Source organism: Poecilia latipinna, unplaced genomic scaffold (genome assembly GCF_001443285.1).
Source record: "Poecilia latipinna isolate Pla-1442-1.1 unplaced genomic scaffold, P_latipinna-1.0 Scaffold1285, whole genome shotgun sequence".
Lineage (NCBI taxonomy): Eukaryota > Metazoa > Chordata > Actinopteri > Cyprinodontiformes > Poeciliidae > Poecilia > Poecilia latipinna.
In genome coordinates, this window is record NW_015113901.1 from 1 (window position 1) to 67,685 (window position 67,685).

At 38.1% G+C, this 67,685-nt stretch overlaps 3 protein-coding genes across 12 annotated transcripts in view; 2 read left to right on the forward strand and 1 right to left on the reverse strand.

Moving 5' to 3' along the window:
* The first annotated feature begins 7,084 nt into the window (after nucleotides 1-7,084).
* Nucleotides 7,085-33,417, forward strand: LOC106961281 (otoferlin). Of its 10 annotated transcripts, none has more exons than XM_015054895.1 (44): nucleotides 7,085-7,251; nucleotides 8,253-8,326; nucleotides 8,418-8,544; nucleotides 9,067-9,121; nucleotides 10,073-10,204; nucleotides 12,031-12,093; nucleotides 12,247-12,331; nucleotides 12,499-12,658; nucleotides 13,102-13,288; nucleotides 13,763-13,949; nucleotides 14,772-14,995; nucleotides 15,117-15,225; nucleotides 15,309-15,495; nucleotides 15,590-15,710; nucleotides 16,445-16,545; nucleotides 17,001-17,091; nucleotides 17,334-17,450; nucleotides 17,554-17,706; nucleotides 18,483-18,666; nucleotides 18,854-18,978; nucleotides 19,052-19,186; nucleotides 19,613-19,774; nucleotides 19,973-20,044; nucleotides 20,546-20,665; nucleotides 20,743-20,904; nucleotides 21,585-21,747; nucleotides 22,035-22,201; nucleotides 22,391-22,420; nucleotides 22,550-22,687; nucleotides 22,784-22,859; nucleotides 23,350-23,492; nucleotides 23,566-23,700; nucleotides 24,195-24,332; nucleotides 24,423-24,550; nucleotides 24,686-24,856; nucleotides 25,311-25,471; nucleotides 25,658-25,800; nucleotides 25,880-25,968; nucleotides 26,234-26,332; nucleotides 29,482-29,723; nucleotides 29,986-30,164; nucleotides 30,455-30,555; nucleotides 30,979-31,166; nucleotides 32,753-32,841. In XM_015054895.1, exons 2-43 carry the CDS (start codon nucleotides 8,278-8,280, stop codon nucleotides 31,157-31,159), a joined length of 5,592 nt encoding a protein of 1,863 aa, XP_014910381.1. In that variant the 5' UTR covers nucleotides 7,085-7,251; nucleotides 8,253-8,277; the 3' UTR covers nucleotides 31,160-31,166; nucleotides 32,753-32,841. The 10 variants fall into 10 exon arrangements, with proteins under 10 accessions (XP_014910381.1, XP_014910380.1, XP_014910388.1 ...); XM_015054894.1 differs by lacking the exon at nucleotides 26,234-26,332 and adding an exon at nucleotides 26,542-26,640; XM_015054902.1 differs by lacking the exon at nucleotides 26,234-26,332 and adding an exon at nucleotides 26,542-26,640 and having other exon boundaries at nucleotides 22,131-22,201.
* A 9,353-nt stretch (nucleotides 33,418-42,770) lies between these two features.
* On the reverse strand, nucleotides 42,771-46,668 carry ostm1 (osteoclastogenesis associated transmembrane protein 1). The gene is made up of 6 exons (XM_015054908.1): nucleotides 46,193-46,668; nucleotides 45,848-45,962; nucleotides 44,602-44,699; nucleotides 44,389-44,499; nucleotides 43,865-44,030; nucleotides 42,771-43,075 (listed from the first exon to the last, which is right to left on the reverse strand). The coding sequence occupies exons 1-6, from the start codon at nucleotides 46,571-46,573 to the stop codon at nucleotides 43,020-43,022; spliced, it is 927 nt and encodes a 308-aa protein (XP_014910394.1). The 5' UTR covers nucleotides 46,574-46,668; the 3' UTR covers nucleotides 42,771-43,019.
* Nucleotides 46,669-64,176: 17,508 nt separating this feature from the next.
* nr2e1 (nuclear receptor subfamily 2, group E, member 1) overlaps nucleotides 64,177-67,685 on the forward strand; it is a 15,962-nt gene continuing 12,453 nt past the window's right edge. Inside the window, exons 1-2 of the mRNA XM_015054906.1 lie at nucleotides 64,177-64,842; nucleotides 67,147-67,292. Of these exons, the coding sequence (XP_014910392.1) occupies nucleotides 64,782-64,842; nucleotides 67,147-67,292 (207 nt within the window). The 5' untranslated portion in view covers nucleotides 64,177-64,781. The remainder of the gene's footprint in view (nucleotides 64,843-67,146; nucleotides 67,293-67,685) is intronic.

Consider the following 67,685-nt stretch of genomic DNA (forward strand, 5'->3'; position numbering starts at 1 on the left):
AAGAAAATATATTTTTTGTGCCATTCAGAAATTTAAGAGGTAAAGTTTTTCCATTTTCCAGTTCAGAGTAGAGGAAATGTTACAGACTCATCTTTATTGCCCTATAAATCATGCAGCACTCATCATAAATCAGATTCTTCATTGTGTTTTTTAATAAGCACAAATTGTTTTAAATAGCGATATAGCATACATAATTCCATGCAGATTCAAAACTAGACCCTCGTGTTATTTATTTATCTGTTTGGGATCATTGTGCTCTATAGAGAACAGTTTTAAATTTAGACTGGACAGATTTTAAGCCAGTTACTTTTAAAGAAATAGCCCCCGTAAGCAAAAACCAAAACCTTTTTTGGACTTTGAGTGTGAAACTTTGCAACAACATTTACATTTTATATTTGGTTCATTTTAGAGCATCCCTTTAGAAGGAGTTAATCACTAATTAATGTAGGAACAAAAATAAAACTTCACCCACATAAAACTATATCAGTTCTATCAGCTGCAGCCCAAAGGTCATCCACATTTCTTGGAGAAGTGTTTGCTCATTATTATTATTTATTTTTATCAAGTCTGATTCACACTCCTGTGTTGCATTGGAGACAAATGGCTTCATAAGCAGAACTTAATTTTCTCCATCGCTATTAATAATGCTGACCACTGCACTCCTTCCACCAGCCCTCTTCCATCTCCACCTCCAGCATTGTGCCTGTCCCTGCAGGATGATTTATGGTAACACCCATAAATCATCTTGTGCTGTAGGCAACACCACAATGAGCCAGCTTAGCAGGAGTTTGCTTATTACCAGCTAATAAATCCCCTGATGTGTCATTTTACTACTGGGAAAGCAGGAGTGGTGAATAGTGCCTGGAGAGAAGCACATATGTTAGACATAAAGGGGATGGATTCAAAGGTTAAGCTGTTATTTGACCTCCAGACATGAAATTCTTTAAATATTAAGGCTTTAACTTGTGGTGCACATTGGCGTAACTCAGTCAAAATAACACTTCACGAAGCTATAATGCATAAATAATCATCTTCTATCTGTGCGAAATGAAATCAGCTTTCAGTTTGTGCGATGCTGTTTTGCGACAATAATATTCCGCAACACGTATTGATTCTGTTTTTTTTTTCACTCTGACTGTCTCAAACTGCTCTCTTATGCGTAAGTCCTCAGTGACAGCCCTGGTTTTACATGATGCATCACGTGGCGGTGCTTTGGTCCAGGTGTTCTGCACTCTTTTATCTCAGCTGCCTTTTGTGCAGCGGGTCTGCTTCACCGCTCCACCGGCTCCCAGAGGAACAATCTCCACGGTAAATACGGCACATCAGCCGAAGCAGAAATATGGCTCACGTACTAAACATGGAAATGTATCTTAATTATAGATTTGGTGCCCTTTAATTATTTGTCTTGGTCGTTGAGCTTGCAGCTTAGTGAGGAAGCTACATTTGTGTTGAATAATTAGACACTTCCTGAAGTTTGGCGAAGCATTTGGGTGCGAGTTACGTCGTAGTCGATGTTAGATTTGCCAGAAGTGATATTTACTTTATATAATTGAGAACTGCTGGGCCTTAACTATTATTACATAACTCCTTAAATTGCTGTTTTTAACTGTGGAGATTAAAATAGAAATAATAACATAAGATACTTTAGTATGTAGATATGCATACTCATGAGATTTCCCAGCATATGGAGCAGCTCCAGATATGCATATATTTGGAAGGATAACTGGGTTTGTACTACCTCCATATCAACGGATATAAAAAGGATATTCTCTAAATATCCTTTTACAGAATTTGTTTATGCTTTGAAAACAGGCTTTGAAACTGGGAATACTACAGATCATCAAGCTAACTTTAATACCAGGCAAAGAAAGCCTGAACAAAACCAAAATTCAGTGACTATTTGTTAGAGGACAAAAGATTTTCACAAATCAAGCTGTGAAAAGTAGTTGCCTCTTACACCTGATAACTGAAATCCTAATAACTTTCCACCTTTGGTAGAAATCACTCACCATGAGACACACTTGGCATATTTGGCTGTGAGTCTTTACCTCAATGTGAGGAAAGTTTGATGTGCTCTTCCTTGCAGAGTTGCTTTATTTCAGCCGCATTTTAGGATTTTTTAACATGAACAACCTGTTTTAGGTCACGCTACCGCATGTCAATCAGATTGAAGCTCAGGATTAAACTAGTCCATTAATTTAGACCACACTAATTGAGTTATTTTAATATATTCTTTTGAGCCATGGGATTTTGTTCTAGAAAGTAGAATTTATGTTTCCATAAATTTCAGAATGCCATTCATGTCCTGGAGCGCCATTGCAGCCCTAGTTTGTCATGTCCGCTATGTTTGACTCTTTGTTTGATGCTCTTATTCTGAAATGCATAAAGTTCAGAACCTTAGAAATGGTTTTGTAATCCTTTCTAGACTGATGGATATTAATGACTTGTTTTTTTATGGTTGTTAAGCTTCTTTAGATTGGGGCATGATGTGTAGCTTTTTAAAATTTTAACCTACTTTATGTAGCCTGAGAGGTTCTTTCTAGTGATTTATTGCTGCTGAGAATCAGGAGACTACTTTATGTTTATGTGGGGCTGCACTGCCTGTATCCCTCCCCAGAATCCCAGATAATTTTCTGCATCTTAATTGATTGGGTGTTTGCAGGAGGAGAAGCTCAACCTGTGAGCTTCTCATGCATGAGGCACCACCACCACACACACATAGTTATATACAATAAGTGCACACTGTAAATTATGATGTTTCAAATGTACTGCAATCCATAACAAGCAGGATCCTGCAGGTCAGTGATTTAGAACATTGTTCTTAGTAACAGATAAGACTCCATGCAGTTCTTCCTTGAAAATGGATAAAATGTAGAGTTAATTACATTTTATTTAAATAATATAAATAAAGGAGTTTGAAATCCCTCAAGTGTCAAAGAAAAAGGTTTAATGCTGTCTTACTTTTATTTACCAAAGCCTTATTTTGCAGTTCAGTGGCTACAATAACAAGTTTAAGAAATACAAGAGAGCTTTCAGTGCACTATAAAAAATGTAAAAGTGTTGCTTTTTATAGAAAGTTTCTGATGTGTAACATACATTCTCTTGGCTCATCTCTCACCACATCACTTCTTCTTTTTCCCCATTTCCTTTACATTATCTAAAATGCTTAGTAATTGCTATGCAGAAGGCTACAGTAATCCCTTCATTAACATAAAATATGGCATTGTATTTAAAAAAAAACAAAAAACAGTGCTTCGCTGTTCCTGTAGTTGTTTGCAGTATCTAGGTCAGGAAGACTCAGGGGACTTTTTGTTTGTGAACACATTAAAGTTGCAGAAACATTGAACTGAGCCCTACTAATTGGAGTAAATTTATAGCTGGATCACAGGAGAGGATCATCTGATTCAGAATCAATCAATAATCCTATAAGCTAATGAAGCACAACACTTCTGCACTTTAGAAAAATATATGTCAATATCATAAGGATAATAAATGGTATTGATGTTTGTCTCTTTTATCTGTATGAGCCAAGACCCTGTTATAAGAAAGAAAAGTTGACAAACAGTTAAGACTGGGATAAAAAAGTAAAGCCAGCAAAGCATTCAGCAGGATTTAATCTTTGTTAGTGGGACTTATCATCTTAATACTAAGTTATCATGGATAACTGATATCTTTCTGCTTTGTTTCAATGAAAACTTTGAAGCAGTGGAATATTTCCTTCCAGTGTGACAAAGAGAACAGGTGTGGTGGGGGATTTAACTGAGCTCCATTCAGCTGGATCCCTGGAGCTGAACGTATGGTACATGTCAATGAATTATTAATAAATGCAGTTTTTTTATACTCTTTTTCTTTCTTAATTTATTTTTCATTTACTGTCAGGTATAAGGCAGACGAAGTCCTCCAAGTTGGGTTCTTTCTCTGTGCCTTTGTGGATTTTCAAGGACACAACTTATGTGTTCGGTTTTTACGTCTTTGCTTTTGAGTTCCTTAAATCCTAAACTGATGTCTGAGATAAAATTCTTCCTTCTTGTACAAGGTGGAATGAATTTTATGAACCTCTAGACATATAAAACAAATATGAGGCTACAGAGCTGCAGTCACATTGTTTCTCATATTGCCACGGATGTTGGCATATCGAAAAAGGCTTTTCACGTCCAACCATGAAGAAATTAACATTGTCTTATGAAATTTTAAATCCAGTTATGTCTTTAACGCGTGTGTTGTTCTATAACTGATCTTTAACAGTCCCAGTTGGATCTTAGAAACAGTGTTGCTAAGGTGGCTCATAATGAATGTCAGAAGGAAAAACAACATTGGGATGTTTTGTTATGTCTTTTAGGGTGTTGAGGGAATCATTTTTAATGTGCCTGCACAAGAAACTGCAATATTTAAAAGTTTTGTTGTGTTTTTCTCCAAGAGTAACTGAGCGTGTTGCAGTATGAATTCAAAACAAACAGAGAAAAGTGGGAGGTTGACGAGTGTCTATAATAACAGAATTTGCTGTGTTCATGAACAGGAAAGACAGAGTTGAAACATATTTGACATGTTTTTTTTTTTTGTTTTTTTTTTTTTTTTACCTTTTTATCCACATTTAACTCTGAATTCCTTAGATTATCATTTGTATAGTGCAGATATAATTTTTTGTATGTTTTTTTTTCAGTAAAAGGAAAAACAAACTTCTTTTTTTATTATTTCACACCAACATTCTCCTACTGAACTTCCTTGTATTTGATGTTTCCTCCTGCATTTACCCTTCCTTCACTTTGTAGTACAAGAAAATGAGAGCTGCATCGGTTTCTCTTTGTTTACTTAAAATCTCTCTTCTTTGCTTTAGACTTCTGGTCTCTTTGTTTGCTCTGGTACATTTAGAGTCTTCTTCTGAAAAGGTCAGCATTGAATATTTGATGTTAGTTCTCCTCACATTGGGAAATCCTTTGTGGCAATACAAATAATGATTCAGAAGCACAGAAATAGTTAGTCTTACATTCTCTGCTATCAGTCAATGTGTGTCTTTAACCCTTTGTCCTTTTTTGCTTATATACTATCAATCTCTTCAAAATCCTCCTTGCTTTGGGCTTGGTATAAATGAAAACTGTGGCAATGTCATTAAATAAGTGCTGAGACTGGTTTTACATTGACATGTTGCAAAAGCCAATAAATTGTTGACAGATTTTTTTTTTAGAAAAGTCATTTTTTCCTAAAGTTTTTGTCAGTTAGACTGGGGATGAATTATGACTCAAGTACAGTTGCTGGAGGTAACATAATAATGATGCTTCTGGCTTTTATATTTGACTTTAAAACAAGGGAGAACAGAGATTCATTCAAAACTCTGCATCAAAAGTTTCCATCGGCGCTTAGTCCCACTTTTCCCTGATACGCTTGAATAAAATCCTACTCAACCTGCTAATGGCCTTCAGAAGTAAACAGACTAAACAGAGTTCACATGTGCATAATAAAGTGCCAATTTAAATAGAACTGCTATGTAGTTAATTCAGGCAATTGTTAGAGGAAATTACTGAACAAAAGTTGTGGGCAAGTTTAAGACTATCATTCAGACAACTAGACAAATAGTTTTTAGTACTTCTGGTGGAGCTTGAGAATATCTTTACAAAACAAGCATTAGTTGCACACTAGAAATCAACATCTAACTATTTAACGTTTTTGTTCCAGACAATCGACAAAATTCAGCGACTGCTAAGCAGTGCAATTGTGCTGCAGGTATGGTTTTCTTCAGCAGGGACAGGAAATCTGGTTAGAGCTGCTGGCAGGTGGAAGTTGGATGGAGCCAAATACAAACAGGCAATTCAGGAAGAAAGCCATTTTAAAGACTAGCAGCCCAAAGGACCTGCAGCTGTAATTGCAATGAGAGGCGGTGCTACAAAGTACTGAGGGGCTGGAAATAAATGCATGTCACACTTTGCAGATTGTTATTTGCAAAAAAAAAAAAAAAAACAGCACTTTTTTATACTAGTATATGAGAACATTTTTGTCTTCAGGGGAAAGAGGGATCCTCTCTATTCTGGAGCTGTTTCTTGACTCAAGTGACCCTTGATCCTTCTTTGTTTTATTTACCCTTGCAATGATCAGAGGCATCGATTTTCAACTGTGAATTTTCCCAAACTCTACTTGAAAAAATAGATACTGAAAGAATTTTTTTTTTCTTTTTATGAACAATTGAATGCATTTTCTTTAATTCGTGTCATTTTAATTGAGCTGTTAGTCTTCTGAAAAAAGCTCAGTACTGTTGCATACATCAACATAGTTTTGGTTTCAGACATTATCCTGGTTTCTGCTGATTTTTATTTAGCAGTTTTTCAGAAGTGCAGTCATCCACTGACTGGTAGGAAATTTGATAACTGTTGTGGAAAAGTGAATTTACCCCAACAGTAGAGAAAAGGTGAGAAGCATCTTGGCATGTGAGAGCAAAAAAACTGTAAAACAGACATCCACATTGAAGTAAGAAGCTCTGCCAGACAGAGTCGACGCATGTTTCACACCCAAGGACAGGAAATTAGCAAAAACGTTTATAAAACAGACTGTGAAAAATTGGCTCCTTGGCAAGGTATTGTGGGACTACTCTGTTTATCTATTCCTCACAGGTGCAAAGAAGTTTCTCTGGCAAATAACCTTCAGAGTGACGACAAAAGTCCATAAGCAAAATAAGAAATAAAGACTTAACATCACACTAGTTTAATTCGGTCATGAGACCCGTGAACATGTAATAAAGTCTTCCATCGTCAACATTTTTTTAAACAAAACTTTAAATCACGTGTATTCCCCTCGGTGTGAGTAAAGTCACAATTAAACAAAGCATTACTTTGATAGGTTAGGTAAATATAAATGCACTATGGAGCACTTTGTAGAACTTAAAGCTAAAATGAAGCATATAAAGATAAACAATTTCCAATTAATGCTTTCGAAAGGTTAAAAAAAAAACCGCTCTAATTTTAAGCATGTTGTGGTGATTTTTTCTGGACTAAACAAAGTTGATTTTTAAAGGTAAATACAATACCCCCTTATCTCCTTGCACCTCCCACCATTCCCTGCTCCCCTCTGCACCTCTCCTCCCAGCCCTGCAGCATTCACAGATATCTGCAACTCTTACAGCATCTACCAGCTTCGCCTTTGATTATTACACCAGTCTTTCTTGTATGCATTCCTGTAAGGAAACTTAGTTCAAAGTAAACCTCTGGGTGGATTTGCTGTGACCTGTTTGTGGAGTTGAATGGGATCAGTGTTGTCTTTGATGTGGTATGTATGAAAAACAATGTTTGCCTCCTTTCTACTTGCAGGTTTATCTGAACAAATACAAGGAAATTGATTTAATTACTTAAATTCAAAATATTAATTCACTAAGCAAATTTTTCATTTTTAAATGAAATATTAAACTATAATGTTGGAAGTGGTTTCTGTTTTTACTGAATAATTGGCATTTTGTACAATCATACTTTTAAATCAATCTTCCTCGCTGACATTTGTTTAAATTACACCAAAATTTGTCCTTTTTTTTCATTTTGTTTCAATAGGAAATGATTTCACGTGAGAAACCTGTGAGATGTAAATGTAAACTTTGATTTTCTATAAAATAATAAATATAAAAATAATCTGGATATTTTAAATAATGAATTTTACTTCTGTTCTCCAGTCTAAAGATATGTAAGCACTTTCCCTTGAAGCTAATCTAACGGAATTGTACTCACTTAGTTTTTATTGTAAAGTACTTTAAAACACCATGCAATAACAATTTAAGAATTTCATTGGAATCATATCTAATGTAACTTGGCTGAACTCTGACACACTTGACTCGGAAAGCTCGAGTGAAACAAATGGAAACCCTGTTCATTAATTTCCTGACATGTATCCATATCCGAAGCAAACTGGACGGTTTCCCACGTTTTTAATTATTAAGGCTCCTCATTTGTCACCCTCTCAATGACATCACATGGTCTTTGTTGCTGTGGTGATATATGATCCAGATAATATCGTGAGGACACCAGATACTCTTGTTTTGTGATTGGGGATTTTGGAGTATTTGTTTTATCTGCTGAATTATTGCAACCTGACCATAATGTCCAACCAACCTTCAAAGACGTGCATAAAGGAACTCATTTATTTTTTCCTTCATTTATCAAGTTTATCCACTGAATTGTCCACTAACTGATTGAGTGTGATGTGAAACAGGTCTACCTGAGGACAGATCACGTCCTCAGGTAGACGTTTTCATGACTCTTTTCTTTGATTCTCTGCAACAGAGCAGGGAGAGGAGTTTTCTCAGCCATGAAACTTGGCAAGGCAAAAAGCTCAAAAGACGACCATAAAAGAGGAGGTAAAACACACACCGTTATTCATAGCGTGAATTAGAATCTCTCTTAAAAATGCTTTTGATGTTTGATCGTTGCACTACATGACACAAACAGATGAACCAGCCATCCTGGAAATGGAAGATCTGGATAAGAAAGCCATGCGTCTTGCTGGAATGCTGGAGCCGGACACCATATCTTTGGCCTCAGTGACTGCTGTCACAACTAATGTTTCCAATAAAAGGTCTGAAGCAGTCCCACACACACACACACACACACACATAAGCTCACTTAAATGTACAGCAGGGAAGTTATTAAACATGGCTTCTTTTGTAGTGTGCTGTTGCAATTATGTCTGAGATTGGGTGTGTAGAAGAACTGCTTAATTGAAAAGGGAAAAACTTGAAACAAGGGGAACCCTTTGCAATGTGTTACTTTAAACGCAGCCTTCTTTCCTGTGCATTGCTGCAGCCGTCTTCTCTGAAGTCAAAGCAGTGAAAAACAGCCAATTATAGTACGCATTAGTTGTTTTTCCATATCTGCTTTTTATTGCTTGAAGTAAAGCCTTTTGTTTTCATCAAAATGTTTTCAATTGAAGTCGTTTATGAACAGAGAAACTTTGTGACAACTGAAAACTCAGTTATTATTTTTGCCATTTCTGCAGATTTAAGATTAATGAACTGATTCTGCACAATTACACATCGAAGGAAGGAAAATGTTAGTCAGTTAAAATGTTTAAAAATGTCTTTGTTTCTTTTTCTTTCAGGTCAAAGCCAGATATCAAGATGGAACCGAGCTCCGGGAGGCCCGTTGATTATCAGGTGTGTTTGTATGCAGCTTCTTGGGTCTTTTTCTGGTTAATTTTCTCAAATTGCATCTGGATTTCTGTTCTTTTCTATGCTTAAGCAAATCTTTATAAAATGAGCATGCAGTGTGATTTCAGGTACATTCTAAAAAAAAAAGATGCTAATGAAAATCATTCATTTTGATATTCTGAGTGTTTTTTTTTTGTTGTTTTTTTTTTAACTCAGCGATATAACTTATTTATTAAAGCATTTATAAAGGCATAAAATCCAAACCACCTACCTAACAGTCCAAGATCAATCATAGCATGAACTCCACTTGCTGAGGAAAAGTTAATCAGTGTTATTATTTTCACTTGTCAGTGGTTATGATGTCATGCCTTGATCTCTGTGTGTGTGAATGTGTGTATGTGTGTGATTCCACCTTCTTTCTTTAAAAAGAAAAATAAAACAGCAGCACCTTTTCTCAGAGTGAATTCCTTTGAGAATTTCTCGCTCTTTGCACATCAAAAGCCAAATAAGGTCACACTAAACAAAACAAAAAACATACCAAAATGACAAAGACAGCCATGAATACAAAGCAGAAGAATGTAGTGAATGTTTGCTCTTTGGTTTTAATTTATTTCTTTCCTTAAGTCAATAGACCAAAGGATCAAGTGCAACAAGCACTACTTAAAAGACAGGAATTTATAAGGTTTACTCCAAAACAACAGTGAATTGTTTCAGCACAAACTATCACTTATATCTACATAACTCCAGAAGTTTACAATTATATAAAACACTTAACTTAACTGCAAACCAAAGAAACATTTACCACCCGATTAAACTAGTTCCGATCACTGAATTCTGCAAAAATATCTGACTTACTTAAAAAAGCAAAATTTCCAATTACAAGTACTGAAGATCATTTGGATTATTAAAGAAAATAGTACTGTTTAGGTAACCAGATCTGATAATCTCTCCCATCAGATCAGCATCACAGTGATTGAGGCTCGGCAGCTAATAGGCCTGAACATGGATCCTGTGGTGTGTGTGGAAGTTGGCGATGACAAGAAATATACATCCATGAAGGAGTCCACCAATTGTCCGTACTATAATGAGGTGAGACCTCGATTGTTTTTCCATTTATTGTGCTTCATGAAAAAGTGTGATCTGACACATCCACATAAACCATCTTGCTTTACATTACGATAAGGCTGAGGAACACAAGGGATTAGTTTAGCTTTGAGCTTGAGATTGGACTCAAAAAATATTGATTATGCTGAAGTGTAGAGTGCTCAACCCCCCGTGATGATGGAGAATCTCTGCTGGATCTGGGAAGGATTAGTCAGGGTAGAGGAGAATGTACCAGAGCCCAGACTCTTTGTTGTGCCCTGCAGGGAGTGAAAGTGACAGTTTGTCTGTTATCGATTCCCAAAGTCTGACTGAAAATCCCCACTGAGAGAAAAACTTGAAGCCAAAGAAGTTGAAATGGAAGCACCTCATGTTTCCAGTGCTCACTATGAGATTGCTGTGGCTTATGCTTTTTGCAGAGATATGTTTTTTTGTTGTTGTTTGTTTTTTGTGGCAAAAATATCATGTAGAATTGATTGATATTATTGCCTAATTTTCAGCAGTGAAGCTATATGTTTTAGGCAATAATGGCTCAAATTAATTGCTTCATTTTGTGTTAGAAAGCAATGCTTTTAAAATAAATAACTGTCTTTAGAGTCCTTACCATTAAGATTGACTTAAGTATATCAAGTAGATTAACTTATGTTTTCACAGCTTATATTGTGAAAATCAAGGGATTTCTTTTACCTTTCTCTTTTTTTTTCATTTTCCATCTAAGTTAAGCAATTTTACTTTGATAATTGACAGGTTTTCTTACTAAAAATTATTTAGGGGTCTGTTAAATTTGAGATTTAAATTATCCAAGATTTGATTTTTATACTAAGACTTTACTGTCATTTATTTCTATCAAGGAAATCTTACCTTAGAATCAACATGCGCAAAAGCAAGAGTCTGTTGATGCTTCTATGCATTTTTAATATTAGAAAAGCATGTGTGCTGACTGCTTCAGTTATTTAAAGCAACATACCCCCTTATCTTTATTATCTTCTTACACTAGAAGCTCATGTAAACTAACATATAGTAAAATCCAAAATTTCTCATGTGCAGTCATCCACTGACTGCACATAAAAAATAGAAAGGCCTTGAAAAATTCAATATGACAAGAAAAGATGTCAAACTCATCAGAAGAGTTAAAGCTATTTTCTTGAATCCTTCCATATTTATGGAAAATGAAAAACATGTAATGTTCAGCCTTATAACATAAAAATCAACTAAACTTAATTGATTTTTTAAAATCATTTGTGTCATTCTGTGGTACAAGTTTCCAGACTGAGGGCCTAGTCAAAGTCCAGACCTCATCCCTCCATCCCTCTATGACTCCTGCTTTCCTTCTCTCCATCAGTCCCTCCAGACTCTCTGTCTGCACTGACCCTGCCTTTAATAAGCTTCTCGTTCCGTTTATTTTTGCTGTTTATTTTTACATAGCAGCTAATAAACATTAGCTGCTATGTAACCTTGCTGCCACATATTTTCCAAGGCCATACCTTTACCTGCATACTGAACCCTGCACTTCAAACAAGCTCATTTCCTGTGAAGATGACATGATAATCCCCTTTGTTCTTGACTGAAAAGTTTTGATACTTGTTGTGAATTCTGCAGCTCTCTGTGAACAATCACAGTCTGCACTCAGAACTATCAATCATCTGTTTTCTGTATTCGCTCCTGTACCTACTCAGGATTGCAGAGGGGCTCTCGAGCCCATCCCAATCTGAGCCAAGCAGAGAAAAAGTGTGATGTTGTACTGTTGATGTTAGAGGCAGGAGTAAATACATTGCAAATTTAATGGAAAACCCCTGTTTCTCTACTCCCTGCAGTATTTTGTCTTTGATTTCCACGTCCCACCAGACGTCATGTTTGACAAGATCATCAAGCTCTCGGTTAGTAATCCATAATATTTAAAGAAACTCTTTCTCATCCAACCTTTGTGCGAATTAAAAAAAAAAAAGAAAGAAATTTAAAAATCCAATTTTTCTTGTGAAAATCAGTTCCATAATTGTGTTTTTAGTTCACTTTCCTCTGTGCCTACTTAGGTTATTCATTCTAAAAACCTTCTAAGAAGCGGGACGTTGGTGGGAACCTTTAAGATGGACGTTGGGACGGTTTACTCTCAGCCTGGTAAGCTAACATTTTCATCTCCAGTAAGAAGCAGCTGATGACTCTGGCTGTCAGTATGCAAAAGAGTTTATAAAAACACTTGTTTGACAAGAAGAATGCACTGCTTTGAATTTTATGTTTTGTCATTTTTGCTGGTTTAAAAATGCATCTATTGACATCTGCCACAGAACACCAGTTCTACCACAAATGGGCCATCCTGTCTGACCCTGATGACATCACAGCGGGGTGCAAAGGATATGTAAAGTGTGACATTGCAGTTGTCGGGAAAGGTGATAACATCAAGACGCCGCATAAAGCCAATGAGACGGATGAGGACGACATAGAAGGGTGATATGTTGTTTCTTTCTCTTGAAACTAGATTTCATCACAAGATCAAAACTCCTGCTTGCTGCAGTCAGCTGCATATGCAAAATCATTCATTTATATTAATGTATTATATACATCTGTGTATCATTTCCCCTCAAAATGAACTAGTATCTCCAAATATTTTCATAACAAATTGATATTCTGCACATAAAATGCAACTGCAAACAGAGAAGCAAGATGAGATGCAGCATCCATACTTATGCTAATATTTCATAAGACTGAATATAGTTGAAAGATTTCCCTCCAAGCACAAACTAAATCTGTCTTATCAATAATCACCCAGTCTCTGCGAATGCCTCAAGTTTATAAGATTTCAATTTCTGAGTGAAAACTTAACAATAGATGCAATCGTGCTCCGCGGTCAGCTCTCTGAATATGTTTTTCTGCCTCTGCTTGTGCTGCAGAAATCTGCTCCTCCCAGAAGGCATCCCAGCAGAGAGGCAATGGGCAAGATTTTATGTGAAGATCCACAGAGCTGAGGGACTTCCTAAAATGAACACCAGCATCATGGCAAATGTGAAAAAGGCCTTTATCGGAGAGAACAGAGACCTTGTCGACCCCTATGTTCAAGTGCAATTTTCTGGGCAAAAGGTTATCTTTATTTCTTCTCCTTCTCTCTTTTTTTAAGTGCTTTATTATTTTTTTTTTTAATGACTCCATGGGGAACATTTGCAGTGAAGAACTCTGTAGGTCTGGCAAAGCATACAGATGTGGTTTAGATTTACAGCTTCCCAAAAGCTGAAGTATGGTTGACCACTAAATGATTTAATCATATTTTAGGATTATCTTATATTGCTTTCACCTTATTGTGAAGCAATAAAAATAATTAATATTTTTGAATCCATTTTTTTTCTGTCTCAGAAAACCAGTCTAAAATGTTTTCACAGTTTTGCTATCTGAAAAGCTCAAATGTGATTTTCTTAGAATCAGCTGCTGACTTGGTTCCCTCCAGAAACATAAAATAGATTACACCATAGAGTACTGTATTGTGATATTGTGATCAGCTGTGTGTGTATTTCCCCCGGTCTGTGAGTTGAGTGTTAAGATGCTCCTCTATGTCTCCAGGGAAAGACTTCGGTCCAGAAGAGCAGCTATGAACCAATCTGGAACGAGCAAGTCATCTTCACAGAGCTGTTCCCTCCTCTTTGCAAGAGGATCAAGGTGCAGATTAGAGACTCGGATAAGGTCAATGACGTTGCCATAGGAACCCACTTCATCGATCTACGGAAGATCTCAAACGATGGTGATAAAGGTATCAGTCAAGACACAAGAGGCAGCATGGAAGTCGATTGTCTTATTAGAAATGATTGCTGATGGAGTATGTTCATTATTTTTCCACAGTTTTATAGCATGTGGTGGTTTGTAGGTCAAGCCCTGTTCCGCAAAGATCGCTAAAGGCATCCAAACTGATAAGAATTTGCACATGCACAGCTCGGCAAAAGGGAAAGTGGAAGGAAAATAGTAGATTTTTTTTTCAAAATTTATTTTACTAGTAAAATCTGAAAAGTGTTGTGTGCAATTGTATTTGCCCCCCTTTACCCAGAGACCCCTAAGTAAAATTCAGTTCCACCACAAACATTTTAGAGGTTCCTGTTATATTACTCAACTATCAGTTCCAGGAAAATAAGTTTTCCTGGATCTTATTTTTATTGAACTCTTGTTTACCCTGAGCATGTAGGTGAACATTTCCTCTGCCCTGTTTTGCATCCAAATCAGGACATCCAAAGTTTTGCAAGGCACCAAATATTATACTATTATATAGTCAGAATATAAGAGTTAAAACAACATGTTAAATGTCAATATGATTATGCTGTTTATGACTTTCATTATTTTTCTGAGAAATATCTCAAATTCCACTCATAATCAAAACAAACAGAGTAATTTCATTATAATTCCTTACTATGTGATTAGCTATGGTTGGAATTCATGCATAAACATGTCAAAAAAGCTCTGTTTTTCCTATGACACACTTTTAGTTTGGATAAAAGGATTTTGAACTGAATGCACTGAATGTAGATCTCACTGTCTCCTGAGATCAGCTTAAATCTTTTCATTTTAATGTAAACTTCCTCAGGCTTCTTGCCCACCCTGGGTCCAGCCTGGGTCAACATGTACGGCTCCACTCGTCAGTACACTCTGATGGACGAGCACCAGGACCTAAATGACGGGCTCGGCGAAGGTGTGTCCTTCAGAGCACGCCTCCTTATCTCCGTAGCCGTGGAGATCCTGGACACTACATCGCCTGAAATCATCTGCTCAACCGACGTTCAGGTGGAGCCTGTCTCCAACATCTCAGAGGTGAAAAGACTCCTTTGCTTTTCAGTGGATACTTGTAAGGGTGCTAAGCAACCAGCATCACTGTTTTTTTTTTCACCTTCCTCTAGAATAGAAATGCTTATTAGCCTTATTTTTCCATCAGAGTGCCACAGGGAAAATGGAGGAGTTCTTCTTGTTTGGTTCGTTTCTGGAGGCTACTATGATCGACAGGAAGATTGGTGACAAACCGATAAGTTTTGAAATCACAATAGGTATTTGACACTGCTCTTGGTCTTCACACAAAATCAATAGCTACCGTAACCGTGTTCAATCACCTGAAACTCTCTGCCGACAGGAAATTATGGCAACCACATTGACGGTGTGAGCAAATCCTCCTCTGTGAAGAAGAAAAAGAAGGAAGGAGAGGATCAGGAAGAGGAAAATGAGCTGATCCAAAACTCCAGCGAGGATGAGGCTGATGAAGATGCGGACCTCACCTCAGTCTCCTCGACTCCTCCCATGAAGCCTTTCATCACAGACAGGTCTGAGGTTGCTAAAGCCGGAAGGAACTTAAAAAGAAAAATAATTTAAAAAATAATAATTTTAACTTTAAAATTAATTTCCCAAACTTTACAGAAACTACTTCCATCTACCCTACTTTGAAAAGAAGCCATGTGTCTACATCAAGAGCTGGTGGCAGGATCAGAGGAGACGGCTTTATAATTCAAACATGATGGATAAGATTGCAGACAAGTTGGTGAGTTTAACTCTTTCTCTGTGACTAATTTATACCTGTGATCCTCAGGGCCATTAATCTCATAATTATCTTGCCTTTTACTGATGAAGTTGATTTTTTTTTTCCCCAGATTGGACTGAAAATACGGCATACAGCCTCATTTATTTCTAAAAGCAAAAACTGTACGTCCAACTTTGAATTTATTGTGGCTTTTCTATAATCCACACAGGTTTTATAGCCAAACAAAACCAAAATTGAGGTTTTCAGGTGTAATAACAAGAACAACTTTTGGAGGATTCATTTGAGCTTTTCAAACTAAGAACACTTTACAAGCTTTAAAAGCATGGTGGTGGTAAGATCATGCTGAGGGACTGTTTTACACAAAGCGGGTGAAATAATGATACTAAAACATAGGAACCATAATTCCAAGTTCTTCAGTCTCAACTCAAATCAAATTGTGGCATTAAATCTCTGCAATGTCCTTTACCACAAAATCTATTGATTTTTAAAATAAACTATGACTTTGTTGCTTTGAAGTGTCGTCAAATATTATGTAAGAATTATGCCAGATGGTACATTTAACGAAATATTAGTGAGGGCCTATGCATATCCATTATATATTAGTATATAAATCTGACCATGTTTGTGTTACGGTTATTATATGTCTGCGTAATAATAATAATGTAATGCATTTAGTAAACATCAGGTATTGTAGTAGTATTTGTTTGACTCTATTTCCTTGTGTGCTCCACCAGGAAGAGGGCTTAAATGATGTTCAAGAGGTCATTAAGACAGAGAAGGCCTTTCCGGAGCGCAGACTCAGGGGAGTTCTGGAGGAGCTCAGCATTGGCTGCAGGTAATCAGCTCTGCTGCAAAAATTTACCTTCATCTTGAATCAGAACCAGAATTGTCAATAGTAGTAAGTAAGCCCCCTATAGAAAGCTTCTCCCAGCAGTGATTGCAGAGGAAATGTTATGATTGTTTTAGGCTGCACCAAAATGGGCTAGTTTAGTTTTCATGCTATGTTAAAAACATATCTCCCCATAAAAAGGCAGTTATCTGCCTCTGGAGAATCTTCCTCCAGCAGACAAACTCATTCATTAAGGGTTTCACACTGAAAACAGTCTGCAGATTTCATCAGTGTTTTTTTTTTTTCTCTTCCACTTAATGATCTGATTGTGTTTTTTTAAATTCAGTTAGTATTCAGTACAATGCTCTCAGTGAGAACCTGACACCAATATGTTATGAATATATGTTTCTCTGTGTGTGTGTGTGTGTTTTTTTTGTTTTGTTTTTTTGTTTTTGGTGCAGTCGGTATGTGACACTTGCCAACAAAGATGTGAACCTGGCAGGCAGAACTAAGCTTGATCGAGAACGGCTCAAGTCATGCATGAGAGAGATGGTAAGATTTATTCCTCTTGAGCACAGGAGGGAGCTTCAGTGAATTAACGCATCGGTAGCTTCTAATCTTACTGCAGTACCAAGTAAATGAAACAGAAATGTATTTCTTGTAGGTCATCCTCATGCATCTACAGGATCGCACTGAATTTTCAGTGTGCATTAGGCTCAAAATGTGGGAGAAAAATTACATAAAAAGGTCTTTTTTTTATCATTAAACATTGCTATCACGTTTTACTGCTGCAGGACAGCATGGGACAGCAGGCCAAACAGATTCGCACACAAGTGAAAAAGAACACGGTCAAAGAAAAACTCAAGCTGGCGCAGAACTTCCTGCAGAGGCTCCGTTTCCTTGCCGACGAGGTAGAAACTCAGTTCTCTGTAATCCTTGATACTCTGTAATAGATCACGAGTGAGGAAATAACTCAAGACAGTTTGAAGTTTCCTTTCTTTAAATTATTTCCAGCCTCAGCACAGCATCCCAGATGTTTTCATCTGGATGATGAGTAACAACAAGCGCATCGCCTATGCCCGAATTCCTTCCAAAGACATTCTGTACTCTGTGGTGGATGAAGAAACTGGCAAAGACTGTGGAAAAGTCAAAGCAGTCTTCCTCAAGGTACCACCACCCATACCCTCCTTTCTTAACTTATTAAAGATCTGATCACAGGTTAACATGAAGGCATCATGGCAATGAATAATTGATTATTTGGGCATTTGATGATGCTATGCAACAAATAACATTAGTGTTTGTAATACACTTAAAGAAATAAGCAAAAGTTAGTATTTTCTGTGAATTACCTCAGAGTCATAATATTAGACATACAGACTCAAATGTGTACAGCCCCTCAGATGTTTAGTTAATTGTTTCCTAGCAAGCCAGAACTCAACCATCTGCTTTCTGCAGCCATAAATAAAAGGCTTTTGGCAGGATTTTGACAGGATATTAATTCACTCTTCTTGGCAGAATTGGTAGAGCTTATTTAAAATGCTTGGTTTTCTGGAATTTACCTGGCTTTTAAGCATAGCTGAATTATGAATTTCTATGCAAGCCAAATACCTACTGGCTAAAAGGCTTTACTGTCAGATTAGGAAAAAGGAGCTATTCAGTAACAATTTAAAAAAGTTATTTGGAGGAGTTAACACAACATTATAGGACTCTTCATTTTTGGCATCCAACCAAACTAAATGAACTCCCACACATTCTCCTATGAAGAGTGGTGAAATCACTTAAATAACAAAAGAGACAGAATATATTGAAAAATATGAAGATTTTTAAAAGCTTGCATAAAATCTTGCAAAATTGGTTACTGACAGCAGTAGTTTTCTTGTGGGGGCTTTAGGTTTTAGTGACTTCACATTAGTAACATTCATTGTTATAACCTCTCCCCACAGCTGCCTGGTAAAAAGGGGTTTGGCCCTGCTGGCTGGACAGTCCAGGCTAAGCTGGAGTTATATCTGTGGCTCGGCCTCAACAAGAGCCGGAAGAACTTCCTACATGGTCTCCCAAATGGTTTCGAAGAGATCAGAGCCACCAAAATGGGCCACGGGCTTCCTCCAGTCACCCTCGTCTACGACAGTAAGTAGTCTGTAATTAGTGAAAATGGAAAACTGTGAGCTCTGCTAAGCTGTTTTTAAACTTTCATCACATCTGTTGTCTTTGAATAGTTTAGCAACCAACTTTTAAAGAGAGGATCAATTTCTTGATGCAGAAAAAAATGTGTCGGAATAAAAAGTAAAAGCTCCGTGTTTATTGTTTTCACCAGTGAAGCAGGTGTTTCAGCTCCGAGCTCACATGTACCAGGCCCGCAGTCTGTTTGCGGCTGACAGCAGTGGGCTTTCAGACCCCTTCGCTCGGGTTTTCTTCTCCTCACAAAGCCAGGTTACTGAGGTAACAGCGGTCTTAACTTCTGTGTGAGTTTTTGTATCGATTCACGTGCAAACCGGGCTGGTGTGTGCCGCAGGTTCTAAATGAGACGCTCTGCCCCACGTGGGACCAACTGCTGGTGTTTGATGATGTCGAGCTGTTCGGAGAGGCTACTGAGCTCAGAGACGACCCTCCGATCATTGTTGTTGAGTTCTATGACCAAGACACTGTGGTAAGATCCTTTGATTTGATGCTAAGCTATAAAAATATATATATACCTGTGAAACAATGAAAATAGCTGAAGATTGTAGCCGTTCAAACTAAAATCTCTGCTTTTCCATCCCTCATTCCTTCTGTCTGTCCACCCTTGTTTTTTTTCTGCATATTTTACATTTATGTTCTCACTTATTTTTGCTAAATAGAGTACTCATGTTATAACTTATGTATCACTCATATTGTAAATATTTAATCATGATTATGTAAATCTACTACAAGTTGTACTATCAGTAACTGAACAATATTCCAGCATTGCACCACTTTGGCTAAATAGTGACACCAAGTGGCTGATATTGGTAACTGCACCCAGACCTGTGTCTAATCCCCTTCCCTGATCCCCTCAACTTTTCTTCACTGTTATGTCACACAATGTGGTGCACAGGGTAAGGCAGAGTTTATAGGTCGGACGTTTGCAAAGCCCATTATTAAGATGCGTGACGAGCCTTACGGACCACCGAGGTTCCCCCCACAGCTGGAGTATTACCAGATATACAGAGGGAACAGCATTGCAGGAGAGCTGCTGGCTGCTTTCGAGCTACTGCAGGTAACAGAGGAAACACAGTGAACCATGCTGCTTAAAGATGCTACTTGTGAGATCACAGATTTTCATTTTAGAAATTTGATAAGATTCCTTTTCCATTTTTGTTGTAAAAATCCTTCCTTAACTTTCTTCCATCCTCATCACTATGACTATTTTCCCCTTAAATCAAGCCTTTTGTCTTTTGACTACTACCTCTTACAGATACCTTTTGATGCAGAGGAGATCAGGCGAGCTCTAATCGCTGTCCATGACTTTGCTGTTCCTCAAATAAAGGTCCTCTTTAAACTCCCTTTGTTTTTGTTTTTTCCATTTCAATTTATCTTGCTCTCCTAATTATTTCAGTGTTGTATATCCTTTCACTTTCACTTCTTCACACTTCTTGATTGTTTTTAAGATAGAATTTTGGAAAAAACTAATAATGTAGGACTTTTAACTGTGATTCTTTTTCAGGAGTACGATAGCATAAGACATACATGTACAATGAACGTAAAAACAAGAATTGGGTGCATACATACAGTCTTAAACAAATATAACACTTCCATTATTTTGGGGGGTTACGTAGCAAGTAGCAGCAAAATGACACGTAGCGAGAATAACTCTAACTGAACATTTGAACACTTTGTATCAAAAATAGTAGAGCATTGTTAATAGTAGACTTAAATTGCTGGTGGTTCCAGGATTGTTCTTTTAATTTCATCAGTTATGCTTAAAAGTGGCCCCTCGGGCAAAAAAAAAAAAAAAAATCTTGAAATCTGACCTTTCAACTCACATTAGGTTGGTCAAGGAGGCAGGGCTGATCTTCCTCCCCTTGAAGGGCCGACGGACTCGGAGCGTGGACCCATCCTCCCTGTTCCCCTGGGCATACGTCCCGTCCTGAGTCGCTACCGCATAGAGGTGAGCTATTCCTCCTACTTTGTGTTTTGAGCTTTACAGGTTACCTCCGTCTCACTCTTCTTTTTTTCCCAATTCAGGTATTATTCTGGGGATTAAGGGACCTGAAAAGGATCAATTTGGCCCAAGTTGATCGACCCCGGGTGGACATTGAGTGTGCAGGTCGAGGAGTTCAGTCTGCCCTCATTCAGAACTACAAGAAGAATCCCAACTTCAGCACCCTGGTCAAATGGTTTGAAGTGGTAAGTTTGTTTGGTTTAAGCCGTTTCTGTTTTAGCAAAGGTTAATCCCTCCCTCCTTTATCACAGCCAATTGTAGTTCTATGTATAAGGTTCTTTGAAAAGAACCTTATACATTCTCTGTAGTTATTGCAGAGAGTTTTCATATGAAACATGAAATTGAATTATGTAACTCCTGTGTTGGTCTCCTTCCACTTGTTTCCTATCAGTTACAGGACTTATTTCAAAATTTTATTATTGACTTTTAAGGCTCTTAATGTACTTGTCCCTATTTTATTGGCAGGATTTTTACACAATCATGTTTCATATGGAAACCATCTAAAAGCATCCAGTCGACTGGATGCTTTTAGATGTTCCTTGACCCAAACTGAAACGTAGAGGTGATTACACATTATTTTTGTGGAACTGCTGAGACCTTACAAACCTTCAAACTGATTTTCATATCCACAGCTTTTGATTTGAGTGGACAATTTCAGATTTACACCTGTTTATGCCTTTTTTTCTCTCTTCTAATGTATTGGAATGTGTTTTCTGCAAACATTTTTGTTTTATCAATACTTGTCACCTTCTCACTTATTGCCTTCTCATGTAATTTAATTGTTTTCTAAAGTATTATTCATTGCTTTTGGAACCCTGCATCATGTATAGTCATTGAGCTTGATGTTGACATTTTGTTACCGCAGGACCTGCCAGAAAATGAGCTTCTCCATCCTCCTCTTAACATTCGGGTGGTGGACTGCAGAGCATTCGGACGCTACATCCTGGTGGGGTCCCACGCTGTTTCCACTCTCAGACATTTTATCTACAGTCCTCCAGACAAAAGCTGCAACAATTGGGCCACTGCAGGTACTTACAGCCTAAAGGATCCCTAGTATTTATTGGTGTCAGCTCCTCTTGTATTTCCAAGTTGACATTTTTATACTCAATAAAACAATAAGTAATAGCATACTTTGATTCAACTTCGTGTCTCTGTTTTAATGACTTTTTCTGCTTACTTTCATTCCTCAAAATCCCTCTTGTGGATATCTTACCTCTATTTTCTTGTCTTGTTCCTCTCTTGCATGCCTCCTCCTGTATTGTCCTTTCCTCCTGCCCACTGCTGCTGCTGTATTTCATCATCGGCTTCCCTCCAGCTAAGCTAATGAATGGCTACATGGTTCTAACCAATGGCTGCTCCCAAGCTCGCTCCTCACCCAGCCTTTCTTCCCGCACCTTCTCTCGTCCCGCAGGTGACGTCTCCGTCAGCCTAGAAGCCGAGCCCCCAATCCGAAAGATGGACACAGTTGTCAAGTTGGATGCTGTAAGGATTTCTGTCCTGTCTTCAAGCTGAATAAATAAACATGTATATCTGTCCTGTATGCACTTCCTTAGACCTCAGAAGTATTACCCTTGCTTGTCCTATGCTTTTTACCTGTCGTTGTATTTGTGCTGTTCATTCCTGTATCACCCATTGTGCATTAACCCTTGTGCTGTTTTATGTAACGCCCAGATGTCTGATGCTGTTGTAAAAGTTGACATGGTGAGTAGTTCCCCTTAGACATTTAGCAGCCAATGAGCTCAGGAGTGCATGCAGTAAACTGTTTCAGAGCCTTGAATGAAAAACCAACAACAATCTGGAATAAATTCATGTCTTTGTGACTTTTTCAAGAACGAAGACGAGAGTGACAAAGAAAAAAAGAAGAAGAAAAAGAAGAAGAAGGGAGGAGCAGAGGAGGAGGAAGAGACGGATGAGCGAGTGCTGGACTGGTGGTCCAAGTATTTTGCCTCCATTGAGACGCTGAAGGAGGTTGTATAGTCTGTTCTTTCCAGCTCTGTTCACTCATTTTTATGTTTTTTTTTCTGATGTTAATCTTGTTCTGTATTTTTTTCGCTGGTCTGCTAGAACCTCAGATCCCAGGAAGCAGCTCAAGCAGAGGCAGAGGAGAGAGAAGACCTCGAGATAGCAGCTGAGGCAGCAGGTGTTTGACTTTTACAGGATATATACGACAAATATTAAATCTTTGATATTGACATATTTATGCACATTTTCTGCCTTTAATTTTTGTTTAGAACAATGAGGGCTATTCTGATTCTCCATCATTGGTTGTTTTTGCAGGGGAAATATTTTTACAACCCTCTCATTTTTCAAATTTTGTCACATTACAGACACAAACTTCAGTGCGTTTTGTTTTACTTAAAACATCGATTTTCAAATCTTGCCACAGAGACTCATATATTTACCACCAACTCTGTCAGTGTGACACTTCAATATGTATTGCTCTAGGCTCGGATGTCTATATCCTCTGGTTTTATGTTCTAGCAGGTAATATCACCTGACTTCAGCATTTTAGGGAAATGTACTTTTTATGATAAAACGGCGATATGCTTCGAACGCAACATGTTTTGTACTTCTACATCTAATCCTCTTCGTGACTCCATTTGAACCGAAAAGTTTCTCATTCTGATCAGATATCAGACCCGACGACCTCCACCTAAAAGGCTCCAAAATGAAAGAAAGGTTCAAAGAGAAGAAGAGCTCCAAGCAGAAGAGGAGTCAAGCTGCGGACGGCTCAGAGAAGCGGCCCCCTAAAGCAAGAGTGGATGAGCTAGTGGTGAGTTTCTCAGGCGGCAAGCCAGCAAACAGCTAAGTACGTTTGAATTTTTCATGCTGTCTGGCTCATGCAGGTGTACAACAGAGAGCTGGAGAGTGAGTATGGCAACTTTGAGGATTGGCTTCACACGTTCAACTTGTACAGAGGAAAAGCGGGAGATGATGACGAACACGCCCTGGATGATGACAGGATTGTAGGCAGATTCAAGGTAGGAACACAGAGTGGAAATATATGTGACTCAACCAGCTTGGACGCTGCTGCCATAATGATCGAACTCAGTGCCTACCAACATGCCTACCAACCAAGCATACAGAAAGACGCTTAGATTCAATAAACTATTGACTTGATTAATTTTTATTTTTTCAATAAGGTCAAAGTAAGACTGTTTTTTACTCTTAGAGAATAGAAACAGATTCAGTGTCTGTTCTGTTTTCCAGGATTCAGCTAATTTATACATCTCTTATTATGACTGAATAGAAGTTTGAATTAAAGGCCCTCAAAATATTTAAAGAACTTGCTTACTTCTAAGTAGGATTGCAAAATTCTTGAAGGATTTCTGGTAAACAAATGGTTTATATGCACAAATTGACTCTGAACCACACAACATACAATGTCTAAAGTTGCCTCTCTGAGCGAAAATGTCTGTAACTTTGCTGACTCGGGTCATTTTCCTCACAATTTGTCTATCTCTTTGTGACCCAGGGCTCTTTATGTATGTACAAAGTACCACTTTCTCAGGAGATCACAAGAGAAGCTGGGTATGATCCCAACATGGGGATGTTCCAGAGCATTCCGCATAACGACCCCATCCACGTTCTTGTCCGGGTCTATGTGGTCAGGGTGGGTGACATTCTTGATGTTGGAATCGATCCAAGAGCGATTTAAAAATGCAGAAGACATTTTAAATGAATTTTCTTTTTACTTTCTCAGGCCACAGACCTTCATCCAGCTGATATCAATGGGAAGGCCGATCCATACGTCGTCATTAAGCTGGGCAAATCAGAAGTCAAAGACAAAGAGAACTACATCTCCAAGCAGCTCAACCCTGTGTTTGGCAAGTGAGTGGAGAAAAAGCTACTTTTAGCCCCTTGTAGTTTCTGAAGTCAAATGGTAGAAGTGAGACATAGTTAAATTATTTTCCCAACTCTGCATTTTTTTAATGCATCAGTATGTATCTGCTTCTTCACGGTCAGATCCTTTGACATTGAAGCCACCTTCCCCATGGAGTCGATGTTGACAGTGTCTGTGTATGACTGGGATTTGGTCGGCACAGACGACCTGATTGGAGAAACGAAGATTGACCTGGAGAATCGGTTTTACAGCAAATTCAGAGCCACGTGTGGCATTGCGTCCAACTATTCTATGTGAGTAGCTGTATGCTTTATTCTGTGAGTTATTTCTTCAGCTGTTTGGAGTTGTCAGTTCTTTGCACGTAGAAAATGGAATACAGATGTAAAATGTATTAGCACAGTAATTTATTAGAACAGTAAAGCCTAAAGTAGCTGAAGATCTTAGCTTAGAAGCTAACAGACCAGGCCTGAAAACAAAACTCAATTTGTCATTTATGCTTACACACAAGCTAGTGCTTTTGCTACAGCACAACACAGGTTTCAGTAACAAAAGTTAGAAACGTTGTTCATTAAAGATTTTACGTGCATTTATTTCAAAATAGGTGGATTTTCCCCATATTGCAAATATTTAGACAAGTTAAATTTGTGAAAAGTAACTGCAACCCCTGCACCCAGGTTGAAAAAGTGGTCTCTGCCCAAAATCTTAGAGTTTATAGCTTGAAAAATATCTGTTATCTGTTGACTTTAGGCATGGTTACAACATTTGGCGCGACCCTATGAAACCCAGCCAGATCCTAGCTAAGCTCTGCAAGGAAGGGAAGATTGATGGACCTCATTATGGGCCGGGAGGCAAAGTCAAAGTCGCAAATCGAATCTTTACTGGAGCAACAGAAATAGAGGATGAAAATGGTAAGAATGAATCTCTCTTCTAAAATTGTGAGATCAATGGAAGTACTTCTACAACTGCTTGGTGCAATATTCAGAATTACAATTCAAACATTATTCAGCGTGTTGTCTTAAAATTGTGCGCGATTTTCAGCTTTTTAGCGTTTTCGCTCTTCAGTTTGTTCTTTCGCATTTGCATTGATCGTGCAGGTCTGAAGAAGCAAACGGAGGAGCATTTAGCCCTGAGCGTGTTGAACCACTGGGAGGAGATCCCTAGAGTCGGCTGCAAGCTCGTTCCCGAACATGTGGAGACCAGACCTCTTCTGAACCCGGACAAACCTGGAATCGAACAGGTGGGATTGAATCGATTGGTCCTAGGCTGTAAATAAAACCACTCTGGTCGTTACAGATTCCTTTTCTCTTCTATTAAAGGGCCGACTTGAGATGTGGGTGGACATGTTTCCGATGGACATGCCCGCTCCTGGGCCTGCAATTGACATATCACCACGGAAACCAAAGAGGTAGGTGCTGAGAACAATAAACAAATGTTACCTTGAATTTTTATAAATTCTACTTCTTATTATTGTCCTGATGACCATTCAGTCAAAAAGAGATTTATTTAGGGCTTTCAAAGTATTTAACAGAACAATATTTATTCCAGCTTAAATTCAGGTGAGTTCTTTTTTTTTTTTTTACTAGTTGTGTCAAATGCAGCTTTTGTATGTAAATTTTAACATTAAACATAAGTGCAACTACATTTGTATGTGTTCCTCCTCCTCTTACTAGATATGAGCTCAGGGTGATTATTTGGAATACTGATGAAGTAATACTGGAAGACGATGATTACTTCACTGGGGAAAAGTCCAGTGACATATTTGTGAGGGGGTAGGTACGGCGGGATAAGGCAGCCTGGCCTCGTCCCGTGGGTGTGAGCTGTATGTGTTTTTTACTGTTAACCATTATTTCTTTTTTGTTTTGTTTCCATCTTTTCTTTTTTCTGTGTGCGTGATTGTGTCACGTCTCTGTTGTTTGTGGCGTGTCTCCTGTCTGTTGTCTTTTCTCTCCTCTCCGGTTAAAACTCCGCCGGTGTCTAGTTTTGAGCTCCGTGTTATTATTTGGAACACTGATGACGTAATTCTAGAGGACGATGCTTTCTTGACAGGAGAGAAGATGTCTGACATCTATGTCAGGGGGTAAACACACCTTTCCATCGCATGGCTCGCGGAAATTCCTTGCTTCTCTGCTCCCAAATACCTTGATTAAGTTCTCTGTGACTCTTCCTGCTGTAAAGCTACGTGGCGCACGCAAAATTGCTTGTTGCAACCACTTTTTCTAACACAACAAAAAGCAATTCCTACTGAAAAAGTACTGCAGTAAGGACCAAACCTCGATGCATGTTGACATTTTACATTAAGAAGAGAGTAATTTAACGCAAACTAAACCTACTGTGACGCACCTAGATTTGTATAATTTTTACAAGCTTAATTATTTACAGTGTCAGTAGGCGGCTGTAGTATTGTCAGGTCACCAGGTCATCATGGAGCCTCTTAGACACATACAACCTTTGACACACACTCATTCCCGAAAGCACTTCAGATTATCCAGCCAGATACATGCATTAAAGTAGAATAATATCTTTGCCCTTAGCTGTCTGAGAAAAGTTGTTTTTAGTTTAAGAATAAAAAAATAAATCATGAAGTTTCATAACGACTGCAGCAAAATCTCAGAAGTCAAAGAAGAAAAAAGTTTTTGTTTTGTTTTTTTACTCTGGCATATTGTTACATTTCCCTTTAGAGTGCATCCAAAACAACAATTGTCTGACAGTCTGAACTCTGATCAAGCTGCAGAGTAGCTGTGTGAAATGTTTCAGCCCAGCCTGAATTTCACTCCAGAATCAAGTGGGGATATATCTGCTCTAATTTATTTATTTATTTCTAAAGTGGTTTGGTCCTCTACTGCAGCTATATTTAAGGGGATTTTTAATTTTCTAATTTGAAAAAGAAAAAATGTTTTGCATGGAAGCATACTTTCTTGTACACTCACCAGGCACTTTATTTGGAGCAACATGTTCATACTGGGCACCTCTTTTTTCTGCTTAAAAATAAAAATTACAACTATCTTGATGGACATGAAGGAGATCTGATGTATCACTTTTGCACTGATACCTCAAGAGTCCTTCTTTACGTAGAAACTGCAATATGGTAAACTCTACAATGATACTCATATGTAAACACAGGTATATTTTATCTGCAAAAAGTCTTGACTTTTTGTTTCAATGTTTGAATTCTAAAGCAAATTTGGAAATCAGAATATTTTTTAGCTTACATCCTGTTTTTTTTTTTTAATTGCTGTCTTGATTAATAAATCTAATTATTTGCCTCAACCAGTTTAGTCATTCACCATTAATCAAGTATTTCCTCCTGCAGTACTGTTTCTCACAATGCAGTTAGAAACCGCCAATTTTTCACATTAGCTCTGCTCAATCAACAGTCAAAGTGCCTAAAAGTTTTCTTCATCTTCTTATTTAAGGAAACCAGCAACATTTTCCATGTGTCCCTAATAAAGTGCTTGGTCATTGTATGCATGCTCGAATGATGTCATTTCTGCAGCCTGGATTTGAAAATAAGAAATAATTTATGTAATTTTTGCTGCCTCCTCACTCCTGCCACTCTTCACAATAGCCGGTTTTACCACAGCTGATTTCACCTCTGAATCCGTTGCCCCTTGACTTTACCGTAACACACAGTGTAACATCCTAAATCATTTCAGCAGCCGGCCAAGCAAAATCATCGTAGATATAACAAAAGCACATCTTGTGATGTTTAGGGTTCCAATGCAGACTGGGACAGTGGAATTGCCATCATGTATGGATTTAAGTTTGAAGAAAGAAAGTCAACTCTTGGTGGCATTTTTAATAAATAAAATCTGTAATTATAAGAAAAAAAAATGAAGGGAAAACAAAAGCGGGATTTGTTCTAGTTTGATTTTTCTTAAGATTATGAGTTTACTGCCTTGAGAATAATGTAATTTTTTGTGATAACTGTGATTGTGACACAAATATTTGTAGTTTTTATGATTTCAATATTAAGTATGAAAGTCATGACACTCGGGGATAACCTGCAGCATTTATGCCGTCCCCTGTCACGATGTCACCCATATGAGAAACCATCACTGCCAACAGAGGCATGTTTATATAGTTTAATGTTTAACCACGGGATGCTGCATCTCTGGTGCTACTAATAACTCTAAGCCCCACACACTATAACAACAAAAAAAATCAAATCCAATTAAATATTTACAGTTACACTTTAAACACAGAGAGAAAATGGAATAAAATTTAAGTCTTGAAACGTCTAAAATCTTCAAACAGAAAATGTGTTGGAACCCTGGATGTTTCAGATGTAAGCAAGGTTACCTCCCACTTTATCCGAAATAACATTTCCTGGTGCTGTTTCTCGCCTCCACCTATTGCCCAGCCTGTTATAAGCATCTCAGTTACCAAATCAAACCACTTTGTTTCATCAAGATTCTTCAAAGATGGCAGAAAATTGATCTACCTATTGGTGTTTTTGAGAACTGAGAGAGCAGCTCTTCTTCTGCCCCCCTGACTCATGAAGCCAGTCTCACTCAACTGTTAATGAAAACAGCTACTTTTATATTTGAAGCTTTAATTTTGTCAAACAATATTTTAAATACACCTTCCTAAGCAAATTTTTAAATTGAAATTTTTTATTGACTATATTTGACACTATGATGAAGACGTTAAATCTGATTTAAGCTTTAGGAGCCACATGCTGTGATTTTAGACTACTAAAATTGCCTTTCTTCTACCTTCTGTATTGGATTGGTTCATTTAACAAATCTAAATTGTCAAGTACCGCAACAAATTTTATCCCAATCACTAAGCTGATGTACTAACCAACTGTTGCAAGTTTTTACATGCATGATCTTTATAATCAAACAGCAAAATCTGTTTACATGTCATACTGCTTTGGAGACCTGCCTCACTCCTTTTCGTTTCACTGTTTCCAAAGATGGCTGAAAGGGCAGCAGGAAGACAAACAGGACACAGACGTGCATTACCACTCCCTAACTGGTGAGGGCAACTTCAACTGGCGCTTCGTCTTCCCGTTCGATTACCTTGTGGCTGAAGAGAAGATCATCATCTCTAAGAAAGAGTCCATGTTCTCCTGGGACGAGACTGAATACAAGATCCCTCCTCGTCTCACGATGCAGGTCTGGGACGCCGACCACTTTTCTGCTGATGACTTTCTCGGTAAGGGCTGATGATTATTCTCTTTTATTAGAGCAAGTTGTAGAGCACCGAGTCATGCTTTGACTTTTTAGATTGAAATGCTGTTGGGACATTATTTCAGTCTTGCTGTTGGAGTGGGATATGTTTAGACGTAACTCTCTGGACTTACTCAAGAGATGCACCCAAGGATTTTACTCAGTCTGAAGGGGCAGGAATATTTGTTCCTGCAAACTAATTTATCTGAGAGTGACATCTGACTGCTGTTCATATCGCCATTTTCCAGGGGCTATTGAGCTGGACCTGAACAGGTTCCCCCGCGGCGCAAAGACAGCCAAGCAGTGCAACCTCGACATGATCCGAAATGAACAAGAACTTCCCACCATTTCTATCTTCAAGCAGAAAAGGGTCAAAGGCTGGTGGCCTTTTGTGGCACGTGATGAGAACGACGAGATGGAGCTCACAGTAAGAACATCATCGTCTTCAGAAATGACAGAGACTTCATAAAGTAATAGCTAGAAATAGGCATTTCTATTTCTATTTCAAATAGCCACTATAGGTGAACCAAAATGGAAAATTGAAGGTAGAGAGGATAGAATAACTATTAAAGTGGAAAATGGTTGTGGCAAAAGAAGGGTTTCTGAAAAGATTTTCTAAAAAGTCTTTTTTCATATCTTAGCCATTTTTTTGTAAAATACTTTAAAATTATTATCCATATTTGTAAAAGGAAAAAAATATATATGTTGTGTTTTCAGGGTAAAGTTGAGGCTGAGCTTCACCTTGTCACTGCAGAGGAAGCAGAGAAAAGTCCTGTGGGACTGGGGAGAAATGAGCCGGACCCACTGGAGAAACCAAAGTAAGACTCAAATTCATTGGAATTTTTTTTTTTTTTTTTTTTTACAAATACAGTACAAACACTGGCTTTTCCAGTTAGAAAGTGTGTGGATCCTTTTCTGCAACTACACTCAAAGGTCTCTTTAGCCTTCCTTTTTTTGGACATTCATTCATGATGTGCAATAAGCAGTGTGTCATAAATCAAATTCCAGATGATTTTTTTCTTATTTATTTTTTTACCAACACTGCTTTCTGCACTGTTAAAAAGGCCACTGTTACACACTCGTTTCTCCTCCTACCATGTCTTCAACTGTGTCCCTGTCTCTTCCCCTCCCCTCGTCCCTTCCCCTCTTTTTTTGTGCACACAACTCACCCTTTACTCCCTTTACTCTCTGCCTCACCGGCGCTCCTGTCCTTCCTCCTCCCCCTGCTTTCTTTTGAAAAGCCGCCCGGATACGAGTCTAATGTGGTTTCTGGGCCCTCTGAAGTCACTTCGTTACTTCATCTGGCACAACTACCGCTGGCTGATCCTCAAGGCTCTGGGGCTGATACTGCTGCTGCTCATGCTGGGCCTCTTCCTCTACTCCATCCCTGGCTACCTTGTCAAGAAGATCCTGGGGGCCTGATGCGCTGGTAGCCTCTGCCCCCTCTTCACTGTCTCTGATGGATTCAGCTGTCTTTACTATCTCCTCTTGTCTTGTTTTCTCTGCTGTCTCCAACTTTTGTCTCCCTCTACCTTAGAATTAGATCAGTCTTCACTCATACTGTCTCTTGTCTCTTGTTTCAGTGTCTCTTGTCAACAAGTGCCATTGTACATCTCATGTGTAGCCACCTGACTGATTTGGAACAGGTGTTTTAAGTAAAGTGTTGGATAAATGGTTCATGAAAAGGAGTGGAGTGTTTCAGGGTCACAAAAGAGTTTGGTTTGTAAGGATGCTCCTCTGCGAAATAAAAAGTATTCTCAGGTTTCTTTTATGCGAAAAGAAAGTGCACCCTATTAATTCTGGGTTTTTGACATACCTGACTCTAAAATTATTGTGATTTAACTACAAGTAAGCAAAACAGACAGCAGGTTTAATATTGCTACTAAAATAGAAAAGTCATTTGTGAAAAGCAAAGTAAGCCCCATAATTTAATAACTACTAGAACCAACTTAAGAATCAATAACCTACAAATGATTTTATTAGTTTCCTACGTTGTTGTGAATGGACTCTTCTGTTTGGATAGCTCTCCTGCCTTCTTGACCAAATGTCAGCCATACTTCTGCTATTAGAAAGATGCAAAGTCCACATGTTCTCTGGCAGCAAACCAAGCTCAAATCATTTTCCACTGTGCTTTACAGTTGGAGTGAAGGAACCTGGGTATTGCTTTTTATTAGGTGCCATGGATTTTGGCCAAAAATCTTTGCTTTGGTTTAACCTTAGTATTGGGATTCATTCAAATGCAGCTTTGCAAACCTAAGTTGTGCTGCAATTTTCTTTAAAGAGATCCTGGGAACCCTTCCAAACTTGTCATGTCTAATATTTAACTATGTGACGGAATTTTGGCATTTGTCTCAATTTGCACGTCTGACTTTGGAGTATTAACTGAAATGTGCACTGCTTGTAAGAAGCAAAATGAAATGTTTGCCTCTTATGAAGCCTTGCTCACTGCAGGGTCACAAACTTGAAAAACATTTAACTCCTTAAACTGAATTATTTTGTAGATTATTTCATTTCAACATAATGATAAATAAACACTTGTTACTGAAAAGCAGTGAATTTAACAGCTTTTTATGATGATTATGAGATAAAGTTATAAAAGGCAATTATTTAGACTGAATCAGCTCTCTTTTGGGTGTGTTGGTCTGCATTTGTTTAGCTGCCAGTAAGGCGTGTAGAAACAATGCCAGCTGTTGGAGCTGTTGCTCAGTCATCCGTGCATTTTTCCACCCATCTACCCATTTTTACCAACCATTATTGTAAAGCTTTGACTGTGATTTGTGCTTTTGTTCCTCTGAATCATTAGATTGTGAGTAACCTAAACGACTCACAACTGCAGCATTGCGTTCAGTGCACTAACTACGGCTTTCTCTTTCTCCCATTTCTGCCCCTGTGCTTCATTGTGTTCTTCATTATCTTCATTATCCCTTTTTTACCCCCTTCCTCCTCCAACCCGCCCATTCCACCTGCATGTTGTTTCCAACGTTCCCACTTCCATCCCATCGAACCTGCCTCCAGTCGCCCAGACACCACCTTCCTGTGGTTCCTGAGCCCGCTGAAAGCCATCCGCTACCTGGTGTGCAACCGCTACAAGTGGCTGATCATCAAGATCGTGCTGGCCCTGCTGCTGCTCATCATGATCGGCCTCTTCCTCTACAGCATGCCAGGCTACCTTGTCAAGAAGCTGCTGGGAGCTTAGGGCAATGCTGGGAGAAAGGGGAGGATAAAGGGGAGGGTGGGGCTACTAGGGGATCCGCTACTGGTAGGGAGAGAGACTCCTCTCATCAAATTCACTCTAGTTTTTGTAACGCTACCTACTGCTTTAGAATAAGCATCTGGACTTCATCCTTGAACTGACTACACAGCAATCTGAAACCACAAAATAACCCCTGATTTATGCTTCTGAAACAATATTTACAGTGAATGTCTCTTTACCCATTTGCACAGTGTTTTATTCATTAACATGAAAAACTGTCAGGTTAGTGGCTAGACGATTGCATGGTGACTCATTTCAAGTAATGCTGCACGGGCTACATTCACTGTAACTGATCCTCAAGGCTAACAGGGAACAAATGAAGGGGACTCTTGATAACACTTTGACTTCTGTCTGTTTGAGCATTTAAAAGAAATTCATAAACATTCAGGAATTGGCTTTAAAATTCATAATTTAGCTGCAAAAAACACATAGTACATTTAAAGTAAAACTGATGTTTTTATTTTATACTTTTATAGTTCTTTATATTCTACTGTCTATTTATATTTAATCAACCGTAAAACCCACAGGGATATTTTATTTAATAGAACAAAGCAAAAATACAGTGCTGTTGAGTTTTTGACATATTTCTTTTCTGGTTTTGTCCATTTTAAATATTTCAGGTCATCAAATAGAGGCTGATGCAAAGACAGCTGAATAAATACAAATAGTTGTTTAAAAATAATTATTTCATTTACAGAACAAAGCCATTTATAAGCCAACCCAGCTTTGTGTGAAAAAGTAATCACCACAGTGGTGTAAACATGAACTAAGTGTGATCAAACAATCTTTTTTGGCTAATTTCAATTACAGGCTGAATTCTGCCAGAATGATGAAGTCTCTTAGATGTAACCTTACAGACAGCAAAAAGCAAGAAAGTATTAGAAAGACATTTCTAGGGTTTTGGTTGACGCTGGTGAACCAAAATTACTTCAAGAGAGCATCTATGATTCATCCAAGAGGTCACAAAAACAACCCAAAACAACATCTAAAATATTGCAGACCTCCTATAATTTTGGTTTAGATAGTTTTTCTTTCGCTAATCATGAAATCATCATTACAAGCAGCTTTTTAGATGTTATTGAGTTGTTTAGATGTGGTAAAAATAAAAAAAAAACTGAAAAACTCTTCTAGGGGCAGCACTGTATATTTGTACAGACATCAAAATCTTTCTAGCCTATCTTATAAGTGGTTATTGTTTATAAATGCTACAAATGGGTTTATAGCAAAGTGTTACCAGTTTAACTGTTATAGTTGTTGCAGTCTTTGCACACTTAAATGAGGATAATAATAATAATAATAATAATAATAATAATAATAATAATAATAACAATAATAATAATAATAAAGAAAGAGACGTTTTATTTTCCTACTGAGTTCAATGAGACAAAGAACAAAATGACTTCAAAATATTCCAGGGAAGTAATAAAAGCTCTTTTTGTTCTGATACAGTATTAAATATTTATTCAATACACTGAGCAGCAGATTGTTCAGATTGGGTCAAACAGTGTTTGTCAAATAATTTGACTTTTTATTTCAGTTTCTATACCTGTTATTTTGACGCACACTTTAGTTTAGTTTTTTTTTTTAGTTTTTTTTTTTTTTATCATGATTAATCATTTTCATCTGTAATTGTGTACATGTTGTTCAAGCCCCCGATTTGCCTAATGCACTTATTTTTACAGCAATACCTGCATAGCTTCACAATAAGATCTACTGGGTGGAAGGACACAAATTAATTGCAAATATAGTTTGACCAGATCTGATTTAAAAGTCTTCGGAGTAAGAAACAAATTCTTCAGTTTTCACTCTCGTCTAGTAGAGACTTCTGTGTTAATCTGCATGCATCGTTGTGAAAAGTGACCGGAGAGGTCATGTGTGTTGGCATGACTTGTCTTTCCAGCTCGATGCAAACCAAATCATCCACCCTGTTGTCTTTAATGTTGCAAATAATGCAAAGATAAGCTCATGATATGATGCAAGTGCATTTGGAGCGTTACAGGAAGTGAAAAATTTTCAGCCTGTCTGTGATGTCCTCTTTGAACTTTGTCTGTGATTGACCTCATTTGTGTTGCAATCTGCGTACTACCAACTACAATTACGGTTTGCACTAAACTTGCCTATTTTTTTTTTTTTATTTTTTTTTTGATGAATTTATGTATTTGTATGTGTGGAAATGTGTGCAATATTTTTGTTTGTTTTAAAATTTGAAATAAACTGAATTTCATGGACAACATATTGCAAACTCATTAAAATAAGAATTTGTAACTTCAGTTTGAAGGCCTTTGACACCTCATGAAATTTCCTGATTGGTTGTTTTTTTTTTTTTTTTTTTGGTATGAATTCACAGTGGGGGACAGAAAAAAGCTGATGGGAGAAACACTTTAACATGACACAAGCTTATCTAGAAAGGTCATGTGAACAGTTTTTGCTTACTTTTTTAGATGGCATGCAATTCATGTAAGACGTTTACACCAATTTGTCATGAGGATTCATCTCATTTTAATTTGGGTCCGTATATTATTTGTTTGAACTGCTATTTTTTAGAGTGAAATGTTCATACAGCATATCATTGCAAAGACTAAAAACAGAATTGATTGCAAGATTATTGTGGATTCTTTTTTTCAATTCATTCAGGTTCACATTGTGTATACAGGTTCGACTATAAATAATCCAATATTTGCACAAATATTTCATTTTTAAGCTTTGAAACGTGATACAGAAGACTATGAAGACAGTGATTTACCTGGCTCTGTGTTGCCATCTAGTGGTGCTTTTTATTTTATTTTATATCTATTGCTTGTTCTTGGCTCATTTTTTTCAAAAAGGAATTTTTCATCTTAAATTTTAACCATCTACTCATGGAGAAAATGTAAAACAAAAACTGTATCAACAAAATACTTTAATAAAAAATAGTGATGAATATTTTGTGCAGCCGTTAAATAGTCCAACCTTTCTTAGAGGTGATGTAAGGAATTAAATGAAAGAGAATGTTACTGGGGCATTTTCAGATAAAAGGCATGTAATTTATACACATTTGCATCTTAAATACTTACAGCTCTAGGCAAAATTTCCAGTCTACACATTGCAAGTTTTATAAAAGATGACTTGCATCTGAGTAACATCATAAACGGTCAGAGCATATCAGTGCTACTGAACCTTAGGTGGCACTACAGTTCTTTGAACGACAAACCAACCTCAGTGAAGGGTCTTATGTTCAACAGCAGCGTGTTTGGAGCACATGTTGCAGCACAAGCCACATAATCACAAACAGAGCTCCAAAGACTCGCATACACGATCATTTTCCGACTAATAACTGTCTCTTCAAGCTGATGGCAAGATGTGGTCTATCTGGTTGCGCACACAAATAAACCTCCGCCCGGGTCAGATGTTCTTGCCCTGAAGAGTGACCCCCCTCCCACCTTTCCCTGCTCTTATCCCCTCAGGGAATCTCAGCGCTCTTTCTCCCTTCAAGTGGTCTTGGCTGCCGCTGAGCCACAAGGGATGCAAGTCAGCAGGCAAAGGTTTCTGACATATGATCCAGCATCTGTGATGTCACCAACAGCTGACTTGTCTTAAGACCTTTGAGAAAGGGGGCTCTTGTTGCCAACAAACCCTTAGCTGGAACTCTTGGTGCTTATGCATCAAGCTGCTGCGATTAGAAACTGAATGACTGCTATTAGAGAGTGATTCTATAATCTATCTAATACCATAAGCTAGGGCTTGACAGACTTTGACCCAACTCACAGGTGTATAATACGTCTTATTCAATCTGCATATGCTCTAAAGGAGTGTGTGTTCAACTTGTTAATTCCTCCTCAGGGTAAAATGTTTATGCCTTGTTCAACAAAGCATTTTATTCTTCGCATGGGGGTTGAGAGGTGTGTAATCTAAGCCTGACCTTTAGCCAGTTAACTAACTGACAGCTTAGAGTGTTGTTGGTGGATGGGGTTGCATAACATTGTAAATCCTAACTACTGTATTTTTCGGACTATAAGCCGCTACTTTTTTTTCCTACACTTTGAACCATGGGGTTTATAGCCCGGTGCAGCTTTTCTGTGGATTTTTCTTCAACCACCCGGGGGCTCTATAGCAGGAAGTGAATCATCGGAAGTCAAAATTGGAAATCAAAGAATGAAGTGCTGATTTTCATTTAGAACAAGCACATGCTAGCAGCAGGCACAACGGAGAAATGTTTTCAAACTGATGCAGTTTTTAAATTGAAGGCTATCAATGTGGAAGTACAGATCGATAGCCGCTGCACGTAAGCTCGGCGTGAACGAATCCATGGTTTGGCGTTGGAGACGGAGGCCTGCGTTCTTAATAGCACATTTATTAAAGACAAAGCCTTCTGCTGGGTCCTTGTGAAAAACCGAGAGTGGCGGAGATACCAGCGGTTTATAGCCCGGTGCAGCTATACGCCACATATATATACGTACATATACATGTACGTTCCCTGTTTAAAAAAAAAAATTAAAAAAAACTTTGTGAGTGCGGCTTATAGTGAGGTGCGCTCTATAGTCTGGAAAATATGGTAACTCTTAAAATGGCATAACGAAACGCAGACTGGCTCCCTCAGAAAACTGGCTGTACTTTGCAGAATATGGTAGAGTGAAGGATGATTCCAGCAGAAAACACAGAGGCATTTAGTCTCGAGGAGGCCATGACCTCGCCGAGAAAAGAGCAAAACATGGAATTTTATAATTGGGGTTTAATAAAGGAAAAACAGGAGGCTGGGATCATTGACAGCATGGCAAGCTTCTCTCTGCTCCTTCAAATGCAGCCTTGTCTCAAGGTAACATGTGGAAAGCAAAGCATGTTCTCTGCTATCTGCAAAAAGGAGCTCAGCATAACTGTTGTCTCTGAATTTTCTAACTGCAGCACTTCAACTTTAAATATTAGACGTGAGAGAGGGGGTTTCTGATTGAAGAAATTAAAATGTATTCACCTCGTAAATTAAGTTGATGCACGACGCCTGTGCAGGTGAGACCACTTATGCTCTCTCACAGTCATCCTGTTTTAGCTATTTACGTCTTTTAGGTTTGAGTCATCCCGTTAAACATCAACATTCTTCACTTCAGCTTTAGTCCTCACACTTCAGTTTCCTCCGGAGCTTTGAGTGAATTACCAGGTTAACATGTTCTCTAAGCTGAGAGCTAAAGACAAAAGAATGAATGGATTAGTCAGAAAGAGCATTTCACTGCCTGAGTGAGCATTTAACCGTTTGCATATTCTAAATTATTACCGAGTGCCTTGCAAATGTTTTAATTAATGCCATGTTGCATCCAAAAATCATTTCCCGCGATAGACTAACACAAAAATTAACAAAATTGTGGAGTAGAAGTAAATGGATACATGTTTTTCAAACTTTTTTTTTTTACAAATGAAATTTTGAAAAAGGTGCAGATTAGATCAAGAACATCTGTAAATACACGTTTATAAGTCTTGCCAAAGATTTTCAATTGTCTTAAGGTCTCAACTTTGACAGAACCACTAGTAAGTTACCTTTATTGAGCAACCGCTAACATTTTTATATTTAGCTCCATCCATTTTCCCATCAACTCTGACCAGCATTTCTATTCCCAAAGTAGAAAATCATCCAAACGGAATGATGTTGCAACAACGGGGCTGCTGCATCCAGGATGATTTCAGTTTTCCACCACACATAACATTTTGCATGTAGGCCAGAAAATTAGTTTTGCTCTACCCTGTTTGTTTTCTGTCCTATCGATAAGATTATGAAGAACTGCAAAAAGGACTTCTTACCTACAGACATTTTTCTAAGTCATAGTTGTAAAAGTATTTCATAACTCAAATATTTGTACAATAATATGTGTGATGTTAACACTATAGCAAGGACTACAGCAGTCAGTTTTTAAAGAATAGGCTTGACAATAAGAATAGAACTAAAAATGCCCTTATTGTCTTTATATGTACAAAATAAACAAAAATATGTCAACATTTTCTTAACAGGTGAAGGAAACAAAGCTTAGGAGAAATTAAACTGTTTTACTGGCTTAATACCAACTCTTCATTCTCCTGATAAATGAAGAGATACTGCAGTATCTTTTACTGCAGTTGGACAAATTTTAGAAAAATCTAACCTTTAATTTGAATAAATCTGATGAGGGAATAAAAACAGTAAGAAATAATTATTTTTAGCAAAAGTACTTGATGAGGCAACACTTTACCAAGGTCTGGAGACGGAACAATCTTCTTCAGTGGAACGTAAACTGCTAAGGACGTTCAGGAACCACAGCCCGACATTAACTGGAAACTGCTAGAAAGCCAGTGTTGCTGTCCAAAGTGAGGCAAGTTTTGCATTAACACGCACAGAAATAAGTGACAATAAAAGATCCAAAACTTACCCCCTCAAGCTTGACTGAAATTTCCAGCTATTTGCCCAGATGGACAAGCCAAAAGCCTTCTACAGCAGACTTTTGCTGTCAGACGAGACAAAAATTGAGCTATGTGGCTACAAGAAGTATACCTGAAGGACTAAAACCTAAAGACACCTATCATGTCTTTGTATCATCATGTCAAATTCACCTCAAGCAGCTAGATAATTGATTTTAAGGCAATGTTCCCTAATATACAACAAAGCAGGCACCATAAACTGTTTGAAAGGCATTCCCAAAACCCCAACTCTATGAAAAAGATGTGGATTTTACTAAAAAGCTGACGCCTTGTTAGAAGAAACCAGAAGTCATAGCGCACACTATGACCGAGACAAAACTCATCTCAATAAGCCTCAGTAGTAGTAAGAACAACAAGATTTGCCTCACTTTAAAAAGCCTTCAATTCCAGTTGTGTGTGCATACCGTCTGCATACATACTAGGGGATTATAGCTACTTTTCCCCTTCAATTAAAATGTAAAGGATCTAAATACTTCCTCCACCACTGAACGGCCGCTTTTCCAAAACCGCCAGCTTTTCCACTGCTCTCCCTTCAATCACGTGTCGGCCTCTGAGTTTTTCTTGACTTTTACCCCTGCTCACAGAGCCGGTGTGCCTCCGGGAAGCAACAGGGCTTAACAGGAATCAAAGCTGTCATTCTTGAGCGCACGTGAGCCCGCTCAACGCACTTCTGTCCTGGAGCGCAAATGAGGGAAAGCTTGTGGTTTCCAGGCTCTCCGTTTGGCCGCAGCAGCAGGATCATGCGACCAGGTATGTTGGTAATGCTGAGTAAGCCGCTGATGGCCGACCGTGGCTGCACTCCAGAAGACCAAGAAGCCAAAGGTGTTTAACCGGTGTGTTGTTGCGATTATTCGGCCAAAGTATCTTTATCCCACGTTTAGATTAGCTGCAAATGATGAGGGAGGAAGGGGGGAAATGGAGGGTTTGTTGCAAGTCACAGGAGAACAAGGGGGCTGTACCTGTACAAAGAAGCAGGACTGGTTCTTCTTAAACAGGGCCCAATTAACTAATAAAACTTTTTTTTTTTTAATACATGACTAATCAAGCTCTGTTTTGCCTCAAGTGTTTTCATTAATATCCATCTGTCTTGCATCTCTTAGAATCAAAAATGTTAAAATAATTAGGGACAAAATGACAATAAAATGTAGCAGTGATAAATTATTTAAACTGTCAGTTTGGAAAGTGAAAAGTAATAATCGAATGAGTAAAAAGCACAATGCACTCTCTAATAGGAGCTACATCGACTGTCAAGTTCAGGATTTATAGGTAAAATTTTAATTGCTTAGAATCCTTCATTTAATCGTTTTTGCATCCAATTCATTCACTTACATTTACGAACAGCCCCATTTACTCTGATATTCCTAAATAAAATCCATTTCAAACAATGGCCTTCAGAAGTTACCTCAATTGTAAATGTAAACAGTAGTCCACCAGACTAATCCCAGGATAAATGTTTGTTCAAGGACATTAGTGATCAAACAAGCACCATGAAGACGAAGGGACACAGAGAAAAGACTGGAGAAGTAGCTTTCAACATTTTGCACAGCACAAGTGAAAAAAAGCATGGCACAACATCAAACCTGCCAACACACGGTCATCTACTTAAACTTGACAAGCCAGGAAAGAAAAAAAAGGAGCATTAACCAAAGAACCAACCAACCAACCATTGGTAGCCTTGGAGGAGATGCAGACACTCACAGCTCAGGTGGAAGAATCTGTCTACTGGATGCAAAAGATCATAAACACACAGGTGATAGAGACAAGAAAGTTGTTCAGAAATGACAAGAAAATGACAGTAAACACGAGCAAATCAATTGTAAAACTATAATCAATTTGAGCTTCACCTTCCAGCAGAACAAACCATACAGACGGTTACAACATAACTGTGTTTAGATGCATTTGCATAACCCAACAATAATCTAGCTTCAATGGTAGCAAAAGGTGATCCTATAAGGTTTCATGTCAGGGAGGCTAATTACAACGCACTTAACATTTTGTAGATTTTTCTTCTTAATCATAGAATGCAAAATGTTAGAAATTAACAAGTCTGAACTGGGGTTATATTTAATATTTCTCTTGTACATGATTAGTACAAGGAAAAAGCTTTCTGCCTTCCTTTCACTTTGAGAAAAACAAAAAAAAAAAAACCTTTGCTCCTCTAAAATGTGTTTACAAATAAATGCACAGTAACTCAGCCAAGCTAATGCATTTCCAAGCACACAGCATTTTAAATAAACATGTGTTACTAAACTATTCCAGTAACTAGTCGCTCCTGTTCAGCTTTTTAAAAACGTCAAGGAAAAATGTTGACTTAAATAAAAAGTTAAATTTCTATCTTTTTTTTTTTTTTTTTTTGCAACTTTGATTACTTATAAAACCTGAATATTGTTCAGATCAGTCAGCAAATAAAAGTCTGTTTGGAAATTAGACTACAAACTGGATTTATTTCCATTTGAAAATTAAAGTTTGCATTACTTTAGAGCATATTTATCAACATAATACTCATCCATTCTGAAGATGATTTTATGCAGAAACCCTTAACAAATTAAATTAAACATCAGTGAAAAACAACAACAGAGCACATTAAAAGCTTTATGCAACCCCAAAAAAAAAAAAAAAAAAAAAAAGAAGCTGACTAGAAAACAGGTAACATCACAGTGTGGTACTTTGGAGTGCTCTTACATTGTGTCTAATGTCTTTATTTACTCCCCGGCCAACCAATGTGCACCCTCAGCCCTCACCCCTCCTCCTTACAGCAGTTACATGTCACCACTAATGGACATCAAGTGCTTCCTTTTTGCAGCTCTCTTCTGGACATACATTAGAGACAGAAAACCCATTTCTCCATCCATAAATAGAGCACATACAGCTACAAACACACACACACACGCACGCACGCACGCACACACGCACACACAAACACCTGGGCACACACACATGATATTCAGACCACTCACTTTCTATAGTGACAGCAGGATGCACTTAACAACCCAAAGATTGTTAACAAGTTAAAAAGGAAGAAATGGCAAAAGGAGGATTAAAAGGATATTGTGCAGATATATTAACCATCTGATTAGTTTGCAATGTTAGAAGTTAAAGTGATTAAACACAAAACCTGCATTAAAGGTATTAATCGTGTAATTTGTGACTAAGCAGACTTGTTGCACATTTAAAAAAAAAAAATTAACATTTAAATTATTCATGATTCACACGATTAACTTAGATTTTTATTAACCAATTCATGTAATTAAACTGTAAATTTCTGCATTAAAGATCCCAAATGTAATCATTTATATGTTTTTGTTATTAATAATTCAGAAATTACCTCCTGGACAATGAATTTTAAGAAAAGCTCCCAACAGGATGTGAAAGCAAACATTTAATGAACACAAACCTTTCTGGACATTTTACAGCCGAGTGCATTTCTATTCTTCCTAATTATATATTGATCCATCCTAGTCTTGTGAATATTCTTATTGGTAAGAAGAAAAAAAAAAGTAAAAAAAAAAAAATTTGCTCTTTAGTCTTATGTTTATGGAGTCCAAAAAAACACCTCAGAAATTGTGTTGTGATGGATAACAACACAAGTTCTCCAAGTCCAAAAAAGAGTTTATTTCAGCTTTGTTTGTCCTGAATGTTCATCAGGCTGTTGTGTGACTTTGCTCGCTTGGCTGTAGAAAGACAAAAACAGATACAAAATCTTTTTTTTAATAAAGCACAGATGATCAAAAATGAAGTTTGGAAAAAAAAAATAAGAAAGAATCTGAAGCTCAATAAAATGTGTAGTTTTCTAACAACGTGCTTTACCGGATTAGATCTGCATACAGCACAATTACTGACTAAAGGAAAAGCTCGTCTTTAATGTGAGCATTTTGACCACGTCGGAAAGAACCTAAAGTGATGCTGTGAGGTTAAATTCACCTCCTTTTCTGGTTTAGGAATGAAGTCTTAATTTAGGAGATTGTTGTCTCCATGCTGATTCTGTCTCATCTGATGCCACCAATAATCACCTCTCACAAAATCTACTTACAGTCTACTTGTAGAAATAAATAACCTGCATATTCCACTTTATTTGAAAGTTTATCTTCTCCATATACAACAGTGATTTTATAATGTTTTCCATGGTTCTGAACTTGGGTAACTGTTGTTACTTCGATTCAGGAGAAAAATTGTTACCTTCTCGTATTTAATTTTATTTTATTATATTTCATCGTCTTCATTTGTACTGGTGTGTTATGCTTACCTGTTGGAATCGGGAAACCGCAGATATCAATTTTTAACCAAAATATAAACACACACATACAAACTAAAACTCTTCTATAATCTATAATCAAATCCACAATATCACAGTCAATCCACCCCTCCCAAACCTCAACCACAAAGACCCCAAATCCCTCAAATAAACCCAGTCAAAAAATCTCCCTGCGTGTGACAATGGCTGAATTAAGCTGGTTACTCACGGTGTATGAGCTTGCGTTTCTTTTGTTCCGAGTGAAGGAAGCTGCTCAAGTAGAAGATGATGGGCAGAAAAAGCATAAAACTGGACACGGCGATGACAGGAATCGTCTCCCCGTGCGGGTAGGAGCAACCGAAGTTCTTGCTCCAGAGTTTGCGGGTCATATTCATCTGAAATGAGTCAACGGGTTCAGTCGCAGCAGACCTCATCAGTCCCAGAACAGCATTAACTTAACCTGATCAAACCTTCCCTTCAGATGAACATCTACTTTCTGCTGCTATTGTAGATTAGGAACAAGTGCTACTTGTTCCTAATCGCAAGTGGAATGTCATGTTCCTTATTTTATTGAGTCCAAATCAGTTTAGTTCTTTTATTTTTCCTCACACCTGACCAACAGTAAGTAGTTCAGAAAATGCAAAAGAAAATATATATATATATATACATGTTTAGACATCTTCCTGTAGGAGGTGCAGTTTTCCCTCTTCATAATAACGACTCCCCCCACACACATCATGTACAAATACGTACCGAATCCTCCAAGTCAATACACAGGGTGCTATTCTTCTCCATTCCACTGTACATGTCATTCAGATCCTTATAAGGAAGTGTACAACTTTTGCACAGTTCTGTATGGTTACCCTGTATGGAAGAGTGTAGAAAAAAAGTCACCAGAGTCCATTTATGGAACAAAATATATGAAAAAGAAAAAAATGACGGATGCACAACCAGATCATGTCGTACCTCTTTATACTTCTCAAAGCAGGTGATGGTTTGATTGAGAAGAGTCAGGTAGTAAAGTGTGTCATTGTTCGGGCCTTTTAAATCCGTAGTGACACATTCTGTAAAACAGTATTTTAAAAAAAATAAAAATCAGCTAAACAGTTGTAAGATGCATTACAGCATGTGGAGGCATTTTATTACGTCTCATAAGATTCTCAAATGATAATAAAAAAGTGGGATGAAGACACAATTAGTTCATAATGAGATACAGACAAATATTTCGAAATACAGCAGATGCGTTAGTTCTTGTGTATTTTTATGACTTGTTACATTTTTGAGGGTTTAGTGTTGCATTGAAGTAAACATAAAGTGAGTACACTCCAAAGTTAATATCATAAATGAGGTTAATGTTGAGACACTAATAGGAGAATAAAGCTTTCTAAACCTAATTTGTGTTTTTTTTTTTCTTTTTTGCAGTACTTCTGTTTTGTTTCTACTACCAAATCTCTAAATATAACTTCTCCGACATTAGGAGCAGAACTTTTAGCTTTTTAATCTCATAAATATAAAAGCAGTGTGACCTGTTTTTATTGCATTTTCAGGAGAAGTTTCATTGCATATTTCATATTCTTGTCACCCGTCTCGTACTCTACATCTGGTCACACTGTAATGAAGAGGGGAGCTAATGTTACTGGAATTTAAATCAACACTCTAGATTGGTCAGCAAGGGAATTCACACCCTTTGGGACATTTTCATGTTACAGTCAAAAACTTCAATGTATTTTGGAAGAAGGTTTTCTGGTCAGAAAAGCCTAAAATTGAATTTTCTGGCATAAAGCTGGTTCTATTTAGTGTTGACCCAGCGGGACCAACTACAAATGCTTGCCACACTTCCCATATTTTTTATTTATTCAATGAAGAAACTCTTTATCATTTTTTCCTCCACTAAGCAATCGTGCATGTCTATCAGTTGCAGTTGTAGCAACAGTAAATGTGTACCCTGAAACAACAACACTCTTCTGCCGACATAAAAATTTGTAAGTAAATCTACCATATCTGATCCAGTTATAATCATTGAATTTTATCCAAGCCCATGAATGAGGACAGTTTGAAATTCCAGTCATTACAATCTGGGTCACATGTTTATAGGGGGTGTGCAGTTTAAAGACATGCACACTCTATTAAAAAAAAAAAAAACCACACACACACACAAGCCAGAGAATGTGTGTTGTTTATAATCCTATAAATCTATTACTTTAGAACTTACGTTTACAATTTGATTTTTCCCAAATGGTATCCAGGTTGCCGTAGAGAAGGAAGACGAGCATCAGTCGGTCACTGCGCAGAATGCTGTCCCGACAGCTCACATTCCCAGGGCCCATCTGAAGAGACGAACATTCAATTTAGGTATACGTGCAAATATATATTTATTTGAGCGCTCTAATACATTTTTATTACCGATGCAATACAATTACATGACAGGGAAAAGGGAGCTTCCTCAAATTTCACAGTCACATTACTAAACTCGTGACTGAGTCGACAGCGCATGAGCAAATCCAGCTGAGAGCTTAAAATTAAAACACAGAAAAGATATTTGTGTTCCATTTCGTACCTGGTCTGATGAGATGTTCAGGAAGACGTCGGAGAGGCTTTTATACCCTGGGGAGCAGTTCTGGCACACTCTGACGGGTCGAGCAGCAGGAATCAGGCAGTTCACATAAGCTACATACCGCTGACCGAACAGCCGGAGCATCTCTGAGCAATACTCGCTGATCTCCACGTCTTCAGGGAAGGAGGACAGCAGATTGATGGAGTACGAAGAGTCCACAGCAGGCTTGTAAACAGCAGAGGAGCTGTGGCTCTGATAACTGGGAGCTTGTAGCGGGTTTGCAGCTGAATCCGAAGCGGTGACGTTCACGGCATCAATAAGTCCGAGAGAATAAATATTTAGAATTATAAGTAGAAAACCCAGCTCATATCTGTGCAGCGACATGGCTGAAAAACAGTTTTGTTTTGGCCAGTCACTCCAAACAACCCATGACTTCCTCGTTTTCAACTAGCATGGTCATGTGACTTGTGATGTGAAGTCTCGCGAGAAAGCCCCGGGTCAAAGTACTTGAACTATAAGCCGGATAACACTTTGAGCATTTAATATGTGATCATTTAAACAAAACCCGAAATGAAGACAATAAATAAACTCATTTAATAAAATCACTGATGTTATTTTAAATAATCTGCTGGTTTTAGCAGAGATAGTTTTAATTTATGGTTTGTTTTTTTATGCACAATAATACGCATGCACATTTTATCAACTGTACAGTATTATTTTTTTCATATTGTAAATTTGTAATTTTTGTACAGTTTTTAATTGTTGCCTTGCCGTCGTTTGAAAATATTATTTGCTGTTGTACAGCTTAATTTTCAATATAAAATTTCAAATATAAATTTTAATTCCATGCATTCAGGGTTTTTTATATGTGCAAATATGTTGTTGTTTTTTTAATTCATTTTTATTAATGCTAAAATGAAATAATGATTCTTCCATACATGACAGGGAAAATAGAGCTTCCTCAAATTTCATAGTGGCATTATCAAATTTGTGACCGAGTAGACAGCTGCGAGCTTAAAATTAAAACACAGAAAAGACATTTGTGTTTATTTTGTACCTGGACTGATGAGATGTTCAGGAAGACTTCGGAGGGGCTGTTATACCCTGGGGAGCAGTTCTGACTCACTTTGAGGTGCGCTGTTTTTGATACAAATTGCTTAATTGGGGGATCAAAATTAAACATGTTACCTGAGTGTAACACACATGGCACATCATCAATAATGTTTTAAACAGATTTAGGACAGTAAATAAAAAACAATATTCCAAGCTTTGAATACATTATTGACCAGTTAGTCGTCTGAAATTGGAAGAATATTTCACAACTTGACACCAATACTGCCATCCATCTAAATTGATCATAGAAAACATCAGTCAGAGTAGCCAAAGAGATCTGGAGGAGCTGCAGAGATCCATAGGTTGCATTGTCAAGAGGACAACCATTAGCTGCATGCTCAGAAATCTACAAAAACAAAGCCATTATTGAACAATGTGATTTATTCTTAAAGTTTGCAACAAATCATGTGGAGGACATTGAGCAAGCTGCAGAAAGGAACTGTTTGCCATACATGTAAAACAATTTATGTAACACTGCAAATCATCCTGAAATAACCATCCCAAATGTCTGTCTGTCTATCTATCTATCTATCTATCTATCTATCTATCTATCTATCTATCTATCTATCTATCTATCTATCTATCTATCTATCTATCTGTTTACGTGGTGTTGGTCACTACATTTTCAGTGAGGGGGAAGTGTTAATGTGCCTGTTGGAGAGAGATAGCCCTTCCTCTTGCTCTCCTCATTATTTGCGGGTTCTTGACACCACGCATTTTCGCGACGCGCAGCAAATAATCACGGAGTCAAGGTATAAACGATCTGGGCTCCAATCCTGATTGAGATAATTGTCAAAAACCCCGTCGAAATCAAGCGACCGCAGTCAATGGTCGTTAATGCGAAATTAGCGGCTCTTGATAACTTGAGGCCGCATCAATTCCGCAGTCATCAGAGCCTAATGAAAATAAGCGGGGAGAGAATGCGGCGCTGCGTTCACGGCCCACTCTGATGCCTCCTCTGATAATTCTGGCCCCTGATGCTGCACTTGCTGCACATGGCACCGGCAGCTCGTTAACTCTTCTTTTCTTGACCAGAGTTCACTATAATTGTAATGTGATGGCCCTCACTCCTTTATTATTTTTCCACCGTGGCAGATAAAAAAAAAGGAAAAAGAAATGATTGCAGCATGAACTTTAAATGATCTTGCCGGGATTTTTTTTGTTTGTTTTTTGTTTTTTTGTTTTTTTGCACAGTTTCATAAATATCTTTAACTTTTTCTGGCTTAACCTCAGCAGCAGCAGTAGTAGTAGTTGCTTGTATATCAAATCAATATGTTGATTTTTACCCACGTTTTCGTGTCTTTCCTAATAATCAGCAGATCCCCAAGCTGGATTACAGAAATGACCAAGGTATGCCTTCATTAGCATCTAATAGACAGAAAGATCCAGAGGACAAAAATCACTGCATCACTAATTAGGTCCATAAATTAGAGGATGTGATGATGAGGGCTCTTCAGGAACTAGACATAAGAAGACCCGCGTGATTCAGAGCACAATAGTCGTGTATTCTACAATTATATTGTGCAGGGAAGAAGCTGAGAACAGGAAGTAATCTCAGTTTCATGGTGTAAATCCTTTTAATTAAACCTGTGGACTCTAGGCGATCTAGAGATTGGGTGAAGATGATGGGTCAAAGATGCTCCAACCCGGTGAAATGTTAAAGAAGAAGATTCAGGTTTACTAATCACTGACAGCAGAGTTGCAAGTAAATGGGTGATGTGTTGACACACTGAATAAATGTACTACTCAGATTAAAGGGCCTCTCTTTTGTAAGGGTTTTTACACATCTATGCAATGTGAGCAATGATTTAGCATCGAACTGAAAAGTGGTATCAAACACTTGATAATGGAAGATTATGTTCTTTCCAACAGACGGCCCAGAAAATCAAGTATGTCATAATGTCATATTTACTCATTAGTCAATCACACTGTGTAATCCACCTCATAAACTCTTTGTCTTAAAAAAAGATGTTAATGCTATGGAAAAACTGCAAACATCACTGAAGCAGCTCATACCAAATCTATTTTATTCATATTATTCAAGTGGAATAACATGAAGAGTAAATTTTAAAATGTCTAAAATGATGTTAAAACTAATGCATATCTTCATATTAATGGGCAAATGTGGCTCTGTGAGGATAAATTAAATAAGAGAAAAGGTGGATGACAAAAGTTTTAAAGTTTTGACACGACATCCATGATCTTATTTAGCATGCAAGCAAAACAGACAATGGCCTTTCTTAACCACAAATACATGTTTAACTTGCAGTTTAAACTACTGATTTTGATATGACCCCATGAACTCAGGTAAGAACAGAAGGGTTAACTCCACCGGTTTTAAACTTGGCTCTTGCATGGGGCGAGAAAGAAATAGCTCTAAAGTTATGCAGAAGTTATTCTTCATCCTTTGGGCCGTCCCTAATCCGCCAAAAACCCCATTCATTCTTCAGAGAACTGTGCCTCCTTTCTAGTCCCTCCTTCTCTATACAGCATAAAGTCAGACTGCATTTAATGGTTATGTCGGGATGGGAGAGAGGCTTTCTTCTTCCCCTTTTTCTCCAGAATATTGCCCTTTTCGTCCTGTGAGTCTCCCAACCCGTGGGGACCCCCATATTCTTCCCTTCTGCGTCTGACTCGCATCTCAAACTAACCCCGATTTTCACCACTTTGCTGGGAATCGCGGCGAGTGATAATAGAGATTTCTCTTTCATTTTATACGCTTGACTTAGTTATTGTTGCTTTTCTCCTCTCCCGTGATTCTCCTCTTTTCCAGGGATTAGCCCTGACTTCGCCCGCTACACTGGCCCGCCGAAGTGCCCCTGAGCCCCGGGTTGACAATTGACACAGATCAAGGCGGGCCTATTCTGTGCCTGTTTGAAAGGAGCCGAGCTGAGTTGGGCTCAAATGGAGGAGTTCTAATTGATGGAGACTAACAGATGCTCTTTAGTTTAATATCCTGCCAGAAAAGCAAACTTTATTCCATTTTAAGGTGTTCGACTCAAATGTTTGTAATACAGCTTAGCATGACAGGTGTAGAAACACAGATTATGAAGAAATTCATGGTGAACACAGAGGCAAAATAGCCAATTGATGTAAAAAGATTCCTTTATATGAGGTAATATTAAAAATATAAAGTTATCGTATTATTAAAATGCCTGCAAATTATTATTTTCTTCTGAAATTGGAGATTTTCAGAATAAATGACCATTTAAACTCACAATCCAAAAATGTTCAGAATGATAGAATTTTCAAAATAGCATTTGTTGTATTTTTACTATTGCACATAGTTTTTTGGCTTAGGTGCATTTTAAAACCCTTTTGTTAAGCATGTCCTTGTTCAGTCTATTTCACTTTAGTTGCTCTCATATTGAAGAGCTTTGTATTTAACTAATTGTCCGCCTGCCGCTTCTTGTGTGCCTGCATTTTGGTCCTTCAACCAACATCACCCTCAATATCACATCAAGAAAGTGGAAATATGGTAATGCAAAAAATGGATAAGGTTTTAGAACAAACCAGGTCAAGTAAGTAAATGATTACCACCTACTAAGAGGAAATTGGATGGTGCTGAAGCATTAAAAAGTGTCAGATTAGAACCAGATTTTATTTCCAGTTGCAGTCGGTGCATTTGAACATATTCAGAGACACGTTGCAGACAATCGGACATTAACTGATAGCCAGTATAGAACTAGATAAATGATGTCTCTTGTCCTTTTGTCCTTTTCTCTTAGTGAATCTTTCTAATTTTCATTATTAAAGAACAATCCTTTCACCTTCCGTCTCTGCATTTGGGTCCAACGTGAAACCAAAATATGGCAGTTGCTTTTGTTTCTGAATTTCTTTGTCACTTTTTAGTTTGATTCTTGATTAATGAAGTCACACCCTGCTTCTGGTTTGTATTAGTTTCTTGTTTCTGTGTCTTTGCTTCTCCTGGTTCCCTCTGGACTGGACTAGACTGGACTAGACAGTAATCACACTCCCAAGTATCTAAGTCTCTCAGATTGTTTGGTTTCCTCATGTGCTGTAAGCCTTTCCATCTTTTCCCTCATATCAAACCTCCATTCAGCCAGGACAACCTTAGTCTTGTTATCATTTTGGTCCTCAACAAACAGGACAGATAAACATGGAGTCTGCTACTCTACTGGGAGTTTATCTGGAATGATGTGTTTTCACCAGATGAGACTAAGACTGAGAAGAAAAAAACCCCCATCTAGACTGGATGACTGTTCATGAAAGCACCTCCTCCTCTCTGGTAAGTAAGGAGGATGATCTGTGATGCTGTGGGCTTGTTTCTCCTCCAAGCCCACACAATCACAGACCCTGAGAGATTTACTGTTTAATCAGCTGTTAAATTTGTGTAAGCCCAGATCTGGCTCTGAATCCTAAAGAAAAAAAAAAAAGCTTCAAAATGATTCATTTAAACCATTCTTAACTTTTTCTAATTCTTTAAGTTGTGTTGTGGGGCTGTAGTAAAAGCTTTCCAGGTGTCACTACAAAAAGACTTCAGCTCTATTTATGAAATATATTTTCTGCTGCTTTTTTTTTATCAGTCATTCATTATTGAGACTCTGTAAGAAATTAATCTTTGTTGAGGGTGGGTTAGCATATCTTGTGGAAAAGTCCAGTCTGTGCTCACATAGAGGGATGGGGGGGTGGGTGTAATTACCAAACACGAACCCGACAGCAGCGACACAAAAGCCGCATTGACTTCCTCACTGCTGGTCGTCTCCAGGGGATGGTCCCGCTCCCTGCTTACCCTGCTCACCCCGCTCGCCCAGACCGTCACTCCTGAGAGGCAGGACGACTTGTTCCATAACAAGACGCGAAACTGACTTCTTTCAGCTCCAGTGAACTGGACATAAACCCCGACTGACAACCTCCAGTGCCCAAACAGAACAGGGAGGACGGGTGGGCCGGGACGCAGGGTAAGAGAGGTGGGGGCAGCACATGGCTCCCTAGATAAAGTTGTTTTGCATGTTTAATCTCAAAGAAAAAAAAAAAAGAGTTTATTTTTAACTGCTATCAGAAATCATCATGTAGCTCCTCTGAACCTCTCTAGCATATGTTTACTAGTTATTTTTCTCAAATTTCATAAATTGTGATTTCTCTCCACAGCCCCCTCCGTGCCCCCTCCACCTCTCTCAGACCTCAGTGTGTTACAGCAATGAAAGCGCGACGTGCTGTAAATGTAATGGGCCGGGGGTGATTGTTTCTGACAAGCAACAAAACACATCGTCCCTCCCCTCAAATTAGTCCCTCAGGAGGGGGTGGGGTAAGGGGTTCACGTCCCAGGAGACACATGAACACGACAGCATGCCAGCATATCGCATGAGCACCCCATTCAATTTCAACGTTAACTGAGAATAGAAACGAGCAATAAATAAGCAATACAAACTAAAAAAAAAAAAAAAGATCTTTTTAAAACTTTTTGTGAGGTGTAATCTTTAAAAAGCACATTTTTGGTGAGGAAAAACTTAGAGGACACCCTCTAATTTAATCCCACGTAAAATGGTTAAACTCACACAGACAGGTCATAAGTGCACATGGAGGTTTGCCCTGTTTAAGCCTCAGACATTTAGTTTTAAAAAAAATAATAAGTGAGCTTGAGAGTTAACACTGTCGATACAAGAGAGAAACAAAAAGAGGCAACACAAGTTTAACTTAAATGAAAGGTAAACAAGGAGAAAATCCTTCGATTTCCAGAAAAAATGTAGACAAAGACTTGAAGGCTCCTGAATGTGTGATTGAATCGGAATGACTTTTTTGTTAACAATTCATAATGATTGTTGTGAATTATCAACAATACAACTGAACTGAATTGGACTAATGTTATTTGGACTGACAATACATTCCCAGAAAAATAAAGAGCCTCAAACCAGTGGTGTGGCACGGACATGGAAGTGTCATGATTTGGAGAAGCTTCGCTGAAGCAGGACATGTCCAGCTCACTACTGTAGAAATCCCAATGAGTTCTGACATGTATAGAAGGGATAGACGGAGGCTGGGGAAAATATAATATATATAATTTTCATGCAGAAAAAGTAGCTAAACAAAATTCTGACTAAGTTAAATCCAAATCACGTCGGTCCACATAAAGAGATTGAGTTGACCAACTGGTAAAACAGAAAAGGGAAAAAAAAAAAATAATTGTTAAAAGGGAGAATTTAGTTACTAGAAAACACATGCTGAAAATATATTTTTCCTTGGAATGCTCTCACGCCACAATTTGTATTTTTTAGTCCTATTTTTTGCATATTTATGTGTTTCATTGCAGACTTTGTGTTGAAGTAGGATGACGCTGCCGCCGCTATGTTTCACACTGGTATCATTCATTCAGTAAAGTTTAGCATTTTTTAATGCAATAAACAATATATGGTGATTGTGAAACTGTCAGTCAGACATCTCCCAATATTTTCAACATTTAAATGTTCAAAATGTTACATCCCATATTAAGCTATGTTATATTGATAGAGATGTATACATGTCTTTGTGTAGCTTTTTTTCTATTTGGATCGAAATCCACATTAAACAAAATTAAAAAACAAAAAACAAAATCAGATTTTGAAGGTGCTAATTTCTAACTGTGCAGACATTCCCTTTTGGATATTTTTATTCACAGAAAGCTGGGATTGAATAGGCAGTTAGCTCGTCAGTTTAGCTTTAAAGTAAGCCCTGATTTGTGAACAGGGGGAGAATTTGGAGGAGATGTGGAGGGCTCGATGTGCAGGGAAGCCTCTCCTGGGCCAAAAGAAAAGGATTTGGCCCAGATGCAGGCAGCGATGTTAACTTTGAGTGGCCCCTGTGGCTCAAGCTTGGCACCCCCCCTTTCTTACTTCCCAAGCCCCCAGGTTGCCTTTGCATGACATCATCCCCAAACTATGCCCCCCATACCCATGTGAATCTGAGCTGTCACAATCGGCAGCCACCCCCCATCTCCCCCCATTAAACTGTACTGCTCTGCAAACCCATACGTTTCTTGTTCTCCCCACTTTTCCTCCTCTTCTACCACCAATCTCCTCCCTTCTTCTTCTTTCTTAACCCCCAGAAAGGCATTGTTTGAGTCAAGTCTTGATCAAAAAACTGTTGCCCGCCAACCACAGGGCTTTCTGTAAATTCAATAAGGCCACCTTAAAGATTTTCCTAATTAATGGATGACATCTTTGGCTGGAGGAGAGGCGAGGCATTCTGCTCCGGCTCGCTCTTTGTTCGCCTCCTAATTAACTTTCCTAGGTCACTCAGGTCCCCGCAACCTGAGAGTGAAGAGCCCCCATTGAGGAGGGAGTTGTAAACTTACTTTTTTTGCCTCGGCACTTAAAAGGGGAAAGCAACTATAGGGAACAGAAAATATCCTATTTAAGTCCTTTGTGAATGAACTGCTTGCACATGTTTCAATAAAGGAAGTCTGCTAAATAAGCTGCCGTGTTGCTCTCCACTCCCCCTCTCTCTCCCTTATCCAACCTCTTTCACTCCCAGCTCCACAGAAAGGTTATGAATGATAGCTCTGGGTTGAGGGAGGGGGCGAAGGGCCAAAGGACAGCATCTGGGTATTGTGAAATGGCGAGCATATGAAACTTTGAGGGAATCTGAGGATGGGAAAGCATCGAGGTTCTGATGGTGATTGGGAAAATGTGAATATGAGGGAGAAAAAGTGCCTTCTTACCCTTGATATCGTTTGGGTGTTTCTAAAGGTTTCCCTGTTGTTTTCATTTCACTCTAACACTTTATATTTGAAAGGTGCAAAACAACTAAAAGAGGTATCTAATGCCTTTATGTAATGTTTAATGTGCTTCTAACATGTTCACATTTTTTTCATTTTTAGTTTGAGTACATGTACTACTGCAAAAATAGAAAACCTTATCAAGTATTTCTAGTGCAGTTTCTAGTGCGAATATCTTAATACACTTGAAATAAGATAAGACTAACATGTATTTATTTCAGCAAAATATCGGAGCTTGTTTTAACTACACAATTCCTTAATATTAATTTTAAAAATTAAAAATTATTTCACTTGCAACAAGACATTTTCCCAAGGTGCTTAGTGCTGCTGTTTTGCTGCAAGAACATCTGGGTTCAAATTAGCAGCCAGGGTTTTTTCTGCATGGATTTTGCATGTTCTCCCTGCGGGTGCGTAGGTTCTCTCTGTGTACTCCAGCTTTCTCTCGCAGTCTGGAAACATTACTGTTAGGTTTGTGGTTGTTTGTCCTGTGTGTCTTTGTGCTGACCTGTGCTGAACTGGTGACCTGTCTACGATGTACCCTCTTCTCGGTCAGTGACAGGTGTAGGTAGGCACCAGTTCCTACGGATGTACTGATCTTCCCATGGTCATGCAGATAAAATCAAAATAGTTGTGGTATCCATTATGATGTGACAAGTAATACACGAAAAATTGAAACAGTTCAATTCAATCTGTTTTGGTTCTCAGAGAAATATTGCATGTTGTTCTTCCCAACAGTTGCTAGACTCTAAGGCCATGACCATCAACTATAACCAGGAGGACAAACACAAAAAAGCTGTAAATGTCCTGCTATTCTTTCCACAGATGATCATATTATTGTAAATAATCTGTTTTTGCATAAATGTACGAGGCACGCGTTGCACAGTTTATCTTATTAGACTTCTACTTGTAAAGGTTTTGTAGAAGTGAACCTGCTTCTAGTTAAAATATGCATTTGATCTCGGCTTTTCTGATTTATTTTTAGTACTACTAGCTTTACTTATTTAAAAATTTCAGTCGTAAGCCTTCTGCTTTCACAAAACATTGCCATAGTAATTTTTTGAAATCTGGAAAGCTCGTTGTACAAGCACAGACATTGTGACAAATTTGCATCATGATTTGGATTTTGCTGTCAGAATTAACAAAAAAGTTCTTTAAACATTCATTCAACAAAAAAAAGTTTACATTTCTGCCAAATTTTGCTCATTTTTTCATGCAACAGCATGCATGGCCATTAGCTCAACATGTAGCACACATTCATCAACAAAAAATGGTTTTCCAAAATATAAAAACCACCATGAATTTAAGCCTTGATTCCATCGGTGAATCTCCGGTTCTCATCCTGTCCGAATGTCTGTTTATGTATCAGGAGCTTTGAGGTGAACGGCGAGGCGCCTGTTGACAGGTCATGTCCTGCGGGGTTAATGACGAGAGGAAGCAGTGACCTCAGATCACAACCGCTGAACCTGACCTGTGGAGTCAGCGGGGAAACAGCAGGAGAAACAGGGCAGAGGAAAGATTGACGGCTGAGCAGAGCTGGACGAACAGCGGAGTGACCGCCAGAGTGACTCCAGGTGAACAGCTGCAGAAGACGAACAAGTTCAGGTTAATCTGTGTTAAACACTGACTTAGTGTCCACACGGTGTGCAAAATGTGTGTGTGTTTGAAATCCATTAAAACACAGTGCAGAATTTCTTTGTTTGTTGCAGGCATAACCATTTTGAATGTTTCTCATATTTTTATGAACGTCCATTACTGTGACCATCACTTTGCAGCAAGGTCCATTTGAAATGAACTTGCAGTGAAAGAGATGTTTCCCAGTGTAAGACTTGTTTGCTTTTTGTTTATTTCTTTTTCTTTTACTCAAGTATTTGCTTTACAACATTCAGACTTCGCCGGAGGGGAAAAGAAGTTGATCTCGACAGCTTTAAATGCTTCTAATCTTTTCATTTTTATTTTTTGCGTTGCTAATATGTATCATATATTCTTCTTAAGCGAGTACAGTTCAGATTCAACAAAAACATTTTTCTGCGACTTGGTATCAGGTGGCCCAAAATTCCACAGAAAATATATAAAAAAGTAAATGCAATCTGCTTTTAACCCTTAGCTCCCATGAGGACACCTGTGTCCCCAGGGACCAATAAGAAATTAAAAATCAAACATTTGAAAGGTAATATAAAAAAAAATGTTTTGTCTAAAAAGAAACTTAAAATTGTCGACATAACATTAGCATATTTTGGTAAGGTGGCTTCAGCTCATGCAAAATTCTTCTTTAAAGACAGATATTGCCTTGCTAAGAGAGCTGAAGTTCAAAATCTTAAAAAAAAAACAAAAACTAAAAATACAAAACATTTTAATGAAATTTTATACGATATAAGATCACTATATTTTCCTCTCTTTGTTTGTCAGGAGGGAAGGCTTTGATATTTTTACAGACTCCAGTCACCTCTGCATGACTGAAACTTTTCAGCTGTGGCAAATCCTAGCACTTTCACACACCACAGGCAGAATATTAAATGAACTGTAGATACACTGATCACACAGTGGACTCCTTGGCTCTCACGTGTTTGTCTTTGCAGCCTAAGCCCCTCTACTCAGCTGTCATAATTTGTTAACGAGTCTTTTCAGGGAGAGGGAGAAGAAAGAGAGAAGACAGAAGCAAGAAAAGAAAGCTCTTCAGCAGGCGCTGAAAGCCATGGTCCATCCAGAGCGGGAACCCAGGGGCGACATCAGACCGATTTCAGACCAGCTCGTGATGGCATCTCTGTATATTTTAATATTAATGACTGCAGCCGTAAAGCCGCCCCTAAGCCTCCAACAGGTGCCCCCGGCCCCACTCGAGCCCGCATTCAACACATCCCGGCTATTCTCCGTCACCGCCACCTCTGGTCAGTGGACACAAATGGAGAGGATGAAGGCAGAGAGCAAGAAGAAAGCCACATGAAAAGTGGAAGAGGAGTTAGAGAGTCAGCGGTCTCTCTCGCAAACAAGTTTTTTGAGTCACTTTCCCCTGCAGAAACACGGGTCGATATTCAGCACCCCCATGCTCTCCTCCGCTCCCCCCTCCCTTGAGAAAGAGATTGACTTTTGTTTGGAGATGTGAGAAGTGGGAATCAGAAGCGGGACAATGGGACTCCCCACAGCGAGAGGCTGAGAGGAGCCATCTCAAATCAGTCAGCCAGGGGACTGACTAATCCGTCCATTGTCCCTCCCCAGCCACCGGCCGCACATCAACACATTCGCCCCCCATTGTCCCCCCCACCCTCATGCAGCGGGATTTGCTCTCCCCAACAGCCAGTTTTGTCCAAGGCAGTTCGAGCGGAAGTTTCTCACTGACAATTTGCCCCAAATAGACTTGTCAGAGCATCCAGCAGCAGCACCGCACCAACCTGTGGGCTTCTGGGTTTGGGTTCTGGGCCCGGGTTTGTTGGGGGTGAGTAATGCGCTGGTCAGTGTGAGTGCATGCACAGGCGGGACAAGACCTGGACAGCACTGCAGAGGATGACACATGATTTCCTGCTGTGGATTGACGATAATGAGGGAATGTGAGTTTAGATTTGAAAGGTTGGCTGTTTCTGGCATCCTACATAACTCACACAACATAAACTGTGTGTCCTAAATATAAGGCATGCAGAGTGAGATGTTGTTCACTTCAAAGAACAAATATCAGCTCTGAAGGGTTTCTTGTTGAGCTTGGTTTTGATACAGATCAATCAACTGCAGAACAAATAGACTCAAAACATTGTCTTTTCTGGCCTGTCAGGTTGTTAAGAACCTTCCTAATTCAGATTTTACTCTTTATTTGAAATGCACTAAACTGCTGGTTCTCTTTCCTACTTGTTATATAGTGAAAATAAAAGTTTTCTTATTCTCTGTAATAGTCGACCACTGCATAGACTTCTTAAAATTATTTCTGTAGTTCAAAATATATGTCAGTGATGCCTAGAGAAGAGAAAATAACCAGCAAATAGGCTCCAAAACATCCACTTAAATGTCTAAGATCAATGTTAGAATTAATAATGTGCACACTGTATTTAGATTGCTTGATAGTGTGTTTATGTGGCTATAAATGGACTCATTAAACGCACAAAAGGTTGAAATTACATACAAATGTGTGTGCATAAAAGATTAAGTAATTAATTGCTGCTGTAGATTGGAAAAATGTAGTCTTTTGACTTCTCACACATAAAAACACACAACATATAAACTCCATTTGATTCGCTTTTGATCCAGCTGCAGATTGTATTTATTATTATTATTATTATTATTATTAAATATTATCATTAAAAGATAAAGGCACTGACATGCAACTTATTAAACATGTATGTAATCTTTGCAGCTGTGACTGAGCTGAAAATAGATATATTGTCTCTGATGACAAATATTAAGTTATAACAAACATTTGTTATATATATTGGATTTGCTTTCACCAAAACAAGGTAAAATATATACATAAACAAAAACGTAGTTAAACATTACTAAATTACACTTAAAATATTAGCCAAAATGTATGCCATATAATACAACAAAATATATTTGGTGTTAGTATTAAAAATAAAAATAGCTAATAATGAATAGCTAAAAATTGAGCAATTGTGGTTATGACATTTAACTTAAAGGATCTTTTCTAATTCCAAAAGAAAAAAAAACATTAGGGTAATTTCAGCATAACTGTTCCATAATTTCCCCCAATTAGAGCAGAAAAGGGCTAATAAAAATTTAAAATGTGACCTAATATTTATTTTTATAAGACAGCAGTATGTTGTCATATCAGTTGCTCACCAGTTCCCATCATAGAAAAACTATTTTAATATTTGCATATAATTTTCAACACAGCTGCCATTAAACTTTAGGCCACTTTAAATGAGTTAGAAACAAATCCATATAACTAGAAGCAGGTAGTAAGAGCGTTTTTGTAAATCACATACATTATTCATTATAGCTGGAAATATTAAATTAATTAAATGCCACAACTCAACTAATGTATTGTTAGATATTATCTTTATTTTTGTTTGTTTTATTTTGCTTGTGCTGCCATTTTGATGTGAAGTCTAAGCCTGATGCTATTGCCTGTCATTAAATAAATCCATAAACATGTTAAATGCACAGTCACAATGAACTAAAATAACAGTCAAATCAACACGTTACTTTGTCTTTAAAATTACATTTTATCTCATTTGAACCCCCGTTTTACTTTTTGATGAACTTTGGAACTGCTTATAATTGAAGCCAAAACACAAATTGTGCTCTAAGAAACATATCATGTAGACAGCTATGGTATTTTTGGAGGCTTTGGCCTGATTAACACTCATTGTCACACAGATAGTTGGTTATTTCAGTAGCAACAGGTAATCTGCATCTATTTAGTGACTCCTTTTTTGCAGAACTGTCCATGGTGCTGAAATACGGCTGGATCATTTTTTTTTCTCATTCAAAAAGGAAAACATGTATGAGATCATCTAATTTCAAAGAGGTCTTTCAATATAGTTTTAGTTACCATGTGCACAGATACATGCACAAAAACATCCTCTGTCTGTTATTCAGAACACCTAGACTTTCCAGAGTCTCCAAGATGAAAAGATGAAATACTAAGATCTCTTTGGCCAATCTGAAAGGATGCAGGACTGCATAGGGCTTTAATTCTCCCTATTATTTGTCCTCTGGAGCTTAGTGACTTCTCCTTAAAGCCAATTGCTTCACGCCTGGTTGGTTAGGGGCCTGGCCAGTGATAGCAGTACCTAAAAGGCGGTTAAACTATAGTCCCTGGGTGGTGATTCCTATTGGCAGAACTGATCAAAAATGGTAATTAAAGTCAACTTAGATTTCACAGGTAAAAATGTGAAATAAACAAAAGGAATCAAAAGAAATAATAAACACATCAAAGGTGGAGTAAAACAAAAAATATTCATAATATACAACAAATCATGAAATCAAGCTCTTATGATTTAAAGGCCTGTTGAAACAAACAAACAAAAAAAACTGTCTGTCACAGCTTCTTAAAAGCTACATAGAATCAAAGCAAGACACCCCATAACCTGGAGGCCACAACTTTAAAAGATCTTTGTCCTCCACTCTTAAAACGTGTCTGTGGCGCTACAACCTCTTATCTCAGGCTTGGAGAGAAGGTGAAGCTCTAGCTAGTCACATAAATAAACAGGGGCAGAACCACATAGGCCTTTAGAATAGGCTTTTACAAGGACTTTGTACATTAATAGATGATTTCTTCAGAACCCTTAAAGCAGTGTTCTACACAGTCAGCCAAGCTTCTTGTTGGCTTATCAATTAAAAAGTGTCTGAAAAGACACAAAGTCAAAACTACCAAGATTTCGAAGCCATGATCAAACAGCTGATCTCAATGCAGATTGTTGATATGTAATAGCAATAATAAGACTTTTCATTCTTGCCTGAATTCAGCTCTACATAGTTATTATATTGTTTTTGTTTCACTAGCGTTGATGTACAAACCTGATGTAGATTTATGTTGACAAAATGTTTAAGTTAGCAGAAAGAGGAAGGAGAAATTGTGATGATAGAATGAGGAGAAGAGTCCGGGGGGGGGGGGGCGGAATCAGTTGTTTTTTTAGAGAAACTACACTAAAATTATTTTTCTCTTAAATGCATTCAAAGAGATCAGTTGTCCCAATGTAATATTGCAACAATTTTGCAATATTACATTTTAAAGTATGCGCACTAAATAAGAGAAAACAAAAAAAGCAAAAACTGATTTGTTATGTTTCATATTTTCTCATCCATATTAAACAGATGACTTTTATGTTTTTAAAGCTTTTTTTTTCTTTCTTTTTTTTGTCTCACGGTTCAAACTCGTTCACCTAATGAGCACACACACGTGTGGTCTCTCTGCTTTGCTCCGCGCTGACTTCTGCTGGACTCTTACTCGTTGTTAAAGTCCATCCTATAGTATGTCAAGTATCTACCCGCATACTGATGCAGAGCTCCAGAGAGAAAACAGATACACAATCCAGTCGGGCCTTTTGTTCGTGCCGTTTTCATTGACTGCTTGAGGAGAAGGGAGTCACTAATACAAGGAGAGTGAAAGAGGGAAGCCCCGGCAACCATGATGTTGGTTATATTTGTGTAAAGGCTATCAGTGAATGACGAGGATTAGGACGAGTTAAGGAGATTATGTCACACATTCAGCGTTCACACACCCCCGACAGCCACCCACCCACCCACACACACACACACACACACACAAACACACACGCACACACGCGCACGTACTCCCACCCATATCTGATAGCCACACATTTAGAAATGCCTCTAAAACCTGATTATTAAAAAATAAGACGCTTGTTTCATATATAATTCTATGATCAATTAAATAGATTCCTCTTATAATACATTTGATTTATTTCCTACTTTTGTATAAAAAAAAAGTAATGTGTGGCTTTTAAATGTCGCGTTTCAGACGTAAGGCTCTCCATGAGTCCCTTCAGGCGAATCAAAGGAATATCAGGGTGATTCCATGTCGGCCTTGTTAGGCTCCAGCACTACAGCCGTTCAGCTGAAAGGCAGGTTGCAGGACGCAACAATGGCTAATTGCAATTAACTACGCTTCTCCGCCTCACCCCTGTCCGCTTAAATCGACACTTTGTGCATCCATATGGCCCTTGGTGCACCGTGGGAATGGACACAATTAAAAAAAAAAGGAATATGGATTTCCAGAGTTACCCGGCGAAAGCGCAGCAAGCTGTCAAGGTCGAGGCCCTCCGTGCAGGCCTGCGGGCTGGCCCCCGAACTTTGTCCGGAAGGCCCCGGGGCGCAGGCAGGATTTCAGGGGTCCGAACCGCATCAGGGGCCACAGGGCGGGTTCTGAGAGGGGAGGGCTGTAACACTAATCTAAAATTTGCGCATAACTATAGGAATGTAAGTCTATCTGGAAGCACAAAAGGCATTAAAGACTATTTATAATAGCCTACGTTTCAAAAGTAATCCAAGTATTACTGCTGAAACGATGGATGTGGTCACACCTATGCATTTTCTTTAGCCTACAAAAAAGTGCCAAATTGAGAGTAGAAGCTTCAATGATGTCCCGGTTTGAGAAATTTCTGTTGCTCATAATGTTATTCATAATAATACCAATAATTAATTACATGGAAGTATTTCTGCAAAGCATAAGAAAAAAGTATGTTCATCTTAATAACTGATTTCATATTGTTTTAAATAACCTGAATATATAAAACAGGATTCCAACTTGACAAAACACTCCTTTCTCTCTAATTCTATTTTTAACAAGTTGACGTATGACGGGATTATATTTTGAACTGTCGGCCTTTTGAGTTTTAACGTCAGACTAAATCTTTTTTAAATAAGTAAAGAAACAAAATAGTAAAATAAATAAATAAATAAAACAAACTCCCGCTTAAACACGTGCAACAGACTGAAAATCCCAGTAGGCAGTGAAGCTCACAATGGCTTTAAAACGAGCCATGAACGGGAGGAAAGCGGCGCATAAATGGACACCCGCCCTCTCTCTGAGGAATACCCCTCAGAGAGAGAGAGAGAGAGAGAGAGAGAGACAGGGGGGGGCGGAGGGGGGTTAAAAAAGAGGTGTGGATGTATTTTTTTATTTTTTTATTCGATCATTTATTAAGCATTAAGCAACTTTTTTGTTGTTTCCGTGGCTGAGCTCTTTTCTAAACGGTTATATGCTATTATCCGTCAACTGAGGTCACGCTGCGAATCTCTGAACTTCACCAACTATAACGCAAATGAAGCTGTTTATTCAGAAGCATCTCAGCATGAGTTATGGAAAGTACTCGGAAGTGAAGCTCCAAATACTGTCTCTGCACACTTGCAGACGCACTTTGACTCCTACTGCCTATTTTTACCCCAAATGAATAAAAAAATAACTAAATTATATATATATATATATATATATATATATATTTATATATATATATATATATATATCCTCTTGTTATTTCGAAAAGTGTAATTTTTGTATTAATTTAGAACTTCTACAAGAAAAATACTAACATGTCTCATAAAAGTATTTGAAAAAAAAACGTATGCGGCGTCTTTTCAGCCATGGAACTTTGCATCCCTATCCTTTCCACACACACGCATGTAAACAAACACACACACACACACAAACACCCTCACACTCCCGGTGACGTCAGGTTGGAGTTTAGCGTAGAAAGCCAAGTGGATGGAGGAAGTGGAGCTCTCCACCCTCCAGCCTCCCCCTGGCACTTCTCATAAATATTACCGACGCTTATTCGAGGGGAACTCGCAGCACAAAGTCACGTCGTGTCCCGGTGTGTTTAACACATTTTCACCCCTGATTTTAGCCCAAAATTTGCCTTTTTTTTTTTTTTTTTTTTATCCGTTTCTCTAGCGGCTTCAGCGCCCCGTCGGATCCTCCGCAGGCGGTGGTTTCTTTCCTTCGCACACATTCAACTTTACGCGCCGGGTTGGTGCGCACCGACCTGCCGGAGCAGCGCTGCTGCCTGTCACCGATACCCGGTTGCGTCTCTCCTGCATGCCGGAGCTCCAGTCCGGCTGTAATGAAGGCAAAGGGTGCCGAGATAAAACTCGGGCGCTGAGTTTTCATTTGGAGCTCTGAAACGAAGCCTGCGACTCAGACAAGTTGGTAACTGGACTTTTTATCCGCTGAAGAGCAAAACACACCGCTTCTACTTCAACAGTTTTCTTGTTGTACTCCTAAAGTAAAATATTTATTTTTAAAAAAAAGGGGGGTGGGGGACAATTTCCTTGAGAGACTGTAGAAAGACCTGAACATTCATGATGAGCAAACCCGCCGGTTCAACAAGTGGCTGTTTGGATATTCTGAACGTCAAATCAAGTAAGTTTCTCTCATCCATTTCTCGATGTTCCTCAAATATATTCAGTCGTCTAAGGAAGGCCTTTCTCGGACTTGATTTAAAAAAGTAAAATAAAATAAGCAATAAACTTTTTTGCGCGTATAATTTACAGCTTTTAAGCAATAATTTTGTCTTTTTCAGATAGTTATGTGTGATCTATTTTATTTAGATGTGTTGTTTGTCGCACGCAAGGTGTCTTCTTGTGTTTCGTAAAGAAATAGACCAAGATAGAAATAATTAAAAGGAGGGTTATGCACCACACTCGATGACACTTGTTGCCTGTGTCATGTAAGTTCTTCCGACGTAAAAAATTAAATTCAATTAAATTAAAATAAAAACGCAACAAACTAAGGCAACTTTATTTTTGCTACGTATTTAATATTGATCAAAAATCCTCCGACTTAACTTTGCTTTAACTAATTTCTTATATTCTCTAATTTATACATTTAAAATGTCCTAAAACTACTTTAATATTTTGCAGTTACTTAACCTTAAATATTGTGATTGTATTAGAGCGGTATATTTACGGTTCTTTGTCTCTTTTTTTTTCTTTTTTCTTTTTTTTGCGCTCCGGAACTTTTCTAAACATCTCTGCACAAGGCCCCAAAAAAGTGCAAATATTAAACGTCTGATCTTTATAAACACCAAATTAAATATATTTCCTCAACAAATTTTAACAACTTTCTGTCAAATTCACATATAATGGTATTTATTTTTAGTTAGTTGTTTGTAGCTTCAGCACAACAAAATCTGTGACGCTAAGTTGTTGTTTCGGTGTTTCCCTTTTCCCTAAATGTTGTGATTGTATTAGAAACTTAACTTTCTGGAGCTACTCAACATGTTTTTAAATTAGTGTTTAAATGTAATTTGGAATCGCTTCCTCCTCACTACGCCAAATGTCATATTGTCTAGAAATACAGTCTCCTTTTTATTAGCAGCTCTCAGTCATGATGGTGATTACGTTAATAAAATATGCCATATATTTTCAGGCAATTAATGCGCACAATGGACCCGCACTGGACCCCCACGGTGGGAAACTAAACCTTCTTTCCACAACAAAAATTCGTCACCGATTCGTTTAAATCGACAATCAAATTCCGCGGTTTATTATTTGTCGTCGATTTTTAACGACTTTTTTTTAAAGTAGTTTTAAAAAAAGTGAATTTAATTAAATTCAAACATTTAGTCAAGTTTCCCTCCAATGCATGCAAAGAAAAACAATAATATTTTCATTCACATTTTTTCCTCTTGCACATTTTAAGAACCATTTGATAAGTAAGAACCAGATGCTAATTTGCTTCTCTTTTTTTACATATATATATTTTTTTTAAAAGAATCCTTTTCATGTAACATTTAAAATCACATTCCTATATGCTGTAAGGTAAGTTGGTTGTGTCCCATAGACCAATATTCCCCACGGCCTTCTGATTCTGAATAAACAGCCAATTGAAGTCGTATAACTCTCCCCTGAAGTCATTGTCTTTGCTGCCGAGTAGTTATTCCCATGCTACCCTTTTTGACGGGTCACTGGTGAATCAATGAGCAGGTGGCAAAACGTCAGTGTAATTACATAGTCGGCTTTTCCCTCCAGAGCGAGAGGGGGGGAGGGAAGCTCCCTCATATGCATACAAATATAGTTCTTTTTCAACAGATTTGAATACAAAATCTTCACCAAAAAAAAAAATCAAATTTTTTTTTATCTACACTGGGCTCGATTTACATACACTTCATTTGAGTTGGTGAAACGAGTTGGTGCGCATTATTCTCGCAGTGCAGTGTCACTCCCTAATCCTGGGGCCTATAGACCTGCGGGATAAAGCAGCTGTCGAGTCCCATTATGAAGTGGAGTTGGCAGCTTGTCGAGATCCAGGCAGTCAGACGAGGTTCAATGGGGGAAAATCATTAAGTTAACACTTTCCCCTAATGTCTCCATTGTGCGCCCTCGAGCTATTGTCTTAGGGAGCTCAGATATGACGCTTCCCACCGGACTTTATTCCCGAAATATGCTCCAGTGAATTCCCATGGTCATGGTTGGGTGAAGAAAGGGCCGTGCGTCCATGTTTGCCCGAAAAATAAATCTTTCGCTCGACAATTTATCCGTTGCTCCAGAGTCATTTACAAAGTTAATGTCACCGCAGATCGTGCAAGTTTGAATCATATTACTGTACAAACTCAAAAGCGTGGATAAACCACCACGATTTGCCACCATATTTCATTCATTTACTTCGGTCTTGACTGAATCTCGATTTTGAATGCTGTCCAACTGACATTCTGGCATCTCCAAGGTCGGATTCTGGACATCCCATGCAAAGTGTGCGGCGATCGCAGCTCAGGAAAACACTACGGTGTTTACGCATGCGACGGCTGTTCGGGATTCTTCAAGAGGAGCATCCGGAGGAACCGAACCTATGTGTGCAAGTCGGGCTCACAGGTGAGTAGGGGAGGTGAGGGGAAGTTCTCAGAATAGCTTGAGTTGCTAATTTCAAACAGTGTGTGCTATTCAAACTATTTGAATAAGTTGATTGGATTTTTTTTTTCCATGCAAGAAAGAAAAATACGGACTCGCGGCAGCGGTTGTACATATTTTTTCTATTGCAATAAATTGTTATGCAACTTTTTCTCCAAACATGAATACTGATATACATGAATACTGGTTCCTTTTAGAGAAAAAAAACAAGCAAAACGTTTTACCTTTACGCACTGAATGCGCATATTACGTACGGAGCTTTCTGTGTCTCGCTCCCTTTTTTTTTTTTTTTTTTTTTTTTTTTTTTTTTTTTTTGGTTTTTTTTTTTATTTTTTTTTAGTTGCTTTCTTTTTTTTT

Excerpts from the sequence above, each read along its gene's own strand:
- LOC106961281 (XM_015054897.1), top strand. The coding sequence starts at position 8,278 with ATGAAACTTGGCAAGGCAAAAAGCTCAAAAGACGACCATAAAAGAGGA. Across the intron at positions 19,775-19,972 it reads CTGCTTTCGAGCTACTGCAG|ATACCTTTTGATGCAGAGGA; the intron begins GTAACAGAGGAA and ends TACCTCTTACAG. Across the intron at positions 24,551-24,685 it reads CTCAACCCTGTGTTTGGCAA|ATCCTTTGACATTGAAGCCA; the intron begins GTGAGTGGAGAA and ends CTTCACGGTCAG.
- ostm1 (XM_015054908.1), bottom strand. The coding sequence starts at position 46,573 with ATGTCGCTGCACAGATATGAGCTGGGTTTTCTACTTATAATTCTAAAT. Across the intron at positions 44,031-44,388 it reads GTATTGACTTGGAGGATTCG|ATGAATATGACCCGCAAACT; the intron begins GTACGTATTTGT and ends GACTCATTTCAG. Across the intron at positions 43,076-43,864 it reads GAAACGCAAGCTCATACACC|CCAAGCGAGCAAAGTCACAC; the intron begins GTGAGTAACCAG and ends GTCTTTCTACAG.